Source organism: Helianthus annuus, chromosome 9 (assembly GCF_002127325.2).
Source record: "Helianthus annuus cultivar XRQ/B chromosome 9, HanXRQr2.0-SUNRISE, whole genome shotgun sequence".
Classification (NCBI taxonomy): domain Eukaryota; kingdom Viridiplantae; phylum Streptophyta; class Magnoliopsida; order Asterales; family Asteraceae; genus Helianthus; species Helianthus annuus.
Window position 1 is genome coordinate 84973084 of NC_035441.2, and position 72089 is coordinate 85045172.

Here is a 72089-nt window from a genome sequence, read left to right on the forward strand (position 1 = left end):
TGTTGAGTTGTGTGCTTCTTCTTCTTCTTCTTCTTCTGTGTGGAAGGAAATACACGTATTTTGGCTTATGAAATTGCAAGCATGGGATCTCTACATTATTACATGGTACGGGAACGCCTTTTATTTTATCCTGGTCTCATGGGTTTTATAATCTATATCTTTACCTTTACGTAAACATATATATAGGCAGGAAGGGTGTGTAAGGAGCACAACTAGGGCCTGATGCAGTAATGAGGATTATTGTCATGAAAACGTCCAATCTTTAATAGTAATTCATAAAGATATCAGGTCTAGCAATGTGTATTATTTGATGATTTAAGAGACAATATTGTCGTTTTTGGATTTTCAAATCAAGCTCCTCATATGGCTGCAGTATGCATTCTACTTGTGTTTTGGGAACTTATGGATATCATGCACCAAAGTAATGATTCTAAACCCTTGGCTAACTATTATTATAATTAATCAGTCAAAAGGAATAGAGTTGGAAAGATTTGTGACTGGGGGGTCGGGTCGAACTAATGGGATGGATGGGTCGAGCTGCCTGCAGTACCCCTTTTTTAATGTGTTTTGTAATTTTGTAAAAGTCATGTCTGAATATGTTCTTACTTTTTATAAAGATATTTTCCTTTTACATATAAATACACTTGGGACGACTTTCTTTTTTAGCTAAACCTCTCTGATTTCTCAAACGTGTACGTACAATATTTTTTATGTAACAGAGTTGGCAAATTGGGTCAGGTCAGCCTGGGTTGGACCAATCCCCAAGCCCAAATAGCTTTTTGCATCTATTTTTGTAATTTCATAGAAACAATGTGTAACTATGTTTAATGAAATGATTTGAGTATTAATACGGGGGTTTAGGAATGTGGGGCTAGCCGACTTGGTAGAGGTACTCGCATTTTAGAGGAGAGAACTCAGGTCCAAACCTAGGTAGGGGTTATTTTGTATTATCTGGTGTAAAGTAGAGTAGAGTAACGTTTGCCATTCAAAAAAGGGGGGGGTGTTAGGAAACTTTTATACATGTGATATGGGAATTCACTTTGGATGACTTTCAATCAATTTGACATATTCCCTCTTTGGCTAAATTCCTTAGGTAAACCTATTTTACAAGATTTTCTATTTATTTTTGTAAATGTGATGATTCTCATATGGAGACACCTTTTAAATCATTTAGATAAAAACCTTATTTAGCATAGGATATATAATTTTATTGAGCTATCTTATTTGCATATGAACGGTTTAAATAGATGTGGCTAAATGGTAGGGTGAGCAGCTTGGGTGACAGGTAAGATATGATATACTAACGAACTTGATGAGAGCTTTCTTTTAGAAAAACTATAGAGTTAATTGTCATTTTAGTCCCTGAGGTTTGTCTAAATTTGCCATTTTAGTCCAAATAGTTTTTTTTCTGGCCTCTGGGTCCCTGACTTTTCCATTTTGTTGCCATTTTGATCACATACTGTAACTCTGTCCAAAAACCCCATTTTTAACCAGGGGTATTTTGGGGATTATCAATTTAAATCTTTGCATTTGCCATTTTGATCTATTCTTTTATTACAGTATATAAACACATTTTACCCCTTTTTAAAACCCATTTCACCAGAATCATCCATCATCTATCATCTTAATCCCCAAATACATCAAGTAATCCAGCATAATCACACAGTTCCTCGACGATTGAAGCAACAATAATGTGGAATGCTCGGCCTCCTGGTTCAACCTTTAACCCCGACGTCGATTACGGTATGCGCTAAATTAGTGTAATGATCCCTTGTTTTGTTCGATTAATGTTTTTAATGGTGTCTTTTGATGTTGATTTTAGCTGATGAGCCAGAGCTGTTCACATTTTAGATACGTCATGGAGGGGAATTGACTGACTTTCCAGAATTTGGGTATGAGGGTAAAGTATCATACATTGACAAGGTTAACCCTGACTACTTTTCTTTGATCATATTCAATGATATGATGTGTGAGCTAGGTTACACATAAGATGAACTAGGGGGATTAAGATACAATTTTAGGATTCCAGGAGAATGTTTTGAATTTGGGATAAGATCATTAATGGGTGGTAGTGATGTTATTAGGATGATTCAGTATACTCAAACTAATAAGGTCATTGACAAATTTGCATATCAAATGTGTCTAAACTGTTGTGCAAACGGTGTCAACACTTTGACCAATTTTCAAAACAAACAAGATACTGCATTTCAACAATCATCTAGACAAAATGTGCATTTCATTACATTAACAAAACAGAGCATTACATTACTTGAAGACACTGCATTACACACATGCTTCATACTTGATACAATATTACATCCATCAGTTAGTTACAAAAGAAGTATTGCAAACAACAAAGTCAACCCTAGAATCATCTTCAAAGTTGTGTTTTCTATTTTGAATCGTTGAGCAACTTCTTGCATGTTCATGACTTCAGCAGCCAAATCACTTTGATTTTCCTTGGACTTTATGGTTAGTGCTGGAGCGTACAAAAGGGGCTCAGCCCAACAGACGAACCCACAACTTTTTCCTGGATGGTTGCAACAGTGAAACGGTGACCTGGATTTTGGGAGGTTCTCGAGGTACGAATCTTAGTTTCAAACCCACAAATGCAGTAGACCATGATGAATTCCAAATCAAGATCGAAGGTTGATTAAAACCCTCTAAAATTTGGGTTCAATTTGAACCCTAATGATGGATGATGAACGATCGTCTGTGAGAATTGGGATTTTAGGGTTTAGGGTGAAAGTGATAGTGTTTATATACTTTAATAAAAGAATGGATCAAAATGACCATGAAAAGATTTAAATTGATAATCCTCGAAATACCCCTGGTTAAAAATGGGGTTTCTGGACGGAGTTAGGGCATGTGATCAAAATGGCAACAAAATAGAAAAGTCAGGAACCCAGAGGCCAGAAAAAAATATTTGGACTAAAATGAAAAATTTGGACAAACCTCAGGGACTAAAATGACAATTAACTCAAAACTATATAAAAAAACCAATTGATGAGGTATGCGATGAGTGCATATTATTTTTGTCACAACATTTAATTTTAGTTTTCATAAGTTTGTTTTTTTTTTTTTTCAAATAGGGTGGCTCCTATTTTGAAGAAACAACTTAGTTGTTATCCATCGGTACTTTGGAAGGTACATATTTGAAGGAAATTATTCAGTTGTTCATAAGTTGCTTTACTACTATTGTAACGTTTCATTTTGCATTATTGTATGTAATAATACGTAATTCCAATCATGGAAAGTTTGTTAGAATTTTATGAATTTTATCGTCCAATCCATATAATACATGAGTTTCTAACGTATACTAATATTAGACAGAGATGGAAAATTACAAATAACATAAGTGTAAACGACTTATAATTTTTTTATTTAGTTTTGAATAAATTGTAATTTAATTCTTTTAGAATTAATACAATATTTCTTTCACTTCAAAACATTATTTACAAAATTATAAATTATATAGTTAACATTGTGCAACAATACCTTAAGTGCTCTCTTATAAATTAGTGCTAGATACTATAACAATACCTTTCTTTCTAGTAAATTCATTAAAATTTGGTGTTCTCTGATTAAAATGCAGAGAATGATCTTTAATTGAGTGGTCGTTGTGCAGGAAAAAAAAAGAATTATTTGTAAAGAGGGTAAAAAAATCACAATTGTCGATCTGGGTTAAGAAAAAAAATTCGCAAATGAACAATTTTTATATTTTCTATTTTTTTTTTGTATTTTATTTTGATTCTAAACAGATTGCCAAAATAGCAATTAGCAAATGGGCTGGACCCTATAATAAAACTCGGAAAACCTATAAACAAGTGCTTCTATATTTATAAAAAGATTTTCTATAATTATAGGTATTTGTGGTTTTTAATGATTAAAAACTTTCATCTTATGTTATGGTCGGTTGGTAAATAGGGTGAGAATGAAGCCCATTTATGCTTTGTGGTCTCAAAACTATGGTCATTAGGTTGTCCTTTATTGCATCAGCAAGCTAATGGCTTACTACCTTATTATGTTCAGTTTCATCTCAAGCAAAATAAAAAAAATTAGTTAACAGAGAACCGAGTCAAACGGGTTAAAAGTCATCCAAAGATTATTTTAATACATGGATTCTCTTAAATCTAAAACCTAAAAGTGGTTACAAGCCAAGCCCACTTGACCTGTTTTGACAAGTGCTAAAATGACCCGTTTTGGCTTATTAAATCTTAGTAAGTTATATTTACCTTAGTAATGGAACGTTTTTTAAAGTTTATGTCAATACTAATAAATAATATAATTTAATGTGAGACCACTCGTGTAACACGGGTTTTTAAACTAGAATTCAATATTTTTCAATCCTTTTTCTATAGCCATCACTTAGCTAACAAAAAACGTAAAATTTACATAAATTACTTGCAGAAATTTGAATTCAAACACAGGTCAATTTTTGTAACTGTCCTGCAATATCGAATATTGTTACCCGTTAGCTGTGATCGAACTCGATTTTGATTCTGGTATGTAATTTTGATTTGAACTGGGTAGATTGGGTAGTAGGGCCTGCAATTTTGGGCTTGTAAAATTTTGGGTGCACTGGGCCTGTATAAAAGATGAAGGGTGCCTAACTGTACAAAATATGAAAGGAGTATGTTTATTTTTGGGTAAATTACTTTTTAAGTCCCTGTATTTTATGAGTTTTAACAACTTAAGTCCAAAAGCAAAAAGTTTAACGCCCTGAATCCCCATAAGCATTTTCTTTAACCATTTGAGTCCAAATTCTAACACCATCCACTAAGTCTGTTAACTATGAGGGTAATTTGGTCATTTACACACAAAGTATAAGTCTTATATGCACATGAGTACAAGGAACAAGTCTTTAATGCATAAACTTTTAATATAATATATATATATATATATAATAAAACACACATATCAGCAAACACTCCTACACACACTTTCTCTCTCTTACACACTCTTCTCTCTCTCTCCCTCTCTCTCTCTCTCTCTCTGTAAACACCACCGCCTCACTGCCACCACCAACCCACAACCTCCACCACCACTACCTCCACCACCACTACCTCTAGACATCCTACCACCACCACACCACCTCCACCATCGCATCATCCCCACCACCACCATCCCACTGCCGCCAACACAACCATCCCATTGGAACCCCAACACCACCATCCAACTGCCGCCACCTCTGAACAACCACCAACACCACCATTCTCTCACTGCCGCCACCTCTTCGATCTACACGACTTTAGGATCCACCGCCTCACTGCCGCCACCTCTGAACAACCCCCAACAAACTCCGATCATTCCATTAAACATCCAGATCTGGTCGGAGAGGCAGAGGGGCAGTTAAGGTTTCAGTCGTGGCGTTAGGGTTTCAGTGGCGGCGTAGGATTTCAACCGGTGCTGTCGGAGGTGGGGTTTTGATAGTGATGATGGTGTCGAAGGTGGGGATTTGATGGTTGTCCGACGGTGCTCTGATGTGATGGTGGTGTGGTGGTGCGACAGTGATGGTGGCACCGTTAGGGTGGTGGCGGGGACTTTATGGTGGTGGTGGCGGCGTTAGGATGGTGGTGGTGATGGCGGTGTGGTGGTGGTGTGGTTGAGAGAGAAGGGGGAGAGAGATGAAGAAGAGAGATAATCAGTGCGTGTTGTGTGAGTGTGTGAGATAGTTTATGTATTATTAACAATTAATAATAATAATAATAATAATAATAATAATAATAATAATAATAATAATAATAATAATAATAATAATAATAATAATAATAATAATAATAATAATAATATACAGGGGCATTTTAGTCTTTTAATGAAAAGCTAACAGAAAATTTAAACAGAGTTAGAAATTTGGACTCAAATGGTTAAAAAAAATACTTATGGGGAAACTTTTTGCTTTTGGACTCAAGTGGTTAAAACTCGAAAAACACAGAAACTCAAAAAGTAATTTACCTTTATTTTTTAGCAAGATTTACACTACTCGCAATGGGCCAGGAATAGATCCACCCTAGAGCCCAAAAATTTTTGGTTTAGCTACACAAACATTAGCCACCTATTGATTTTGATGTCCACCGTGTCAATCTTTTCTTTTCTTTTTTTTTTTCTATTTTTTTAATGTGTCAATCTCTGGGTACGAAATCATCACAGATGAACACAAACAAGATTCACAAATTACTTCTCTTAATTTTTTTGTAAATAACAAGGACTATAAATACCGGAAATAATTTAATCCCATTAGGGCTCTTTTTCTTACTCATACTTATCTTCAAACAATTAGAAAATAATTAAATCTAATACTAAAGATATTTTACTTGTTTAGCCCTTCGACTTTAAATCTCCATCGAACCACCCCTTTGAGATCAACCAAACCTCCCTAGTTGATGTTAATTTTATCCTGGCCTCCCTTTAATTGATATGATGTAATAACTGCAAATGGGAAATCATTGGTTGGAAGGTAGAACGTGAAAGCTAAAGGGATATGTGTTCTACATTAGCCACTTGTTGAACTGACTTTTGTGTAGGTGTGGCATATGTGACACGAATGTCTCACTAAATACGCAAGTGTGGTCAAAAAAAAAAAAAAAAAAAAAAAAAAAAAAAAAAAAACTTTCAACCAACTAACGAAGAGTTAAGTAAAATTATAAGTGCTTTTATGTTTGGAAAGTTATGTCAATGATCTATAAGAATTTTAAGGATTACCTAAATCACCAACGTTAAGAAATGCACTTGCTTATCTCATTAATTACTAGACTTCATGTAGAATAAGATTAATAAGAGTTGTCAAAAAATGTATGTTTAAGGGTATTTTAAATAACAAACATACATGTTCCTCACACGGCCATAATAATTGAAATAAAATTGGATTTATAGAAACATTGTTTTCTTGGAAACGTGTATAACACGAGGACATATTGTACTAATACTAGTGAGACATCTATGAAGTTTTCTAACCTTTTGTCCAAGTATTACACTTTTGATTACAGTTGGGTGCATATATGTATTCATGTGTACATACAAGGCCAATGAGCGAGTTTAGAAGCATCGTTTACGTTAAAATTAATCACAAGTTTTCATATCGGAGCTGTACATCTGGATTGTTTACGTATGTCTTTGTACGTACTTTAAAGTTTAAACATATTATTATTTAATAAGATAAGATGCACTATCTTTTTTAGACCCACAAGTTTCACATATGCGTATCTATTCCAAATTCATGTAAAGGCTGTGAATTTGAGATCTTATATCATCCGAACAATGCAAATGTTGTTATCAGTATTGGAGTTAATCAGCAACTTTTGTGAAGCCTGCAAGAAATAGTAAAGGGATAAAAAAAAGAGTTTAAAAAAGACCATATATCATCTATATTGTTGGGAAGCATATATCGGTTTACTAGCAATCATTACACACATCATTGGCATTTGGCAGAAAGTTGTAGGAGTGTTTACGTACTTGAAAACAACCATGGATTATGGTTTGGCATATGATGAATTTCCACCTAACCAAGAATTCTATTCAAATGCAAGTTGGATTAGTAATATAGAGAGCACTTTTTCAATAGAGAGCACTTTTTCAATGGGGTTCAAATAAACAAAGTTGCATAAAAAAATGATTCAATGTAATATAAATTTATGCCAATAGTTGTAGTCAATAGTGTTGACGGAGACGTCCGGCCCAATTAGGCCTCTGCATACACTAATGGTCGTATCAAAGGAGACAAACAGGATATTCCTTAATGGAGACGTCCGGCCCAAGGCCCATCAGCCCAGCTCCTTCTCCACACTCTTCGGCTATAAATAGAGAACTTCACATCCAGGTTTAAGGATCGCTTCTCTCGCACTCTCTCTATTAGCGCACACACCTATTATCCTCAAAACGTGTTCTTATTCTCACATCGGAGGATGGTTACAAGAAGAACCCCCACCTCTCCTCCTTGTAACGAGCTTCACCGTGTTGTGTCGTTTTGCAGGTGTCGATTCTGATCAAGCAGTCATTAGGCGAGGAAAGAAAGAAGATTAATCTTTGTGAACGAGACTAATCCCCTAAGTTAAAACCCCCCGAGTTAACTTGGTGTTTCTTCATAGGGATTTTGGTTGAATTTGTTTGTACACAACAAAATCTAGCTGATCATTGAACTAATGGGTTAGCCTAAGTATATAGTAAGTACACAGGTTGATTGTCGAGATGGGATTAAAGTCGAGCTAAATTCCTTGTGATAAGATACCCAATTATTTTCTAATACAGTGCTACAAGCAGAATTTAATGTGGAAAGCTTACGTGTAGATTTTGAAACATTTGTGATACATCATTTATAGGTATTTGTTCATACCTACAAGAACGTTCTGGTTGATGTTAATTTTCTTCATTATATTTTAAAAGGCATGTCCATGTGCAGGGCTTAAAAGAACTACTTATTACATGAGCATAAAGTTTTGCCACTTGAAGAAGCTTGGATTAGCTTCGATCTATATACTAGTAAAAGGATCGTTGGATGCATGACTTATATATTGTGTCGAGTTCAAACATTTAAAAGTAATTTACGCGGTTTTTTTGAGGGTGAGGGAGGGGGGTTTAGGTTTTTTTTTGGGGGGTGGGGGGTTAGGTTTTTTTAGATTTTTGAATGTAAATCTAAAGTCTATTTCAATTCTAAATCTACCTATATAAGTATATAACTTACCTTTTAAGGTAGACTAATCTCCAAGGTTGAAGCTTAGATATCCCTACCGAATACCTAATTTACTAAAACCTTTGGCTCTGATACCAATTGTGACACCCCACCCAATAAGATGCTTTATAACACAGTTGATACTGAAAGTGCTTATCTTATTAATTATAAACGTATTGTACAAATGTTGGAAACTCATATTACATCTAATCAGACTAAGTCTAGCCTGATGTACCAACGCTTCCACCAGATCACACATATTCGGGATATACATTTCTACCAGACTATAACAAATCAGGGATACACTATTCCATCACACTTTTGCAACCCTGGGATGACGAGCAACAATCATGGGTCATCACCAGTGACACATGCTTAAAAGACGTCAGCTATTGCCGGTGCGTTCATGAATATACACGAGTTATAAATCACATTATTTAATCATGAGTTGGTACCTGCCCATATCATCATAAACCAACGTCAACACGTAACACATCATCATACAGTTAATGTCTCTACACTACAGGTGTAGTACCAGACAAATCCCCCCCCCCCAGTGGCACGTATGTGGGACCAAAAATATCGTGTATGAGTGCACAGGTTATGTACATGCGTACAACAGTCATGCCATATTATTACTGTCACACCCCGATTTCCACACGTTTCACCGGTGGGCCCGGTGGGGGATTACCGTGACGTAGTTGGCAACAATATAGTCAAACAACACAATATTTAAATGCACAGCGGAAGCATAAAGATAGATTTATTTCAACCAACAAAATGTAATATCCAAGTATCACATAGTAGCTGAAATAGATTCACAGGTGGATCAAAATAAAAAGAAGATATTGTTCAACAGATAATGGCATTCAAGCTTGCGAGACTCTAGCGATACTAAGGAGGGGCCAGCCTATTTCGTGTAGAACCTGCATTTAATCTTTTTGGGGAAAATACGTCAGTTTACACTGGTAAATATATTCAACCGACACTTTTTAAAAGTTTAATAAAATTGATTTGAATGCACGTGGCACAAACTTTTATAACTTGGGATAATTAATCACATCTAATCTTGTAAAAGAATTACATGTTCGTTATGCGTTCAGTCGCCCGGTTCGTGCCAGGTTTAAGGTTAATTGACACACCACATAGTATAAAACCGTGGCGGGAAAACCAACGGTTATACCTTAATAAATATGGACACATTGTCGGGTGTACGCCTACACCCGCGTGTCAAGGTCGTGGCCATTTCGCAAAATGATGCCAAGGATATCCGGGACATGGTCATTAAACTCCCAAAAGTGTAAAACAAACAAAACCAATTTTCAAGCGGGTCACATTGATAATACCCAACTACTAATGAGTTAGGGTCAATTGCCCGACCAAGCGGTATTTTATATACCGTACCCCAAGCCCGTATAAGGGAAAATAAGTTAAAAATATTTACTCGAGCAAGTAATAACCACAACAAGCAAATGCAAGTATCTTTTACTGGTCTCCTATTCTGGAATGAAGGTTTATAATAACCTATTAGAATCCTAACGGGTCTTTAATTTAGCCTAAGCTTAGACCGGTTAGTTTCAAAGGATAAATACGGTTTAATCGCACGAAAGGCGAAAACCGGGAATGGAATGTGGTTTGGACCCAACAAGTTCGGGGACTTGTATATTATGGGTAAACTAAACACATTCTGGATTTTGAGGTAAAAACGACAAGGTTGGACCCGTTTCGGCTAATTTATGTAAACTAGTTACATAAACCGGACCGAACGCGTAAATGGCGTAACGGGTAACCGTAGGAGTCCTACACAGGTTTCCTAAGTTAATATGCTCCAAAGAGGTTGCGGTATCAGTAGGATACCTTCCATTATGCCCATAACGAGTTTAATCCCAATATACGCCCCGCAGGGGTACTCTGGTCATTTTAAAGATTATAAAAGAGATTTCCGGTTTATACAGGAAATCTGAGTTTTCTGACCAGGTTATAAAGTTCAAAATACTTTATTTATTATATGAAATTAGTAGCAATTGGATTCGGGTCAAAATACCATGTAGAACTCATTTTATGTCCGAAAAGGGTATAGTCGGTATTCACCGAATCAACGCTGTAACCGCAGATTATGAGCAGGTTAAAAATAATTAAAAATCTTTAAAAATCCCAAAATATTATTTTACATCAGGGTGTAAAAGGTTTGGTGTCGAAATTTGGGTTTAGATAGGCTTTATGCTAATTGCGCCGTTTAATCATTAAAGTTTTCTTAATTGCGCTATTTAGCATAACTCCTATTCTAGACCTCGGATTGACATGAAATTTTAGGGACATGTTTAGAAATCAGTAACTAAGGTTATTGTCCTTTCACATATTCAAAATTCTCGTTTTAAGGTCAAAAGGGCATTATGGTCAACTTTAAGCATATAACGGAAAATGTGCAAACGACTCGAACAAACAACGAACCAGCCATAGAGGGTTATACCATCATGTAACCTGGTCCTAAGAGAGTCCTAAGGCATATCTAAAACATACCAAATCGGGTCAGAACTGAAGTCAAAGCAAAAGTTAAAGTTTTGCGACTTTCGGTTCCGAACCGGGTCAACACAGTAAATGGTCGGATCAAACAAGCTTAGACCAGTTATAATACTTATTATCCAGTTATATGAGTGATAAAACAGGTTACATGCCATCTACATTGTTAATTACGCGTTAAATCGAAAATTAGCATTCTGTTGACTTTTTCTAAGCAACTTTGACCCGACATTTGGACTAGTTAGAGTGGGAATCAGAGGGTGCCCTTTTAAGGGTTTAATGCCCACATAATAACCAACATATAACTACCTTTGATTCGACTAATCACTGGACCATTAGTGATTAATCGTTAAGTCAACCGTTAATTACGACGGTTTGACTTCTAAGCTATAACTAAGCAAAAACTTAACTAAGAAGGGTTAAGCACACTTACTGAAGTCCTATGCACGACCAGAGATGAGTAGTGAAGACACTTGAGCTCCAGAAATGATCAGAAGTGATGAAATGAGGTGTGGTTACAATGGTTGCACATAAGGCCTTTATATAGTAGTCTTAGATGCATTAGATCATGCCACACAACTCTACAAGTGTAACCAGATCATCAACAAGTGTCCCTGAGTGCTAGGGGTCATTTAGGGGGCACCCATGCTCTTGTAATAATGTCTAGAGTCGGTTAAAACACCAAACAGTGCTTCTGTCCACGTTTTCTGTATCTGGGCCATTGACGCGACCCGCATAAGAGGTCCTGCAACTCTTACGCGGCCCGTATGAATCTCCTTGTCAGAGCCCATATCTTTTACTGCTAGCGCGGCCCGCGTAAAGCCCTTGCTAACCTTTACGCGGCCCGCCTGAGACCTGCTGTAAGATTTTTCAAATCTTTTTCAATTATTGCAGTTGGCTCTTGGATTTACGGAGGTGCAACTTTGCATTTTGGGCCTTTCTTATTTACGTATAAGGGCCTCGTGACTTTTACCCAACTTATTAATCCTCGGTTAGTTTATTATTACCCGAAAAGTCATAACTTTCAATGTTTGACGCTTTTAACCCTTCTTAAACGAATTTGGTCATAACCTTCTCATAATATAACCGAACGTGATGAAATTTATATCGTGCATTCTAGTGAGCATATTTTTACCGTTACAAAGCCTCGGGTTTGTTAAAGGGTCAATCAGAGGTATAACTTAAACATGTTGACACATTTAACCCCTGTAGCTTGTAATCTCTCACTTTCTTTAACATTTCGTTCCGTATGATCCATGATTCATTCGTTTGAAGGTACGAGCATCATGTAGGGTTACTGTAAAGTATATTTATCCCCCGTTGACGTTTTGAACCCTTGAATTCACATGCTTTCTATGTTTGTCAACTTTAGTCCCTCTATAGTATTTTTTAACACGTCCAAGCTTATGACACGTGTCAATACATTATAGGACGCAAATTTTCGAGGTGTTACATCCTCACCCCCTTAAAAGAAATCTCGACCTCGAGATTTATTGAAACAAATGAGGGTATTTTTCTTTCATTGTGGACTCTACCTTCCACGTGTACTCGGGACTTCTACGGGCATCCCATTTTACCTTTACAATCGGTATATACTTCCTTCGAAGCTTTTTGACCTGTCGATCCTCGATCGACACCGGTTTTTCAACAAACTTTAAGCTCTCATCGATGTGTACATCTGTATGCGGTATAACTAGCGATTCATCAGCGAAACACTTCTTTAGATTGCAGATGTGGAACACATTGTGGATACCACTGAGCTCTTCGGTAAGTTTAACTTATAGGCAACCGATCCGACACGTTCGATTACCTCGAAGGGTCCAATGTATCTCGGGCTCAATTTGCCTTTCTTACCAAATCGCATCACCCCCTTCCAGGGTGATACTTTAAGCAATACCTTGTCACCTACTTCGAAGTTAAAAGGTTTACGCTTCAAATCTGCTTAGCTTTTCTGCCTATCTCGGGCAGCTTTCAATCGGTCACGAATCTGGACAATCTTGTCCGTCGTTTCAAAAATTATTTCAGGTCCTGTCATCTGGACATCTCCAACTTCTGCCCAACAAACGGGCGTTCTACACTTTCTACCATACAAGGCTTCAAAAGGAGTAGCTTTAATGCTCGTGTGGTAGCTGTTGTTATATGAGAACTCGACTAATGGTAGGTGGTTATCCCAACTACCACCTAAATCGATCACACATGCACGAAGCATGTCTTCCAACGTTTGGATTGTACGCTCACTCTGTCCGTCTGTCTGAGGGTGGTAAGCCGTACTGAAGTTTAAGCGCGTGCCCAAAGATTGTTGGAAACTTTTCCAAAAATGTGACGTGTATCTGGTATCTCTGTCAGAGATAATAGACACAGGCACGCCATGTAGAGATACAATCTTATCTACGTACAATTGGGCCAATATATCGGAGGTATAAGTCTCCTTAATGGGTAGGAAATGTGCTGACTTGGTCAACCTATCAACTATCACCCATATCGTATCGTTTCCCTTCCTTGTCTTTGGCAACTTGGTGATGAAATCCATCGTCACCATTTCCCACTTCCACTCGGGAAGTTCAGGCTGTTGCAGCAAGCCTGACGGCTTTTGATGTTCAGCTTTTACTTGCGCACAAGTCAAACATTTTGCTACATAGGTGGCTATAGACTTCTTCAAGCCTATCCACCAAAAGTTTGCCTTCAAATCCTGGTACATCTTGTCCGCTCCAGGATGAACGGAATATCTGGAACTGTGGGCTTCCTGAAGGATGACGTCCCGAAGACCTCCATAAACAGGAACCCATATCCTTCTATTTAATCTCAGAATTCCGTCTTTGCCATAGGATAACTGTTCTTCAGTTACTCCTAGCTTTTCGTTAGGATAGTTAGCTTCTGACACAGCTTCCTTCTATGCAGCTAACAATCTTTCATTCAGACTGTTCTTGATTTCAATGCTCTTGGCATTGATCCTTATTGGTTTCACTCTTTCTTTTCTGCTCAAGGAATTTGCGACTACATTGGCTTTGCCTGGATGGTATCTTATTTTACAGTCATAATCGTTCAGAGTTTCCATCCAACGTCGCTGCCTCATATTCAAATCTTTCTGATTGAACAGGTGCTGGAGGCTCTTGTGATCAGAATAGATCACGAATTTAATGCCATACAAATAGTGCCTCCATAGCTTTAGTGCAAATACAACGGCACCCAACTCCAAGTCATGGGTGGTGTAATTCTTTTCATGCACTTTTAACTGACGTGATGCATAGGCAACGACTTTGCCTTTCTGCATAAGCACACATCCCATCCCGGTGTGTGATGCATCACAGTATACTACAAATTCTTCCATTCCGTCTGGCAATGTCAACACAGGAGCATTGCTTAGCTTCTGCTTAAGGATATCAAAAGCTTCTTGCTGCTTAGGGCCCCAATTAAACTTGCTATTCTTGCGAGTCAGCAAAGTTAGGGGTGCTGCAATTCTTGAGAAGTTTTCGATGAAGCGCCTGTAGTATCCTGCTAGACCTAGGAAACTGCGAATCTCCGTAGGCGTCTTCGGCTCATGCCAATTCATGACGGTTTCAACCTTGGCGGGATCCACTTGGATACCACGCTCACTGACTATATGTCCAAGGAATTGGACTTCTCGTAGCCAAAATTCACATTTAGAGAATTTGGCATAAATCTTTTCTTGATGAAACAATTTAAGAATACATCGCAGATGCTTCTCGTGGTCAGCTTGACTTTTTGAGTATATGAGGATGTCATCGATGAAGACAATGACAAATTTATCCAAATAAGGCTTACAAACGCGATTCATGAGATCCATGAATGCGGCAGGTGCATTAGTGAGCCCAAAAGGCATCACTAGGAACTCGAAATGACCATAACGAGTCCTAAATGCAGTCTTGTGCACATCTTCATCCTTGACCTTCAATTAATGGTAGCCTGACCTTAGATCAATCTTGGAAAAGTAGCTTGCTCCTTGCAACTGATCGAACAGATCGTCGATCCTGGGCAAAGGATACCTATTCTTGATAGTAACCTTATTAAGCTCATGGTAATCGATGCATAGACGCATCGAACCATCTTTCTTTTTGACGAACAAGATTGGTGCTCCCCATGGAGATGAACTAGGTCTAACAAAACCTTTGGCTAGCAGATCATCTAGCTGCGTTCTCAATTCTTTCATTTCTGTTGGTGCCAATCTATAAGGCGCTCTTGCAATAGGCGCTGCTCCTGGAATGATGTCGATATTGAATTCCACTTGCCTATCTGGTGGCAAACCAGGCAGTTCTTCCGGGAAAACTTCAGGGTAGTCAAAGATGACTGGGATGTCTTCAATCTTGGGTTTCTCCTCACCAATGGTCACCTGTGCCATATAAATGACACATCCCTTCTTTAAACATCTGGATGCCTTTAGCATAGAAACTTGCGCAGGCAATCCATGCCGAGTATCTCCCTGAATGGTAAGTGGTTCTCCAGACGGAGTCTTGATCACCACTTGTTTCTTGTTGCACACAATCTGAGCTTGGTTATGCGATAACCAATCCATACCCAACACTATGTCGAAACCAGCTAGCTTAAAGGGTAACAGGGATAAAGGAAATGAGTGGTTCCTAATGGATATGACACATCCATCTAACACAGTTGAGACTGTTTCCATAGTCCCATCAGCTAACTCTACCTCTTAATTCACACTCAATGCTTTAACAGGCAATTTTAACAACTCACAAAACTTACTATCCACAAAGGATTTATTTGCTCTAGAATCAAATAATACTCTTGCGAATACATCATTAATGAGAAACGTACCGGTTATGACGTTGTCGTTCTGGATAGCCTCTTGAACATTCATCTGAAAGACCCTGGCATTGGTCTTTTTCCCTTCTTCAGCCTTCTTCACCAGCTTTGGGCAGTTGGTCTTGATATGCCCTTTTTCATTGCAATTATAACAAGTTGCATCCTTTAGTTTCTTACATTCAAGGGTCCTATGCTCAGATGACTTGCAAATCCCACACACCTTCGGCTGGGATTTCTGTTCATACCTGCACCTCCCGAAATGGTGCTTCTTGCAAACCTTGCACTTGGGCCTATCCACCGACTGCTGATCACCCTTCTTGGTCTCAGATCCCTTTTTGTGGTCACGGTTCCCCCTATACTTCTTGCTTGACCGACGTGAATTATCGTCTTCACGTTTCCTTTTCTCAGTGTCAGCATTTCTCAGTGATCTCTGTCTCACTGCATCCAGTGTGAGAGACAGAGATATATCTGCTACGGATCTAAATGTAGCGGGCCGAGAGGCCTTCACGCTAGCTTTGATTTCTGGGGCCAGACGCCCAATGAAGCGCGCGATCCTTCTGGGTTCCGGGGTCACAAGGTACGGAACCAATCTGGACAAGGTGTTGAAACTTGTAAGATATACCTGGCAATCCAAGTTCTTCATGACCAGTGATAGGAAATCAGATTTTATCTTCTCGACCTCGTGTTGAGGGCAGTAGTTTTCTTTGATGAGAGCAACAAATTGCTCCCATGACATGCCGTACAAAGCAATCTTTCCAGAGGCTTGAACCAATGACCTCCACCACGTTAGGGCTTCACCCTTAAATGACTGGGATAGAAACTTTACCACATCCCTCTCAGCACAACCACTAATGTCCACGACAGTGTCCATTTCGTCCAGCCAGGTCATGCAATCCACAGCGCCTTTTCCCCCAGTAAAATCTCGGGGCTTGTAGGAAACAAAATACTTATATGTGCAACCCTTGGCGCGAGGTGCTTCATCGAGCACTATTTTCTTAGGGCGGACACTATTCTCATTTGATGAGTGCCGATCATCATCTTTCTTAGGTTTAGACTGGGTCGAGGGTGGTTTGCTATGAGATTCAGAACGGGTTCTTGGTTTAAAGTGTGGTGCAGATCGGGTCCTACTTCGAGACCCGCTATAATCTTCATACTGCCGTTCTAAGTCCGTTTTAACAGCGTCGTCTACTAACGCTTTTAATTCAGCACCCGTTATTTTAATTTGGGCGTTATCATTCTCATTCTCCTTTGGATGACTGTTATTTTCGTCCGAGTCAGCCATTGAAATCTTGATCTGCTACAAAAGATAATAACAAAAGTCTTATTCGGGACTTTATTATGGAATTACCCTTATTGGGTAATTCATCAACCATGGTAAACATAGACCATATCAGGTTAATTTGTTACTCACATTTATTTAGGATTTTAATATAACTTATCCTAATTACAAATAATATTGTTAGTGGCACAGAAGCCTAGTCACAGGGACATTTTTATATTATAAGCCAGGATTTCAGAGAATCAAGGCATGCAGGTTTGAACATAGTTCCTTACCTTTCTGACAGGGAGTCATAGACTACAGCTGTCCTTTGTCTTATATGACAATGAGTATAGCCTGTAGGCACTACATCACTAATGGAGGTTTGATAAGTGATCATCTACTTGATGATGTAAACCCATGATTTATAAACCATTAATTTAGGTTTTGGAATCCTTAGAAGGATCCTGGTGTAAAATGACACGTGTGATTTTAACGAATCACATCTGCTAGGAGTGTTATCATGTTTACAGAGGTTAACCGGAATCTGAATCCTTTAATCAGGTCTTACCATCTTGGCCGGGTCTTATAACGACACCAGGCTAGGTTTCACCACTAAGATTCTTTATTTAATAACTGGTAGGCAGATTTAATTTAAAAGGAATGATTTTTGATTTATTTATTTCATATAATTATGCATATAATGACAGAGATGAAATCTATAAACTTAACATTCCAATACATATAAAAAGTTACACACTACCCTAAACGGTACTTTTAAAAGACGAAATACCTACGCAGAGGTTATACAGAAAACAAGTCCTCTCAGGGACCAAATACTAGGATAGATGTCCACGCAGGGACTGAAAGACAAGTCCACGCAGGGACTGAAAGGTAAGTCCACACAGGGACTAAAACAAATAAATGTCCACACAGGGACTTGATTAAAATAGGAAATACAATAGTACATATAGAGACTAATGATCTCGCTTCTTCTTCCCTTTTAACAGGTTTGCTAGGCCTTTGAAGAATCCACGATTGTTCTTGCGCTCTTGCTCAAAGTCTCGTTCCACTCTGTTCAAACGGTGGAGGATTTCTTCCTGTTCTGGTGGGGAAAACGCGGCTGCTGCGATAAGTGCTGAGCCGGTGGTCTAGCGGGTATTGGGTACCCATGAGTTGAGTATCCCATTCCCCAAGGTGTTTCATAAGGTACTTCTGGATGAAGGGCGTGGTAATTTGCCGCCGCTTCTATGTATGGGTCGCCACCCATATAGTTGTAGTGTGTGTGAGCTGGCTGCTCAAATGGGTTGTACGCTGTGGAACCGGCGTATGCAGGTATCGGGTTATCATACCCAAATGGTGGCGGAGGTGGTGCAACTGGTGCAGAATTCACCTCTGTAGGGTGACTGAAGGTCCACCCATTTGTGGGTCTTCTGGAAGTGGCAGAAAATGACTGCCACTGGAGTGTCGAGGGGTGCTGAAATGAAAATCCCCTCTTCGTGCGGATATCCGCGCGCCTGATCTCCTACGCCTTGGCGGATCCGGAGGTGCTTGTTGAACTGGTGGCGGCGGAGGCGGTGGCGTAACTGCCACGAAACGTGAATCCTCGGAAGGATCCTGTTGCTGCTGTTGTTGCTGCTCATGAGGCGATGAATGGTGAGAGGGTGTAAATTTCCACTCGCACTGGTTGAACCTTGCCTGGTAACTGTCTGGACCCTGATAGGGTATTCCATGGAAGGATGACCCATCAGAGATCTCGATAGGATGGTTGGGGGTACCTCTTGCAGGTTTGATGGGATCCGTGTCCTCGTCCATGTCTACCGCATTGTCTTCGGAGAAATGGTCCTCTGGTCCTAGAGGGTTAAAACCTACTGGTTCTTGGACATAGTCTGCCGGGTTGAACTGGCCTTGGAAGAAAGGAGTGGGGTCGCCATAGGAACGATGCGAAACAGAACGCTGGAGAGGTATGAACGAAGGTTGAGGGTTGTCGGGCTCGTTTTACGAGTTCGGCCCAAAAGAGTGACGGTATGAAGGCGTCGAACTGTGTGAGGTAGACCGTCTAGCGGGCTCAAAGAGGTTCCTCCTACACCTCTGAGGTTCTTCACTCCTTGTGCTGGAAGGAGCTCGCATGTGTGAAGGTCCGTCCTCGTGATCATTGTGGGTAGTGATTGGCCCTTTGCCTCTTCCTCCTCTTCTGATTGCTGGTGGCATATTTCCTGCTTAACAAATTTTAAATCAACAACAAACAATAAAAGATAGACTAGAACCACAATTCGAATTTGTCCTATGTTCATGTCTAGACTCGAGTATGTGCAATTGTGTCATTGAGATTAAACACATAGGGATAGTGTTTAATTCACTCAACGTTGGCTCTGATACCAACCTGTCACACCCCGATTTCCACACGTTTCACCGGTGGGCCCGGTGGGGGATTACCGTGACGTAGTTGGCAACAATATAGTCAAACAACACAATATTTAAATGTACAGCGGAAGCACAAAGATAGATTTATTTCAACCAACAAAATGTAATATCCAAGTATCACATAGTAGCTGAAATAGATTCACAGGTGGATCAAAATAAAAAGAAGATATTGTTCAACAGATAATGGCATCCAAGCTTGCGAGACTCTAGCGATGCTAAGGAGGGGCCAGCCTGTTTCGTGTAGAACCTGCATTTAATCTTTTTGGGGAAAATAAGTCAGTTTACACTGGTAAATACATTCAACCGACACTTTTTAAAAGATTAATAAAATTGATTTGAATGCACGTGGCACAAACTTTTATAACATGGGATAATTAATCAAATCTAATCTTGTAAAAGAATTACATGTTCGTTATGCGTTCAGTCGCCCGATTCGTGCCAGGTTTAAGGTTAATTGACACACCACATAGTATAAAACCGTGGCGGGAAAACCAACGGTTATACCTTTATAAATATGGACACATTGTCGGGTGTACGCCTACACCCGCGTGTCAAGGTCGTGGCCATTTCGCAAAATGATGCCAAGGATATCCGGGACATGGTCATTAAACTCCCAAAGTCGTAAAACAAACAAAACCAATTTTCAAGCGGGTCACATTGATAATACCCAACTACTAATGAGTTAGGGTCAATTGCCCGACCAAGCGGTATTTTATATACCGTACCCCAAGCCCGTATAAGGGGAAATAAGTTAAAAGTATTTACCTAAGCAAGTAATAACCACAACAAGCAAATGCAAGTATCTTTTACTGGTCTCCTATTCTGGAACGAAGGTTTATAATAACCTATTAGAATCCTAATGGGTCTTTAATTTAGCCTAAGCTTAGACCGGTTAGTTTCAAAGGATAAATACGGTTTAATCGTATGAAAGGCGAAAACCGGGAATGGAATGTGGTTTGGACCCAACAAGCTCGGGGACTTGTATATTACGGGTAAACTAAACACATTCTGGATTTTGAGGTAAAAACGACAAGGTTGGACCCGTTTCGGCTAATTTATGTAAACTAGTTACATAAAGCGGACCGAACGTGTAAATGGCATAACGGGTAACCGTAGGAGTCCTACACAGGTTTCCTAAGTTAATATGCTCCAAAGAGGTTGTGGTATCAGTAGGATACCTTCCATTATGCCCATAACGAGTTTAATCCCAATATACGCCCCCGTAGGGGTACTCTGGTCATTTTAAAGATTATAAAAGAGATTTCCGGTTTATACAGGAAATATGAGTTTTCTGACCAGGTTATAAAGTTCAAAATACTTTATTTATTGTATGAAATCAGTAGCAATTGGATTCGGGTCAAAATACCATGTAGAACTCATTTTATGTCCGAAAAGGGTATAGTCGGTATTCACCGAATCAACGCCATAACCGCAGATTATGAGCAGGTTAAAAATAATTAAAAATCTTTAAAAATCCTAAAATATTATTTTACATCAGGGTGTAAAAGGTTTTGGTGTCGAAATTTGGGTTTAGATGGGCTTTATGCTAATTGCGCTGTTTAATCATTAAAGTTTTCTTAATTGCGCTATTTAGCATAACTCCTATTCTAGACCTCAGATTGACATGAAATTTTAGGGACATGTTTAGAAATCAGTAACTAAGGTTATTGTCCTTTCACATATTCAAAATTCTCGTTTTAAGGTCAAAAGGGCATTATGGTCAACTTTAAGCATATAACGGAAAATGTGCAAACGACTCGGACAAACAACGAACCAGCCACAGAGGGTTATACCATCATGTAACCTGGTCCTAAGAGAGTCCTAAGGCATATCTAAAACATACCAAATCGGGTCAGAACTGAAGTCAAAGCAAAAGTCAAAGTTTTGCGACTTTCGGTTCCGAACCGGGTCAAAACAGTAAATGGTCGGATCAAACAAGCTTAGACCAGTTATAATACTTATTATCAAGTTATATGAGTGATAAAACAGGTTACAAGCCATCTACATTGTTAATTACGCGTTAAATCGAAAATTAGCATTCTGTTGACTTTTTCTAAGCAACTTTGACCCGACATTTGGACTAGTTAGAGTGGGAATCAGAGGGTGCCCTTTTAAGGGTTTAATGCCCACATAATTACCAACATATAACTACCTTTGATTTGACTAATCACTGGACCATTAGTGATTAATCGTTAAGTCAACCGTTAATTACGACGGTTTGACTTCTAAGCTATAACTAAGCAAAAACTTAACTAAGAAGGGTTAAGCACACTTACTGAAGTCCTATGCACGACCAGAGATGAGTAGTGAAGACACTTGAGCTCCAGAAATGATCAGAAGTGATGAAATGAGGTGTGGTTACAATGGTTGCACATAAGGCCTTTATATAGTAGTCTTAGATGCATTAGATCATGCCACACAACTCTACAAGTGTAACCAGATCATCAACAAGTGTCCCTGAGTGCTAGAGGTCGTTTAGGGGGCGCCCATGCTCTTGTAATAATGTCTAGAGTCGGTTAAAACACCAAACAGTGCTTCTGTCCACGTTTTCTGTATCTGGGCCATTGACGCGGCCCGCGTAAGAGGTCCTGCAACTCTTACGCGGCCCGTATGAATCTCCTTGTCAGAGCCCATATCTTTTACTGCTAGCGCGGCCCGCGTAAAGCCCTTGCTAACCTTTACGCGGCCCGCCTGAGACCTGCTGTAAGATTTTTCAAATCTTTTTCAATTATTGCAGTTGGCTCTTGGATTTACGGAGGGGTAACTTTGCATTTTGGGCCTTTCTTATTTACGTATAAGGGCCTCGTGACTTTTACCCAACTTATTAATCCTCGGTTAGTTTATTATTACCCGAAAAGTCATAACTTTCAATGTTTGACGCTTTTAACCCTTCTTAAACGAATTTGGTCATAACCTTCTCATATTATAACGGAACGTGATGAAATTTATATCGTGCATTCCAGTGAGCATATTTTTACCGTTACAAAGCCTCGGGTTTGTTAAAGGGTCACTCAGAGGTATAACTTAAACATTTTGACACATTTAACTCCTGTAGCTTGTAATCTCTCACTTTCTTTCACATTTCGTTCCGTATGATCCATGATTCATTTGTTTGAAGGTACGAGCATCATGTAGAGTTACTGTAAAGTATATTTATCCCCCGTTGATGTTTTGAACGAATTCACATGCTTTCTATGTTTGTCAACTTTAGTCCCTCTATAGTATTTTTTAACACGTCCAAGCTTATGACACGTGTCAATACATTATAGGACGCAAATTTTCGAGGTGTTACAATTACAGTTTAGGACAAGCATATTCACATTTGGAAAGCATTCATAAAACTCACATGTGTAATAGTTGCTAGCACAATAAAGTAACAATTGCTAGTACAATCTAATAACAATTGCCAGCATAATCAAACAATATCTCTGGGTCCCGATACAACATAAGCAATCCTAGGTCAGATTATGGTACATCTAACTAGTTATTATCATGGTTGGATATTGGTTAACGCTGCCTTGCTTAAGCATGGGTGATCAGTCCATGCCTAACTAAGGCTACGCTACCTAATACCCACCCCTAACAACAACCCTAATACCTAAAAATAATAACACTAGTATTACTAATAATAATACTGATATTAACTACTAAAAATATATAATAAATAAGTAAACATAAACTTAAACGAGAGCATACCTTAAAACTATCTACGGCAATTTGATGTAGAGTCTCCCTACTCGAGCTCCTATTCGTGCAAAACGACTAATAACAACACTCAACAGGGTATCGTATGCTTGGGATTCTGTTATACTAGAGCGTTCCCAAAAAGAAACTTATACTCTATATTCTTAACATATGATTCTATTTATAGAAAGAAAGCAAGCACCTTAAAGTTTCTATGCATCGATGAGGGACAAGAATGTCATGTGTGCTTGCTCGCTTGCTTCATGTCGCTTGTTTCATGTAAAATGTATTGTTATATTTATTATATTTTATATATTATAGTTATTTCAGCCGCTTCACTTGTTTTTCTCGTATAACTTTTAAAATATAACATTTTATAAAACGACGAATATGTCACTAGAACGAGCATATTTTTATCTACGTTTTAACCTAAGTTTCATTAAAAACGGACCAGGGTCAAATATAACATATTTTATTATTATTCTACGGTCTCTTATAACCCTAAACATTCGTCTAGACATCTCATATTTCGAATGACCATCATAATATATGAAATCTAAATTTTATATATTTTTATTTTTGTCTACAAAACGGGGCGTTACAACTCTACCCCCTTAAATTAGCTTTCGTCCTCGAAACCTGTTAAACCGTGAATAACTGAGGGATAAGTTCCTTCATCTCATCTTCACTTTCATTTATTTATCATTTGATCATATTGTTCCTTTCAAAGGCGATATCTCCGGCATCACTTTATTACCTACTTAATATTCTAAGATCTTAGGCTTTGCGTAACTCTTCTGTCGGTCATTCGAGATTTTCATGCTTTTAATATGCTTTATATTGTCAGTTATTCGTTGGTTCACACAACTAACTTTTTTCCTACTTTAGTCTAATAGATAGGAGTTCTATATTTCCTCTAACATAGCGCTTCATAGGATGATCCTTTTATGCTTATGTGATACTATTATCATATGAGAATTCGATCAATGGTAGATGAATGCCCAGATTACTACCAAAGTTGATTACGTATGTACGAAACACATCTTCTACTTTTGGATAGTTTGTTTGCTTTGCCCTTAAGTATGGAGGTGGTATCTAGTGCTCAAGTTTATTCATGTTCCTGGCTCTTTCTAGGAACCTTTCCAGAATCTCAAGGATAAACAATTATCTCTCTTTGATATGATCGAGACAGGCACATCGTGTCACATATCATCTCTTTAGTAAAGAGTTTGGCTTACTTTTCATCTTATAACCTATCGACTATCACCTAAATAGCATTGTCCCCATGACTCGATCTTGAAAGTATAGTAACAACGTCCCTTGCTATCTTATCCCATTCCATTCTGGGATTTAGTTTGTTGTTGGTAGTCGGGTGGATTTTGATGCTCTGCTTTTGCTTTAAAACAGGTGAGACATTTCTCTACATATCTGGCAATAGGTCTTTTCATTCTCGGCCACTATTAATCATTTCTTAAATCATATAATCCACCAATTCTAGATCCACAGGTTTTTATTGATTCTTTCCTACTGAATGCATACAGGACTATGTTTGCCTAAGTTCATGAGATCCATGAATGCTACAGGTGTGTTTTTCTTATGTTAATGGCATCACTAACAACCCATAATGACTGTATTCAACTCTCTTGTCACACCCCGATTTCCACGTGTATTACCGGTGGGCCCGGTGGGGGATTACCGTGACGTAGTTGGCAACAATAAAGTCAAACCACACAATTATATGAATGCACAGCGGAAGCATAAAGATAAATATAATTCAACCATTGATTGTAATATCGAATGTATCACAAATAGTCGAATTGCATCCATAGGGGAATCAAAATAATAAAAAAGTGTTGTTCAACAGTCAAGGCATCAAAGCTTGCGAGACTTCTTAAGATGCTAAGGAGCTATAGCCAGCCGATTACGTGTAGTACCTGCACTTAATCTTTTTGGAAAAATACGTCAGTTTACACTGGTAAATACGTTCAACCGACACTTTTGTAAAATGTTTATTTAAAATTGATTTGAATGCTCAAGGCACAAATTCTTTTATAACTTGGGAGAATTATTTAATATTATAATCTTGTGAACGAATTACATGTTCCTTTTGCGTTCAGTAGCCCGGATCCAGTCCGGGTTAAAGATCAATAGACACACCACATTGCGTAAAACCGAGGTGGGTAAACCAACGGTTACGTCTTTTATTAATATAGACATAATGCCGGGTGTACGCCTACACCCGGATGTCGAGGTCGTGGCCATTTCGTAAAATAATGCCAAGGATATCCGGGACATGGTCATTAACCCCCCAAAGGCTTTTAAGTAACAAGACTATTTAAACGAGCCGATCAAATTATTCAATTAACCACCAAACGATGGAAGATTTGATGCTCGATCAAGCGGTATTTTATATATACCGTAACCCAAGCCCGTAACACGGAAAATAAGTTAAAAGTATTTACCTTTGCAAGTATTGTCCTTAATTGATTAAATCATAGATATCTTTTACTGGGGCTCCTATTCTGGAACGAAGGTTTTAAAATAACCTATTAGAATCCTAACGGGTCTTAGTATTAGCCGTAGCCTAGACCGGTCAGTTTCAAGGGATAGATACGGTTTAATCGCGTGAAAGGCGAAAACCGAGAATGGAATGTGATTCTGACCCAACAAGTTCAAAGACTTGTTTTATATGGGTTTAATGTTCACACTCTGGATTTTGGGGTCAAAATAATATGGTTTGACCCGTATCGACTAATTTATGTAAACTAGTCACATAAGCCGAACCGTGCGCGCAATAGGCGCAACGGGTAACCGTAAGAGTCCTACACTTGTTTCCTAAGTCAATATGCTTTAAAGAGGTTGTGGTATCAGTAGGATACCTTCCGTGATGCCCGTAGTGAGTTTAAGTTTATTATACGCCCCGTAGGGGTTTTCCGGTCATTTTAAAGACTTTTAAAGGAGGTTTTAGAGTTCTACAGGAAATCTGAGTTTCCCGATCAGTTTACAAAGTCTAAAATACTTTATTTATTATTTAAAATCAGTAGCAACTGGAATCAGGTCAAAAGACCTCATAGAACTCAAGTTTTGGCCGAAAAGGGCATATTCGGTATTTACCGAACCGTAGCCATAACCGCAGGTTATGAGCAGGTTAAAAATGATTAAAAATCTTTAAAAATCCCGAAATATTATTTTACAACAGTGAGTAAAAGGTTTGGTGTCGAAATCTTGGTTTAGGTAGGCGTTATGCTAATCGCGCCGTTTATTACAAAAGTTTCTTTTAATTGCGCTATTTAGCATAACTCCCATTCTGGACCTCGGATTGGCGTGAAATTTTAGGGACATGCTTAGAATAAAGTAAGCAAGGTTATGGTCCCTTCACGTGTCCGAAATACTCGTTTTATTTTGAAAAGGGCGTTACGGTCAATTTTTAAGCAATTAACGGAAATGCGTAAAAGACTCGGACAAACAACGAACCGGTCACAGAGGGTGATACCATCACGTGACCTGGTCCTAAGAGAGTCCTAAGGCATATCTACATTGCACTAAAACGGGTCAGAACTGAAGTCAAAGCAAAAGTCAAACTTTTGCGATATTCGGCTCCGAACCGGGTCAATATAGCAAATGGCCGAATCAAACGAGCTTAGACAAGTTAGTATACTTATTATCATGTTTTATGAGTGTTCAAACAGGTTTCATATCATCTTTATTACAGATTATGCAAGAATCGCAAAAATGGCTTTCTGTTGACTTTTTAAGTATACGTTTGACTCGACATTTGAACTAGTTAGAGTGGTGATCAGGGGGAACCCTTTTAGGGGTTTATTACCCACATAAATACCAACACATAACTACTTTTGATTCGACAATTTACTGGACCGTTCATGATTTATCGTAAAGTCAATCGTTAGTTACGACGGATTGACTTTTAGGCTAAACTAAGCAAAAACAAAGCCATAGAAGGTTTTGCATACTTACAGAGACTTAGTGCACGACTTATGATTACAGAAGAACACTTGGGAGCTTCAGGAATGATCAGAAGATGTGTTTTGAGGTGTGGTGAACTTATGCACAATGTAGGCCTATTTATAGTGAAAGAATGGCCTTTAGATCATTACAACTCAGGCTACAAGTGAGTATGGATGTTCAGCAAGGTGGCCCTTGATGCTAGGAGGCAAGTAGGGGGCACCCATGCTTCACTTATTGCACTTTTGATCGTTCACAACTTCAAACAACAAGTCTGTCCAAAGTTTCTGCATCTGGGTGGTTCACGCGGCCCGCATGGAAGATCAGGCAACCTTGTACGCGGGTCGCCTGAGTTCTCATATCAGAACGCGTAATTGCAGAAGGCTCGCGGCCCGCATTAACTTACCCATAACTTTTACGCGGCCCGCGTTAGGTCTAAATTTCTGGATTTTTGAATCTTTTATAATCATTGCCTAAATCTTTGTAATTAATAACGAAATCTTCGGTAATTAATAACCTGACCTTTCGGGTTTGAAGGGGTAACTTTGCGATTTGGCCCTCGATTATTTACAACTAACGGCCTCGTGTTATTTACCCGCATTGTTAAGTCCCCGGTTAGTTTGTTAGTTATCCGGAAAGCCTTAACTTCCATTGTTGACGCTTTTAACCCTTCTTATACGAATTTGATCATAACTTTCTCGTTTTAAAACGGAACTTCGCGGAATTTATATGGTACATTCTAGTGAGCGTATTTTACTGTTACAAAGCCTCGGGTACGTCAAAGGGTCACTCAGAGGTATAATTAAACATGTTGACACAGTTAACCCCTGCAGCTTGTAATCTCTCACTTTCTCCCGCGTTTCGCTTCCGTACGATCCATGATTTATTCGTTTGAAGGTACGAGCATCGTTTAGGGTTACTATACAGTATACTTACCCTTGTTTGACATTTATAACCCTCGAATTTACATACTTTCAAGGTTTGTCAACTTTAGTCCTTTATTTAATATTAAATGCCACGTGTAAACTTAAGATACGTGTCAATACATCATTGGACACAAAATTTCGAGGTGTTACATCCTCACCCCCTTAAAATAAATCTCGACCCGAGATTTACTCAAACAAATAGGGATATTTCTCTTTCATCGTGGATTCAACTTCCCACGTGAATTCGGGACCTCTCCGGGCATCCCATTTAACCTTGACTATAGGCACATGCTTTCTTCGAAGCTTTTTCACCTGTCGGTCTTCAATCGACAAAGGCTTCTCCACAAACTTCAAGCTCTCATCTATATGCACATCTGTGTGTGGGATCACCAATGATTCATCAGCGAAGCACTTCTTTAGATTGCAGATGTGGAACACATTGTGAATTCCATTGAGCTCTTCTGGTAAGTTCAATTTATAGGCAATTGACCCGACACGTTCGATAACCTCAACAGGTCCTATGTATCTCGGGCTCAGTTTGCCCTTCTTACCGAAACGCATCACCCCCTTCCAGGGTGATACTTTTAGTAACACTTTTTCACCTACCTCGAAGTGAAAATCCTTACGCTTTGGGTCAGCGTAACTTTTCTGCCTATCACGGGCAGCTTTGAGACGTTCCCGAATCTGGACAATCTTGTCCGTTGTTTCGAAAACTATCTCTGGTCCTGATAATTGGACCTCTCCCACTTCCGCCCAACAAACAGGCGATCTACACTTTCTACCGTATAATGCCTCGAAAGGCGCAGCCTTTATGCTGGTATGGTAGCTATTGTTGTAGGAGAATTCGATTAGGGGTAGGTTCTTATCCCAACTACCACCTAAATCGATAGCACATGCCCGCAGCATGTCTTCCAACGTTTGAATAGTACGCTCACTCTGACCGTCTGTCTGAGGATGGTAAGCCGTACTAAAATTCAAACATGTGCCCAAAGATTGCTGGAAGCTTTTCCAGAAATGTGACGTGTACCTAGTATCTCGATCGGAGATAATAGACACAGGTATGCCATGTAAGGCTACAATCTTGTCAACGTATAACTGGGCTAAAGTGTCGGAGCTATAAGTCTCCTTGATGGGCAAGAAATGAGCTGACTTGGTCAATCTATCGACTATAACCCATATCGTGTCATTTCCTTTCCTTGTTTTGGGTAACTTGGTGATAAAATCCATAGTTACACACTCTCATTTCCATTCAGGAAGTTCAGGCTGTTGTAGCAAGCCAGATGGCTTTTGATGCTCAGCCTTGACTTGCGCACAAGTTAAGCATTTGGCTACATAAGTGGCTGCAGACTTTTTCAAGCCTATCCACCAATAATTTGCCTTTAAATCCTAATACATTTTGTCTGCTCCAGGATGGACAGAATATTTGGAACTATGGGCTTCCTGGAGGATAACATCTCATAGTCCTCCATAAATTGGAACCCATATTCGCCCATTCAATCGCAAAATTCCATCCTTGCTAAGAGTTAACTGCTCCTCAGTTACTCCTAACTTTTCCTTAGGATAATTAGCTTCCAACACAGCCTCTCGCTGTGCAGCTAATATCCTTTCAATCAAGTTATTCTTGACTTCAATGCTCTTAGCATTGATTCGGATGGGTTTCATCCTTTCTTTCTGGCTTAGGGCATCAGCGACTACATTCGCCTTGCCGGGATGGTATCTGATCTCACAATCATAATCATTTAAGGTTTCCATCCAACGGCGTTGCCTCATGTTCAACTCCTTCTGATTAAACAGATGTTGAAGGCTCTTGTGATCTGAATAGATCACAAACTTGATTCCGTACAGATAATGCCTCCACAGTTTTAGTGCGAACACAACGGCACCCAACTCCAAGTCATGGGTGGTGTAATTCTTTTCGTGCACCTTTAACTGTCTCGACGCATAGGCAATCACTTTGCCTTTCTGCATGAGCACACACCCCATGCCAGTGTGTGACGCGTCGCAGTAAACTACGAACTCTTCGGTACCTTCCGGTAGCGTCAACACAGGGGCGTTGCTTAGCTTTTGCTTTAAAATATCAAAGGATTCTTGCTGCTTAGGGCCCCAATCAAATTTTTCCTTCTTCTTGGTCAAGGAGGTTAAGGGCGCAACAATCCTTGAAAAATTTTCAAGGAATCTCCTGTAGTATCCTGCCAACCCCAGGAAACTACGAATTTCGGTAGGCGTCTTTGGCAAACCCGAAGCTTTGTAATGGTAAAATATATTCACTAGAATATGTGGTAAAAATTTCATGAAGTTTCGTTATCGTATGAGAAAGTTATGATCAAAACCGTACACGAAGGGTTAAATGCGTCAACGTTGAATTTCGTGACTTTTCGGGTGAGCGCAAAGTTAACCAAGGACTTTACCATGTCTGTTAATGTCCCAAGGTCCTTTAAAATCATGTTTGAGGGTTTAATGAGCAAGATAGATAGCCAAAACCTCGTAACAAAGGACCAAGGACCAAAACGCAAACTTTAAAAAAGGTTTTTGTGGATCAGATGAAGCCAGGCGGCCCGCCTGGCACCCTTAAGCGGGCCGCATGACCTGCCCAGCATCAGAAACAGCGAACAGGTGTCAGTTTGGTCTGTTTTCCGAGTTGTTTACAGCTGTGGTCCACTCCTGAGCCTCACCAATGATATTACATGCAACTAGGGGCACTTGGATGCATCTCACAACATTCCTAGGCTATTGTGGCAGCTCTAAATCAGATCAAAACCTGCATAAAAGGGTCTTGAAGTAGTAACCAAGAACACTTGCATTTTCAAAATTCACAAGATCGACTCCTGGAGCTTTCTGGACGACAAGGCACCTTCCTAGTGATCTCTAAGCTTATTTAGGACCATTGTAAGTATTCATAACCCTCTCTAATTCGTCCTAGCTTAGTTATTCAACCGAAAGTCAATCCGTCGTAAATTTAGTTTGACTTTACGATTAAACGAAAATGGCTCAGTCATTTCTCAAATTGAAAGTACCTACAAGTTGGTATTTATGTGGGAAACAAACCCTCAAAAGGGTATATTCTGATTCCCGCTCTAAGCATGATGATTGTCGAGTCAAAGCTTTTCTTAAAAAGTCAACAGAATGTGTTTTTGCAAAATCTAGCATAAATAGCAATGTAGGTCACATGCAACCTGTTTGATCATCAAAATAACTTTGTAATTAACGTAAGAACATGTTTCATCATGATCAACTCGACAATTTTCAGTTAAACCCGGATCGGAACCGAAAGTCTCCTAAAATGACTTTTTCTTTGACTCTCGATTAGGATCCGTGAATGCATGTTTGAGATCTGTCTTAAAGCTTATTTTGGACCATTTTTATATATGTACAACTCTCTGAGATTTTACAAACTTGGTTCAACACTTATCCGATTCATATGCATGTTTCCGGTTTATGCTTAAATATGACTATTTTGCCCTTTTTGCTATAAAACGCGATTTTTGAAAAAGTGAAAGAGTAGAAACGTTTGTTACTGATTTATAAACTTGCACCAAAAATTTGATATCAGTTTGAGGTCCAGATTAAGAGTTATGCACAATATCGTAATTTGAAAGCTTTATGTTAAGTAAACGGCGTAATTAACGGATAGCCTATTTAAACCTACTTTTTGATATAAAACTTTTTACCCACTGGTGTTATATAATATTTTGGGATTTTTGATGATTTTTATTTAATTTTTGGCTGATCGTATCATAGGTCTCTAAGTTTAATTCGGTAAATAACGAATTTACCCTTTTAAGCCATAAAATGAGTTTTATAAATCTTTTTGACCCCAAACCTTTTTCCACTTATTTCATTTGTTAAATAAATTATTTTGAGCATTCTGGAAATATAAAAATATCAGCTTTCTTTTGAAAATCCGGAAACGGCTCTAAATCGCTTATTTAAGCGTTTTTAACGCCTAGTATGCACTATAATCATATTAAACATATAAGGTTGATACCTACTGATATTCTTAGCATATTTTTATGAAATAACAGTAAGTATAAGTTTTTGAACTCAGGTTTCCAGTTTTGACACTTTTAGCCCTTGTGAAATTACCAAAATACCCCTAAGGTGCATAGTTTGATTTTAAATGATAAGTTTCATATATGGGTCATACCCTACTGTTATAATATGTTAAATTAAGTATTTTTACTGTATGAATCAGACCTACAACTCAGATTTACAAATTTAACTCTTTTATAATCTTTTAAATGACTAAAATGCCCTTATAAGGCATAAGTTGAGTTTAAATTCATTCGGGGCATAATAGAACATAACTTACTGATATTATGACATACTTAGAGCATATTATCTCAGGGAACTTGCATATGACTCTTATGGTTACCCGTAACGCTCTTTTAGCGTTCGGTTCAGTTATGTAACTAGTTTGCATAAATTGACCGAAACGGGTCAAACATTATCATTTTTGTCTCAAAATCCAGAATGTATTTAGCATACCCATATTATACAAGTATCCAAACCTGTCGGGTCTAAATCACGTTCTATCCGGTCTTCGCTTAATCGTGCGTTTGAACCTTATCGTCCTTAAAACTAACCGGACTAAGCTTAGGCTTAAATAATGATCCGTTAGGAATCTAATAGGTTATTATAAACCTTTGTTCCAGAATAGAAGAACCAGTAAAAGCTACCTTCACTCGCTAGTTGTGATTTATACTTACCAAGGTAAATACTTTTAACTTATTTTCCCTATACGGGCTTGGGATACGGTATATAAAATACCGCTTGATCCGACATCGAATTCTTTAATCGAATAGAGGTTAAATTTATTGAGATGCCTTGTTTTGAATGTGTTTTATTGCTTAAAGCCTTTGGGGGGTTAATGACCATGTCCCGGATATCCTTGGCATCATCTTACGAGATGGCCACGACCTGAGCACGGGGTGTAGGCGTACACCCGTCAGTGTATAACTCTATATTGTGGTGTGTCTATTAATCTTTAACCCGGTCTACGGATCGGGCTACTGAACGCATAAGTAACATGTAAATCCCTTACAAGATTATATTGCATAATTATTCCAAGTTATTAAAAATATTTTTATGCCATGTGCATTTAAATCAATTTTCAACCTTTTTCAAAATGAGTCAGTTAAATTGTATTTACCAGTGTAAATTGACGTATTTTCCCAAAAGGTTAAGTGCAGGTACTACACGTAATAGGCTGGCTGTCTTCTAGAGCGTCCACAATAAGTCTCGCAAGCTTGGATGACAATAAATCTGTTGAACAATATCTTATTTTTATTTTGATCCGCCTGTGGATCCGTTTCAACTATTAGTGATATTTGCTAACACACTTTATTAAAGTTGAAATGAATCTATCTTTGCTTCCGCTGTGCATTTATATATTGTGTTGCTTGTCTATGATGATGCCAACTACGTCACTATACTCCCCACCGGGCCCACCGGTGACACATGGAAAATAGGGGTGTGACAGGTTGGTATCAGAGCCAACTCTGAGTGAATTAAACACTAGCCTTTTGTGTTTAATCTCAGTTACACAATTGCACATTCCTCGATTCTCGAGTCTAGACAAAGAACTTAGGAAATATCCAAAATTTGTTTTATTTTCTAACTTTGTCTTATATATATTTTGTTGTATCACTTGTTTGATTTTGACAGGTTCACAAAATGCCGCCACGTATGAGAGGAAGAGGAAGGGGACAAGGAGCATATGTAGCCCCAAACGACCATGAAGCCGGACCTTCGCACAGGCGAACACCTTCAGGCTCCCATAACACAGATGCTCAAAATCTGTGGAGATCCTTTACTGAACCCGCAAGGCACTCGGTTTCACAGAGTACCTCACCTTCTATCCCACACTCCTTTGGGCCTCAATCAGAAAATGAGCCCCACAACTCTCACCAGTCCTATATTCCTCTCCAAGGACATCAATCACCCTCTGACCACCCATCACCTGTTTTCCAAGGCCTGTTCAACCCTGCTGACTACCTTGATGTACCTATGGGTTTTAACCCACTTGGACCAGAAGACCATTTCCCTGGCGACAATGCGATGGATGTCGATGAAGATACCGATCCCTCAATGCCACCATCTGGAACTCCGAACCAACCTATCGAGATTTCTGATGGGTCACCATTTGTGGGATCACCATACAATGGTCCCGACAGCTTTGAGGTGAGATTCAGGCAGCATGACTGGGTATTTACCCCTAGTTACCATAACTCTCCCCTGCACCAGCCGCAACACAGCTCTCCCTTGCACCCCCAGCAGCAGCAGCAGCAGCCACAGCAGCAGCAAAATCCTTCTGAGGATTTCCGGCGTGATGTAGTCACTCCACCGCCGCCACCACCTCCGGTTTTGCCTCCTCCGCCTCCGAGGCGAAGAGGAAGGAACGCACGGATGTCCACACGAGGGGGAATACGCATCGGCACCCCTCCACATTCAGGTAGCAGCCGGTACTCGCCACTTCACGAAGAACCTGAGATGGGAGAATCTTCACATCCCGTCTCAGAAGTAACTTCTGCACCAATCGCGCCACCACCACCACAGGACTTCGGGAACCCAATCCCTGCTTATACTAGCGCGGCAGCATATAATCCCTTCGAGCAGACGTTTCCCCCAGGTTATAACTTTACAGAGGATCCCTACTGGGTAGCTGCAAACTACAACTCTCTCAATCCGGAAGGTACTTTTGGAGGTCCCTGGACTACGGGACAACCGACCTATGGATACCCATCATATGGTTATCAGCAGCCGCAGCCTCCTCAACCACCGCATTATTCGCTACCACCGCCGGCACCGATGATGTCGCCGCCACAAGTTCAAGAAATCCTTCAAGGGATAAACGATGTGCGACGTGAAATGCGGCATGAGTTACGGGAAGAGCGTCGGCATAATCGTGGGATGTTTAAGAAGATGGTGGATTTAATCAAGGGAAAAAGCAAGAAGGACTACTAAATCCTTTGTTTGCTAGTTATTTAATCATGTCCCTGCGAGGACATTTATTTCTGTACTCTGCCCCTGCGTGGGCATATTTTTCCTTTCTGTTCTACCCCTGCGTGGGTTTGTTTGTTTGTTTGTTTGTTTGTTTCTGTTTGACCCCTGCGTGGGTATGTTATTTGTGTAAAAGTCCCGTTTAGGGCAAACTCTTGTTAGTTAATTTTATTTGAAATGGTTAATTTAAGTTTTTCATTTTTAAATTATATGCATAAATATAATATACGAATAAATGAAAAATAGCAATTATTATTTTAATTTACCATTTTAATAATAAGAATCTTAAAAAGGTAAAACCTAGCTTGAATGTCATATTAAAGACCTGGCCAATATGGTAGAACCTGTTAAAAAGATTCGATCTCTGTTAACATCTGTAAACATGTTAGCATTCCTGGCTAGTGTGATCCGTAAAATCACACATGTCACCCTTTTAATAAATTATCCAAAAATTTATCTTCTATATATATATTTGATTGTGACATAATGCCTACGGGTTATAACTAATGTCATATAAAACAAAAAGGCAGCCGTGGTTTATAGACCCCCTACCAAGAAAAGGATTGATTGTTTTAATTGTTCAAATTTTAATCCTATAGAATCTAAATTTAAATTTAGAAATTGTCCAAGTGACTAGGCCTATTGTGCCAACATATATTTTATTCTAGGGTAAAGTAGCTAATAAAAAGTCCTGAATGAAACTAATTAACTAATATGGCTCTTATTTACCATGGTTAATAAATCGTCAAGAACGATAATACTGTTTAGGCTTCTAAATAAGACCTTGTCCTTACTTTTATGTAGCACCTAAAGCCACATGGCTAAGTCTGAAGAAGTAAACAGTCACTCAGAGGAAGGCCCAGATAACACTAGAATACATATAACTGGTGCGGAGCTACAAGCATTAGTAGAAAATGCTGTTGCCAAAGCCATTGAAAGGCAATATAGTGAACCAAGTAGGACCCGACGTAGGGCCCGGTCCGCGCCACATTCCAAGACCAAGGGTCATTCGGAGGCTCATACCAAACCACTCTCTAAGAAGGATGCATCTAAGAAAGATGAGCTCAAGAAGGATGATGAGCGACATTCATCCAACCAAAACAGTATCCCGTCAAAGAAGGTCGAGCATAAGTCAGAACCACGTGATAAGTCATGCACATACAAATACTTTGTCTCATGTAAACCCCGAGACTTTACTGGGGAGAAGGGAGCAGTAGACTGCATGACCTGGTTGGACGAAATGGATACGGTAGTAGATATCAGCTGGTGTGCTGATCGGGATGTAGTGAAGTACGTATCCCAATCGTTCAAAGGGGACGCACTAGCGTGGTGGAAATCCCTCTTACAAGCTGCTGGAAAGGCCACACTTTACAGTATGTCATGGGATCAGTTCGTAACCCTTATTAAAGAGAATTTTTGCCCACAACATGAAGTTGAAAGGATTGAGTCAGACTTCGTATCTTTGGTGATGAAGAATCTAGACTGCCAGGCATACCTCACCACTTTCAATACTCTATCTCGATTGGTTCCATACTTGGTAACCCCAGAGCCGAGAAGGATTGCCCGTTTCATTGGGGGTTTGGCTCCTGAGATTAAGGCAAGTGTTAAGGCATCGAGGCCTACAACGTTCAGATCAGTAGCTGATCTATCTCTCTCTCTCACCCAGGACGTAGTTAGGTTGAGAGCACTTAGGAACTCGGAAGAGAATAAGAGGAAGCGTGAGGACGGTACCTCACGGAGATCGGAGAAGAGACACCGAGGGAATAACGACCACAGGAAAGGGTCGGGATTTAAGAGAGATGGGCAACAATCAGGGGATAAGCCCAAATGCAAAACCTGCAAGAAGAATCATTTTGGGAAATGTCTCTTAGAGTCGAAATCGCAGTCCCACACGAGACCCTGTGAAATCTGCAAATCTACTAAGCATACGACTTTGAAGTGTAAGGATCTGAAGGATGCAACATGTTACGGTTGCAACGAAAAAGGGCACATAAAGTCTAATTGCCCAAAGAACGCTAAGAAAGCCGATGATGGAAAGAAGACCAATGCAAGAGTCTTCAAGATGGACGCTAAGGAAGCTGTTCAAGATGACAACGTGATTACAGGTACCTTTCTTGTAAACGATATTTTTGCTAGAGTATTGTTTGATTCTGGAGCAGATAAGTCTTTTGTAGATAATAAGTTCTGTGAGTTGTTAAAATTACCTGTAAAAGCCTTAAGTGTAAAGTATGAGGTGGAATTAGCTGATGGGACCATAGAAACCGCCTCAACTGTTTTAGATGGATGTGTTATATCCATTAGGAACCACTCTTTTCCATTATCCTTACTTCCCTTTAAGCTAGCCGGTTTTGACGTAGTGATAGGTATGGATTGGTTGTCACATAACCAAGCCCAGATTGTGTGCAACAGAAAGCAAGTGGTAGTTAAAACTCCGTCTGGTGAGTCACTCACTATTCAAGGAGATACCCAGCATGGGTTGCCTGAGCAAGTGTCCATGCTCAAGGCATCCAGATGTCTGCAGAAGGGTTGTGTCATTTACATGGCACAAGTTACTGTTGATGAGCCAAAGCCAAAGATTGAAGATATCCCTGTCATTTCGGAATACCCTGAAGTGTTTCCGGAAGAACTACCTGGCTTACCGCCAGATAGGCAAGTGGAGTTTCAAATTGACATCATTCCGGGTGCGGCGCCAGTAGCGAGAGCACCATATAGGTTGGCACCAACGGAGATGAAGGAGTTAAGGATGCAGTTAGATGATCTGTTAGCTAAGGGATTTATTAGACCTAGCTCGTCTCCCTGGGGAGCGCCGATTTTGTTTGTCAAAAAGAAGGATGGATCGATGCGTCTGTGCATCGATTACCGCGAGCTTAATAAAGTCACCATCAAGAATAGGTATCCTTTGCCTAGGATCGATGACCTGTTCGATCAATTACAAGGGGCAAGCTACTTTTCAAAGATCGACTTGAGGTCAGGCTATCACCAGTTGAAGGTCAAGGATGAAGATGTACACAAGACAGCGTTTAGGACTCGTTATGGACATTACGAGTTCCTAGTGATGCCTTTTGGGCTCACTAACGCACCAGCCGCATTCATGGATCTCATGAATCGCGTCTGCAAGCCTTATATGGATAAATTCGTCATCGTCTTTTTTGACGACATTCTTATCTACTCAAAGAACCAAGCTGACCACGAGAAACACCTTCGTTGTATTCTCAAACTTCTACATCATGAGAAACTATACGCCAAGTTTTCAAAGTGCGAATTTTGGCTTCGAGAAGTCCAATTCCTTGGACATGTGGTAAGTGAGCGTGGTATCCAAGTAGATCCCGCTAAGGTGGAAGCAGTTATGAATTGGCAAGAGCCAAAGACACCTACCGAGATTCACAGTTTTCTAGGATTAGCAGGATACTATAGGCGATTCATCGAAAATTTTTCAAGGATTGCTGCGCCCCTAACTTCGTTGACACGTAAGAAGATCAAGTTTGATTGGGGCCCTAAGCAGCAGGAATCCTTTGACATTCTGAAGAAGAAGTTGAGCAATGCACCAGTGTTAACATTGCCCGATGGTATAGAAGAATTCGTGGTGTATTGCGATGCGTCACACACTGGCATGGGCTGTGTACTCATGCAGAGAGGCAAGGTCATTGCCTACGCTTCACGACAACTAAAGGTGCACGAGAAAAACTACACCACCCACGACTTAGAACTGGGTGTCGTTGTATTTGCACTGAAACTTTGGAGACACTACTTGTATGGAACCAAGTGTGCGATATATTCGGATCACAAGAGCCTTCAACATTTGTTCAATCAGAAGGAATTGAACATGCGACAAAGGCGATGGATGGAAACTTTAAATGATTACGACTATGAGATAAGATCCAGGCAAGGCAAATGTAGTTGCTGACGCCTTAAGCAGAAAAGAAAGAGTGAAGCCGATAAGAATAAATGCCAAGCGCATAGAAATAAGGAATAATTTGAACGAAAGGGTGTTAGCTGCACAGAAGGAAGCTGTGTTGGAAGCTAACTATCCTGAAGAAAAACTAGGAGTAACTGAGGAGCAGTTATCCTATGATAAGGATGGAATGCTAAGACTGAATGGGCGAATATGGGTTCCTGTTTATGGAGGACTTCGAGATGTTATCCTCCAGGAAGCCCACAACTCCAAATATTCCGTTCATCCTGGTGCTGATAAGATGTACCAGGATCTAAAGGCAAACTACTGGTGGATTGGTTTAAAGAAGTCTGTAGCTGCGTATGTAGCTAAATGTCTGACTTGTGCGCAAGTCAAAGCTGAGCATCAGAAGCCGTCAGGTTTGCTTCAACAACCTGAAATTCCCACGTGGAAGTGGGAAATGGTGACAATGGATTTTATCACCAAATTACCCAAGACAAGGAAGGGAAACGATACTGTATGGGTTATAGTAGATAGGCTAACCAAGTCAGCACACTTTCTTCCCATTAAGGAAACTTACAGCTCTGACATGTTAGCTCAATTGTATGTGGATAAGATCGTAGCTCTACACGGTGTACCAGTGTCGATTATCTCTGACCGAGATACGAGATACACCTCTCATTTTTGGAAGAGTTTCCAACAGTCTTTGGGTACGCGCTTAAACTTTAGTACGGCTTACCATCCGCAGACAGACGGACAGAGTGAGCGTACCATCCAAACATTGGAAGACATGCTTCGAGCATGTGTGATTGATTTAGGTGGCAGTTGGGATAACCACCTACCATTGATAGAGTTCTCCTACAACAATAGCTACCATACTAGTATTAAGGCTGCGCCTTTCGAGGCATTATATGGTAGAAAATGCAGAACACCCATCTGTTGGGCAGAAGTAGGAGAAGTTCAGTTATCAGGACCAGATTTGGTTTTTGAAACAACGGACAAGATTGTCCAGATTCGCGATCGTTTGAAAGCTGCCAGGGATAGGCAGAAAAGTTATGCGGATCCAAAGCGTAAGCCTCTTCACTTCGAAGTAGGTGACAAAGTATTGCTTAAGGTATCACCCTGGAAGGGAGTGATGCGATTTGGTAAGAAAGGTAAGCTGAGCCCGAGATACATAGGACCTTTTGAGGTTATCGAACGCGTTGGATCAGTTGCCTATAAGCTAAACTTACCTGAAGAACTCAGTAGTATACATAATGTGTTCCACATCTGTAATCTGAAGAAGTGCTTCGCTGACGAATCACTGGTCATACCGCACACAGATATACACATAGATGAAAGCTTGAAGTTTGTGGAAAAACCATTGTCGATTGAGGATCGACAGGTGAAGAAGCTTCGAAAGAAGTATATACCTATAGTTAAGGTCAAGTGGGATGCTCGTAGAGGTCCCGAATACACATGGGAGATAGAATCCACGATGAAAGAAAAATACCCTCATTTGTTCCAGTAAATCTCGAGGTCGAGATTTCTTTTAAGGGGGTGAGGATGTAACACCTCGGAAATTTACGTCCAATAATGCAATGACACGTGGCATAGGCTTTGGATATGTGAAAACATACTTTAGAGGGACTAAAGTTGACAAACAGTGAAACTATGGAATTATAAGGGTCCAAAGTGTCAAGAATGGAAAGATAGGCTCTAAAATAACCCTACATAATGTTTATAGTCTCAAACGGTTAGATCATGGATCATACAAAGCGGAAAATGTAAGAAAGTGAGGAATTACAAACTACAGGGGCTAAACGTGTCAACATGTTGAATTTATACCTCTGAGTGATCTCTTGGCAAACCCGAAGCTTTGTAATGGTGAAATATATTCACTAGAATATGTGGTAAAAATTTCATGAAGTTTCGTTATCGTATGAGAAAGTTATGATCAAAACCGTACGCGAAGGGTTAAATGCGTCAACGTTGAATTTCGTGACTTTTCGGGTGAGCGCAAAGTTAACCAAGGACTTTACCATGTCTGTAAATGTCCCAAGGTCCTTAAAAATCATGTTTGAGGGTTTAATGAGCAAGATAGATAGCCAAAACCTCGTAACAAAGGACCAAGGACCAAAACGCAAACTTTAAAAAGGTTTTTGTGGATCAGATGAAGCCAGGCGGCCCGCCTGGCACCCTTAAGCGGGCCGCATGACCTGCCCAGCATCAGAAACAGCGAACAGGTGTCAGTTTGGTCTGTTTTCCGAGTTGTTTACAGCAATGGTCCACTCCTGAGCCTCACCAATGATATTACATGCAACTAGGGGCACTTGGATGCATCTCACAACATTCCTAGGCTATTGTGGCAGCTCTAAATCAGATCAAAACCTGCATAAAAGGGTCTTGAAGTAGTAACCAAGAACACTTGCATTTTCAAAATTCACAAGATCAACTCCTGGAGCTTTCTGGACGACAAGGCACCTTCCTAGTGATCTCTAAGCTTATTTAGGACCATTGTAAGTATTCATAACCCTCTCTAATTCGTCCTAGCTTAGTTATTCAACCGAAAGTCAATCCGTCGTAAATTTAGTTTGACTTTACGATTAAACGAAAATGGCTCAGTCATTTCTCAAATTGAAAGTACCTACAAGTTGGTATTTATGTGGGAAACAAACCCTCAAAAGGGTATTTTCTGATTCCCACTCTAAGCATGATGATTGTCGAGTCAAAGCTTTTCTTAAAAAGTCAACAGAATGTGTTTTTGCAAAATCTAGCATAAATAGCAATGTAGGTCACATGCAACCTGTTTGATCATCAAAATAACTTTGTATTTAACGTAAGAACATGTTTCATCATGATCAACTCGACAATTTTCAGTTAAACCCGGATCGGAACCGAAAGTCTCCTAAAATGACTATTTCTTTGACTCTCGATTAGGATCCGTGCATGCATATTTGAGATCTGTCTTAAAGCTTATTTTGGACCATCTTTATATATGTACAACTCTCTAAGATTTTACAAACTTGGTTCAACACTTATCCGATTCATATGCATGTTTCCGGTTTATGCTTAAATATGACTATTTTGCCCTTTTTGCTATAAAACGTGATTTTTGAAAAAGTGAAAGAGTAGAAACGTTTGTTACTGATTTATAAACTTGCACCAAAAATTTGATATCAGTTTGAGGTCCAGATTAAGAGTTATGCACAATATCGTAATTTGAAAGCTTTATGTTAAGTAAACGGCGTAATTAACGGATAGCCTATTTAAACCTACTTTTTGATATAAAACTTTTTACCCACTGGTGTTATATAATATTTTGGGATTTTTGATGATTTTTATTTAATTTTTGGCTGATCGTATCATAGGTCTCTAAGTTTAATTCGGTAAATAACGAATTTACCCTTTTAAGCCATAAAATGAGTTTTATAAATCTTTTTGACCCCAAACCTTTTTCCACTGATTTCATTTGTTAAATAAATTATTTTGAGCATTCTGGAAATATAAAAATATCAGCTTTCTTTTGAAAATCCGGAAACGGCTCTAAATCGCTTATTTAAGCGTTTTTAACGCCTAGTATGCACTATAATCATATTAAACATATAAGGTTGATACCTACTAATATTCTTAGCATATTTTTATGAAATAACAGTAAGTATAAGTTTTTGAACTCAGGTTTCCAGTTTTGACACTTTTAGCCCTTGTGAAATTACCAAAATACCCCTAAGGTGCATAGTTTGATTTTAAATGATAAGTTTCATATATGGGTCATACCCTACTGTTATAATATGTTAAATTAAGTATTTTTACTGTATGAATCAGACCTACAACTCAGATTTACAAATTTAACTCTTTTATAATCTTTTAAATGACTAAAATGCCCTTATAAGGCATAAGTTGAGTTTAAATTCATTCGGGGCATAATAGAACATAACTTACTGATATTATGACATACTTAGAGCATATTATCTCAGGGAACTTGCATATGACTCTTATGGTTACCCGTAACGCTCTTTTAGCGTTCGGTTCGGTTATGTAACTAGTTTGCATAAATTGACCGAAACGGGTCAAACATTATCATTTTTGTCTCAAAATCCAGAATGTATTTAGCATACCCATATTATACAAGTATCCAAACTTGTCGGGTCTAAATCACGTTCTATCCGGTCTTCGCTTAATCGTGCGTTTGAACCTTATCGTCCTTAAAACTAACCGGTCTAAGCTTAGGCTTAAATAAAGATCCGTTAGGTATCTAATAGGTTATTATAAACCTTTGTTCCAGAATAGAAGAACCAGTAAAAGCTACCTTCACTCGCTAGTTGTGATTTATACTTACCAAGGTAAATACTTTTAACTTATTTTCCCTATACGGGCTTGGGATACGGTATATAAAATACCGCTTGGTCCGGCATCGAATTCTTTAATCGAATAGAGGTTAAATTTATTGAGATGCCTTGTTTTGAATGTGTTTTATTGCTGAAAGCCTTTGGGGGGTTAATGACCATGTCCCGGATATCCTTGGCATCATCTTACGAGATGGCCACGACCTGAGCACGGGGTGTAGGCGTACACCCGTCAGTGTATAACTCTATATTGTGGTGTGTCTATTAATCTTTAACCCGGTCTACGGATCGGGCTACTGAACGCATAAGTAACATGTAAATCCCTTACAAGATTATATTGCATAATTATTCCAAGTTATTAAAAATATTTTTATGCCATGTGCATTTAAATCAATTTTCAACCTTTTTCAAAATGAGTCAGTTAAATTGTATTTACCAGTGTAAACTGACGTATTTTCCCAAAAGGTTAAGTGCAGGTACTACACGTAATAGGCTGGCTGTCTTCTAGAGCGTCCACAATAAGTCTCGCAAGCTTGGATGACAATAAATCTGTTGAACAATATCTTATTTTTATTTTGATCCGCCTGTGGATCCGTTTCAACTATTAGTGATATTTGATAACACACTTTATTAAAGTTGAAATGAATCTATCTTTGCTTCCGCTGTGCATTTATATATTGTGTTGCTTGTCTATGATGATGCCAACTACGTCACTATACTCCCCACCGGGCCCACCGGTGACACGTGGAAAATAGGGGTGTGACAGATGAGAGAAACAGATTCCTCCCACGTCATGTTGTATAGCACAGTCTTTCCCGAAGCTTGAACCAACGCCCTCCACCAAGCCAGGGCCTCGCCCTTAAACGATTGCGACACAAACTTCACTACGTCCCTTTCCGCACAACCACTGATGTCCACCACAGTGTCCATCTCATCCAGCCACGTCAAACATTCGACGGCACCTTTCTCCCCCGTGAAGTCTCGGGGTTTACAAGACACAAAGTACTTGTAGGTGCAGCCCTTGGCCCGGGATGCATCAGTATACTCCCTTTCACGACGAACACTGTTTTCATTTGACGAGTGATTGTCGTCGTCCTTTTTGGGTTTGAAGAGTGGTTTGGATAATGGTTTGGTGTGGGATTTTGAGTGTGTCTTCGGCTTTGATGGTGGTTTGGAAACGGTTCTGCTTCGAGATTTGGTATATTGTCGATCTAGAGCTGCTTGAACAGCGTTGTCGACAAGAGCCTTTAGTTGAGCGCCTGTTAAATGTACTTGGGCATTATCATATTCATCTTCACTCGTATGACTATTTTCTCCATTAGGATTTGCCATAGTAGCTTGTATCTGCTGCAGAAGATAATGAAAATTCTATTTAGGAGTTTATTATTGAATTGTCCTTTATGGCAATTCATTAACCATGGTAACGAAGACCATATCCGGTTAATTTGTTACTCACTTTTTATTTAGGATTTGAACATACTTATCCTAATTACAAATAATATTGCTAGTGGCATAAAAGCCTAGTCACGAGGACGTTATTATAATATTAGCCGAGATTACAAAGAATCAAGGTGTGAAGGTTTGAACCGTAGTTCTTTTACCCCCTTCTGACAGGGAGTCATAGACCACCACTGTCTTTTGCCTTATTATGACAACAATTATGGCCCATAGGCACTACATCTCTAATGGATGTTTTAATAAAGTTGGCTCGTAGGCATTACATCGCTAATGGATGTTTTAACAGGTGATCATCTTTATTGATGATTTAACCCATGATTTACAAATCATTAATCTGGGCTTTGGAATCCTTTAAAGGATTCTTGTATAATAATGACGTGTGCGACTTTTAGCGAATCACATCTGCCATGATTGTTAACATGCTTACAGAGGTTAACAGGGAATCTGAATCTTTTAATTAGGTCTTACCATCTTGGCCGGATCTTAAAAGACACCTGGCTAGGTTTCACTCTTAAGATTCTTTATTTAGGCAGATCAAATTAAAAGGAATGATTTTGATTTATTTCATATATAGTAATAACAAAAATGAAATTCATAACATAATATTCCATAATTTCAAATACGATTACACGCTGCCCTAAACGGGACTTTTAAACAAGTACGTACCTACATAGAGGTTTAAAATAAGAGACAAGTCCACGCAGGGACTAATACAAGATAGATGTCCGCGCAGGGACTAAAAGATAAGTCCACATAGGGACTGAAATACGATAAATGTCCACGCAGGGACTTTATTTAAAATAGACATTACATTAGAACACATATAAGGACTAATGGTCGCGTTTCTTCTTCTTGCCTTTCAACAGGTTCGCTAGGACCTTAAGGAATCCCCTGTTGTTCTTTCGTTCTTCCTCGAAATCCCGTTCCACACGAGTTAAGCGATGGAGGATTTCTTCTTGTTCGGGCGGAGAAAAACGTGGTTGTGGCGCCGGTTGCGGAACTGGAGGTCTAGGAGGTGCTGGATACCCATGAGCTGAGTAGTCCGATATTCCCATGTTTCCAAAAGCTCTGTCAGGATAGCGGGCATTATACCTAGCCGCTACCACATATGGGTCGCGCTCATAGTTGTAATTGTAATGTGCGTGCGATGATGGTTCAAACGGGTTGTATGCCGTTGGACCTGTGTACGCAGGTATTGGGTGGTCATACCCAAATGGTGGCGAAGATGGTGCAACTGGTGCGGAGTTCGCCTCCTGTACTGGACTTGAAGGTCCTTCTTCTTGTAGTGGCGGGTAGTGGCTACTACTAGAGTGTCGAGGGGTGCTGAAGTGGAATTCCCCTCCTCGGGTGGACGTACGAGCACCCGATCTTCTACGCCTCGGCGGATCAGGCATTACTGGTTGAACCCGTGGCGGAGGTGGTGGCGTAACTGCCACGAAACGTGGATCCTCGGAGGGATCTTGTTGTTGTTGCTGCTCGTGTTGCGATGTCTGATGGGAGGGTGTGAAGTACCACTCATGCTGGTTGAACAGCGCTTGAAAGCTATCTGGCCCTTGGTAAGGTGTGCCATGAAAAGAAGATCCATCTGAGATCTCGATAGGATGTGTGGGCGTACCACGAGCAGGTTCGATTGGATCAGTGTCCTCATCCATATGGTCTTCTGAGAAGTGATCCTGTGGTCCTAACGGGACAAAGCCTGCAGGTTCCTGAATGTAATCTGCCGGGTTAAACTGGCCTCTGAAGTAAGGAGTGGGATCGTCAAAAGCACGGTGCGATACCGAACGCTGTAGAGGTATGTAGGAGGGTTGAGGGTTATTGGGGTCATTCTCGGAATCTGGCCCGAACGAGTGACGATACGATGGCGTTGAGTTGTGCGAGGTGGAATGCCTCGCTGGTTCGAAAAGGTTTCTCCGTCTTTGTGGTTCTTCACTCCTTGTGGTCGAAGGAGCTCGCGTATTTGAAGGTCCAGCTTCGTGATCGTGGTGAGTAACGATCTCTCCTCTGCCTCTTCTTCCCCTTCCTCTTCCTCAGAAAATTACAGATGCCATATTTCCTGCTTTTAAAACTTTAAATAACAATAATAAAAGAAAAAGACAAACTTGGAATAACAATTCGAATTTGTCCTATGTTACTCAAGTATGTGCAATTGTGTCACTGAGATTAAACACATTAGGATAGTGTTTAATTCACTCAATGTTGGCTCTGATACCAACCTGTCACACCCCGATTTCCACGTGTATTACCGGTGGGCCCGGTGGGGGATTACCGTGACGTAGTTGGCAACAATAAAGTCAAACCACACAATTATATGAATGCACAGCGGAAGCATAAAGATAAATATAATTCAACCATTGATTGTAATATCGAATGTATCACAAATAGTCGAATTGCATCCATAGGGGAATCAAAATAATAAAAAAGTGTTGTTCAACAGTCAAGGCATCAAAGCTTGCGAGACTTCTTAAGATGCTAAGGAGCTATAGCCAGCCGATTACGTGTAGTACCTGCACTTAATCTTTTTGGGAAAATACGTCAGTTTACACTGGTAAATACGTTCAACCGACACTTTTGTAAAATGTTTATTTAAAATTGATTTGAATGCTCAAGGCACAAATTCTTTTATAACTTGGGAGAATTATTTAATATTATAATCTTGTGAACGAATTACATGTTCCTTTTGCGTTCAGTAGCCCGGATCCAGTCCGGGTTAAAGATCAATAGACACACCACATTGCGTAAAACCGAGGTGGGTAAACCAATGGTTACGTCTTTTATTAATATAGACATAATGCTGGGTGTACGCCTACACCCGGATGTCGAGGTCGTGGCCATTTCGTAAAATAATGCCAAGGATATCCGGGACATGGTCATTAACCCCCCAAAGGCTTTTAAGTAACAAGACTGTTTAAACGAGCCGATCAAATTATTCAATTAACCACCAAACGATGGAAGATTTGATGCTCGATCAAGCGGTATTTTATATATACCGTAACCCAAGCCCGTAATACGGAAAATAAGTTAAAAGTATTTACCTTTGCAAGTATTGTCCTTAATTGATTAAATCACAGATATCTTTTACTAGGGCTCCTATTCTGGAACGAAGGTTTTAAAATAACCTATTAGAATCCTAACGGGTCTTAATATTAGCCGTAGCCTAGACCGGTCAGTTTCAAGGGATAGATACGGTTTAATCGCGTGAAAGGCGAAAACCGAGAATGGAATGTGATTCTGACCCAACAAGTTCAAAGACTTGTTTTATATGGGTTTAATGTTCACACTCTGGATTTTGGGGTCAAAATAATATGGTTTGACCCGTATCGGCTAATTTATGTAAACTAGTCACATAAGCCGAACCGTGCGCGCAATAGGCGCAACAGGTAACCGTAAGAGTCCTACACTGGTTTCCTAAGTCAATATGCTTTAAAGAGGTTGTGGTATCAGTAGTATACCTTCCGTGATGCCCGTAATGAGTTTAAGTTTATTATACGCCCCGTAGGGGTTTTCCGGTCATTTTAAAGACTTTTAAAGGAGGTTTTAGAGTTCTACAGGAAATCTGAATTTCCCGATCAGTTTACAAAGTCTAAAATACTTTATTTATTATTTAAAATCAGTAGCAACTGGAATCGGGTCAAAAGACCTCATAGAACTCAAGTTTTGGCCGAAAAGGGCATATTCGGTATTTACCGAACCGTAGCCATAACCGCAGGTTATGAGCAGGTTAAAAATGATTAAAAATCTTTAAAAATCCCGAAATATTATTTTACAACAGTGAGTAAAAGGTTTGGTGTCGAAATCTTGGTTTAGGTAGGCGTTATGCTAATCGCGCCGTTTATTACAAAAGTTTCTTTTAATTGCGCTATTTTTCATAACTCCCATTCTGGACCTCGGATTGGCGTGAAATTTTAGGGACATGCTTAGAATTTAGTAAGCAAGGTTATGGTCCCTTCACGTGTCCGAAATACTCGTTTTATTTTGAAAATGGCGTTACGGTCAATTTTTAAGCAATTAACGGAAATGCGTAAAAGACTCGGACAAACAACGAACCGGTCACAGAGGGTGATACCATCACGTGACCTGGTCCTAAGAGAGTCCTAAGGCATATCTACATTGCACTAAAACGGGTCAGAACTGAAGTCAAAGCAAAAGTCAAACTTTTGCGACATTCGGCTCCGAACCGGGTCAATATAGCAAATGGCCGAATCAAACGAGCTTAGACAAGTTAGTATACTTATTATCATGTTTTATGAGTGTTCAAACAGGTTTCATATCATCTATATTACAGATTATGCAAGAATCGCAAAAATGGCTTTCTGTTGACTTTTTAAGTATACGTTTGACTCGACATTTGAACTAGTTAGAGTGGTGATCAGGGGGAACCCTTTTAGGGGTTTATTACCCACATAAATACCAACACATAACTACTTTTGATTCGACAATTTACTGGACCGTTCATGATTTATCGTAAAGTCAATCGTTAGTTACGACGGATTGACTTTTAGGCTAAACTAAGCAAAAACAAAGCCATAGAAGGTTTGGCATACTTACAGAGACTTAGTGCACGACTTATGATTATAGAAGAACACTTGGGAGCTTCAGGAATGATCAGAAGATGTGTTTTGAGGTGTGGTGAACTTATGCACAATGTAGGCCTATTTATAGTGAAAGAATGGCCTTTAGATCATTACAACTCAGGCTACAAGTGAGTATGGATGTTCAGCAGGTGGCCCTTGATGCTAGGAGGCAAGTAGGGGGCACCCATGCTTCACTTATTGCACTTTTGATCGTTCACAACTTCAAACAACAAGTCTGTCCAAAGTTTCTGCATCTGGGTGGTTCACGCGGCCCGCATGGAAGATCAGGCAACCTTGTACGCGGGTCGCCTGAGTTCTCATATCAGAACGCGTAATTGCAGAAGGCTCGTGGCCCACATTAACTTACCCATGACTTTTACGCGGCCCGCGTTAGGTCTAAATTTCTGGATTTTTGAATCTTTTTATAATCATTGCCTAAATCTTTGTAATTAATAACGAAATCTTCGGTAATTAATAACCTGACCTTTCGGGTTTGAAGGGGTAACTTTGCGATTTGGCCCTCGATTATTTACAACTAACGGCCTCGTGTTATTTACCCGCATTGTTAAGTCCCCGGTTAGTTTGTTAGTTATCCGGAAAGCCTTAACTTTCATTGTTGACGCTTTTAACCCTTCTCATACGAATTTGATCATAACTTTCTCGTTTTAAAACGGAACTTCGCGGAATTTATATGGTACATTCTAGTGAGCGTATTTTACTGTTACAAAGCCTCGGGTACGTCAAAGGGTCACTCAGAGGTATAATTAAACATGTTGACACAGTTAAACCCTGCAGCTTGTAATCTCTCACTTTCTCCCGCGTTTCGCTTCCGTACGATCCATGATTTATTCGTTTGAAGGTACGAGCATCATTTAGGGTTACTATACAGTATACTTACCCTTGTTTGACATTTATAACCCTCGAATTTACATACTTTCAAGGTTTGTCAACTTTAGTCCTTTATTTAATATTAAATGCCACGTGTAAACTTAAGATACGTGTCAATACATCATTGGACACAAAATTTCGAGGTGTTACATCTCTATAATCATTTCACACATATATCTCTTATATTTCATCTTAACAAAGAATTTGAGCTTGCGGGTTTAGGTTACAATGATATTCTTTATCTGTTCCATTCATTTCTAGATATGACTGGTTTCTTGTTGCGAAGCAATATAAGTGGTGGTATCTTTCTGGTGCACCCAATTTCTGCTTAATAGAGATCTAAGCAATCCATTTTTGTGACTACATTAAATTCTCCCAATTTCATAGGCATCAAGTCTATGGGTACCAGGTTGTTGTTTAAGCTTATCGTGCGATTCTGAGTGATTTCAACTATCTCCTTTTGACACTCATCGATCATTTAACTATAAGGTATAGCTAAATTCTAGGATTCTTAATTTAAATAGGGTTTACATATGGTTGACATTAAGCCTCTATTCACACCAACTTCCACGAATCAGAGAAATTTTGAGGGGATCTAGCTTAAGTGAACGTTCAAATTTCTAATAATAAATCCCACATGACTTGATTCATTATGTGTTTCCCTGTTACCATCGCACGAGGGACTAACCTAGTTGTTTCATAAACTTCATGACAAATTCTCTATTTATCTAATTTCCTCAATTCTAATTTGAAGAATTTTATTTCTAGCTGTTCTATCTCACTTAGGGGACATAATTTCTTAGGACATTCTTGGGTGAATTCTTCCCAACTCATTTGCATGGCAATGTCTTTTTCTTTGGTACCTAGTATACTATTCTAATAATGAAGTGCTTTTGATTGCAATCAATGCACTATGGATTTAACTCTATTACTTTTCGCGCAATCGCGTATGTCTGTGACATATTCTATTGGACTTAACAACTCGTGTGTCTATATAGCTCCTATATTGACATCAATGGTTGGAGGGTTACAAAACATGCTTAACTCGTAAGTACATCTTTTCTTTTTCCCCGCCTCTTTATCTATAACTTAATCATAAATAAGGAAAAAATTCCTCTAGTTTATTCTCTGGTTCTCCGGGTTAGTCCTTGGTTGAGTGGCATCCATAATATTGGCTACTTCGAGGGTTATTCTCTGAATTGCTTCCTAGTTTAACTGTACTTATGCGCTTTCCTGTGTCCGGACATTTTGGAATGAAGTTTTGGTTATAGAAGCACCCTTGTTTCTTTTATTAAGGGAGTGTTTGGTTTTCACACATAGTGTTTTTCTCATATCTTATATATTACTGAATGACCTCGTTATACATAATAACATATGTTCTCAATTTAGTTATTATGGTTTAGGATACCGTCACGTCACGTCACGTACCGCAACATGTGCTTTTGCTTTGGCCATCGTGGGTTAGCCACGTCCTACCCATAGCCACCATGTTTCAAATACATGACCACGTCATACTCAACAATATGCTTTTAGTTTAGCCACAATATTAATGCACGGGCTCGTCATATACCACAATACATGTTCTTAGTTTAATCGTTATTTTGTACATACTTGTACTTGTGTTTTAGATCTTAGGACATAACACACGTTTATATTAGTCTCATGTCAGAGATTTAACTACCATTCTTCTTAGTGGAGCACAACCTAGTTACCACGCCTTACAACAATATTCTTTGTACCTTTTCTATTAAGTCCCACTATTACTAAATAGTTGTAATCCTATTCGTTAAGCCTAAGAATTCCATTATTCAAACTTAAGTATTCTTAGGACAACTGAAGTAGTCAAATCCTAATGTAAAAGTCTTGGTCATTGTAGTACTTAGAGTGTTTTGTCGATCATTTTCTATAATTTCAAGAAAATACAACTTCAACATTTTATTCATTAACAAGCAGTTACCATAACAAGTTCACATAATACATATAGTACAACACGTTGTCAAATATAATCCATAGAAATATAAATTTACTGCCCTCCCCAAGCTCGAGCCAAATCTAATTCCTGCTGAACTATCATGTTCTGAGCTTCTACATTTGTTAACCTCTAGTTCACACCCTCTAACTCGGCTACTCTAACTCGCATGGCGCTTATTTTTCAGGTTTCTCCTTGTAAACCTACCGTTTTATAAGGACTACGCATAGTTATAGGGCTACATGGGCTTATAGGCACTTCGCGGAAGGGTTTAGGTTCCAACGGCGATGAGAATCTCTCTACAAGATGGTATGAATTGGAGGCTCATGTGGTTCATTGGAATCTTCTTCTTCTTTAAATGTGGGATATGCATTAAGATATGCCTTGCTAAATTTTGTGATGAGTAAGGGAACGAAAGGTATAGGTAATTATTGCTGGAGGCGGTGGGTACATAGGGATAGCTAAATGAGGGTACGTAAGTTGTAATTATCACTATAAGTATATCCTGATGTCTCTGCATCCTAAGTAGGTTCATACTCAGGTTCGTTATTACTTGTGTATCGAAGTCAACTGAAGCAAGCTTACCCACAAAATCAGGTCTTATGCCTCCCCTAGCATCCTTACCTAAAAACTACCAATATAAGTATATAACTTAACTTTTAAGGCAGATTAATCTCCAAGGTTGAAGCTTAGATATCCCTACCGAATACCTAATTCGCTAAAACCTTTGGCTCTGACACCAACTGTGACACCCCACCCGATAAGGATGCTTTATAACACAACTGATACTGAAAGTGCTTATCTTATTGATTATAAACGTATTGTATAAATGTTGGAAAATCATATTACATCTTATCAGACTAAGTCTAACCGGATGTAACCATGCTTCCACCAGATCACACATATCCGGGATATACATTTCTACCAGACTATCACAAATTTGGGATACACTATTCCGCCACACTTTTGTAACCCTGGGATGACGAGCAACGATCATGTGTCATCACCTATGACACATGCTTAAAAGACGTCAGCTATTGCTGGTGCGTTCATGAATATGCAAGAGTTATAAATCATATTATTTAATCATGACTTTGTACCTGCCCAAATCATCATAACCCAACATCAACACGTGACACATCATCATACAATTAATGTCTCTAGGTGTAGTACCAGACAAATCCCACCCAGTGGCACGTATAAGGGACCTTAAATATCGTGTGTATGAGTGCACAGGTTATGTATATGCGTACAACAGTCATGCCATATTATTACAGTTTAGGACAAGCATGCTCACATTTGGAAAGCATTCATAAAACTCACCTGTGTAACAGTTGCTAGCATAATAAAGTAACAATTGCTAGTACAATCTAATAACAATTGCCAGCATAATCAAACAATATCTCTGGGTCCCGATACAACATAAGCAATCCTAGGTCAGATTATGGTACATCTAACTAGTTATTATCATGGTTGGATATTGGTTAACGCTGCCTTGCTTAAGCATGGGTGATCAGTCCATGCCTAACTAAGGCTACGCTACCTAATACCCACCCCTAACAACAACCCTAATACCTAAAAATAATAACACTAGTATTACTAATAATAATACTGATATTAACTACTAAAAATATATAATAAATAAGTAAACATAAACTTAAACGAGAGCATACCTTAAAATTATCTACGGCAATTTGATGTAGAGTCTCCCTACTCGAGCTCCTATTCGTGCAAAACGACTAATAACAACACTCAACAGGGTATCGTATGCTTGGGATTCTGTTATACTAGAGCCTTCCCAAAAAGAAACTTATACTCTATATTCTTAACATATGATTCTATTTATAAAAAGAAAGCAAGCACCTTAAAGTTTCTATGCATCGATGAGGGACAAGAATGTCATGTGTGCTTGCTCGCTTGCTTCATGTCGCTTGTTTCATGTAAAATGTATTGTTATATTTATTATATTTTATATATTATAGTTATTTCAGCCGCTTCACTTGTTTTTCTCGTATAACTTTTAAAATATAACATTTTATAAAACGACGAATATGTCACTAGAACGAGCATATTTTTATCTACGTTTTAACCTAAGTTTCATTAAAAACGGACCGGGGTCAAATATAACATATTTTATTATTATTCTACGGTCTCTTATAACCCTAAACATTCGTCTAGACATCTCATATTTCGAATGACCATCATAATATATGAAATCTAAATTTTATATATTTTTATTTTTGTCTACAAAACGGGGCGTTACAACTCTACCCCCTTAAATTAGCTTTCGTCCTCGAAACCTGTTAAACTGTGAATAACTGAGGGATAAGTTCCTTCATCTCGTCTTCACTTTCATTTATTTATCATTTGATCATATTGTTCCTTTCAAAGGCGATATCTCCGGCATCACTTTATTACCTACTTAATATTCTAAGATCTTAGGCTTTGCGTAACTCTTCTGTCGGTCATTCGAGATTTTCATGCTTTTAATATGCTTTATATTGTCAGTTGTTCGTTGGTTCACACAACTAACTTTTTTCCTACTTTAGTCTAATAGATAGGAGTTCTATATTTCCTCTAACATAGCGCTTCATAGGATTATCCTTTTATGCTTATGTGATACTATTATCATATGAGAATTCGATCAATGGTAGATGAATGCCCAGATTACTACCAAAGTTGATTACGTGTACGAAACACATCTTCTACTTTTGGATAGTTTGTTTGCTTTGCCCTTAAGTATGGAGGTGGTATCTAGTGCTCAAATTTATTCATGTTCCTGGCTCTTTCTAGAAACCTTTCCAGAATGTCGAGGATAAACAATTATCTCTCTTTGATATGATCGAGATAGGCACACCGTGTCACATATCATCTCTTTAGTAAAGAGTTTGGCTTACTTTTCATCTTATAACCTATCGACTATCACCTAAATAGCATTGTCCCCATGACTCGATCTTGAAAGTATAGTAACAACGTCCCTTGTTATCTTCTCCCATTCCATTCTGGGATTTAGTTTGTTGTAGGTAGTCGGGTGGATTTTGATGCTCTGCTTTTGCTTTAAAACAGGTGAGACATTTCTCTACATATCTGGCAATAGGTCTTTTCATTCTCGGCCACTATTAATCATTTCTTAAATCATATAATCCACCAATTCTAGATCCACAGGTTTTTATTGATTCTTTCCTACTGAATGCATACAGGACTATGTTTGCCTAAGTTCATGAGATCCATGAATGCTACAGGTGTGTTTTTCTTATGTTAATGGCATCACTAACAACCCATAATGACTGTATTCAACTCTCTATAATCATTTCACACATATATCTCTTATATTTCATCTTAACAAAGAATCTGAGCTTACGGGTTTAGGTTACAATGATATTCTTTATCTGTTCGATTCATTTCTAGATATGACTAGTTTCTTGTTGCGAAGCAATATAAGTGGTGGTATCTTTCTGGTGCACCCAATTTCTGCTTAATAGAGGTCTAAGCAATCCGTTTTTGTGACTACATTAAATTCTCCCAATTTCATAGGCATCAAGTCTATGGGTACCAGGTTGTTGTTTAAGCTTATCGTACGATTCTGAGTGATTTCAACTATCTCCTTTTGACACTCATCGATCATTTAACTATAAGGTATAGCTAAATTCTAGGATTCTTAATTTAAATAGGGTTTACATATGGTTGACATTAAGCTTCTATTCACACCAACTTCCACGAATCAGAGAAATTTTGAGGGGATCTAGCTTAAGTGAACGTTCAAATTTCTAATAATAAATCCCACATGACTTGATTCATTATGTGTTTCCTTGTTACCATCGCACGAGGGACTAACCTAGTTGTTTCATAAACTTCATGACAAATTCTCTATTTATTTGATTTCCTCAATTCTAATTTGAAGAATTTAATTTCTAGCTGTTCTATCTCACTTAGGGGACATAATTTCTTAGGACATTCTTGGGTGAATTCTTCCCAACTCATTTGCATGGCAATGTCTTTTTCTTTGGTACCTAGTATACTATTCTAATAATGAAGTGCTTTTGATTGCAATCAATGCACTATGGATTTAACTCTATTACTTTTCGCGCAATCGCGTATGTCTGTGACATATTCTATTGGACTTAACAACTCGTGTGTCTATATAGCTCCTATATTGACATCAATGGTTGGAGGGTTACAAAACATGCTTAACTCGTAAGTACATCTTTTCTTTTTCCCCGCCTCTTTATCTATAACTTAATCATAAATAAGGAAAAAATTCCTCTAGTTTATTCTCTGGTTCTCCGGGTTAGTCCTTGGTTGAGTGGCATCCATAATATTGGCTACTTTGTTGGTGCACTACATCTGCTGATTACGTCTTGTATCGAGTCAATGTCTTAGAACGTTAGATCTGGGCTCGAAATACGAGAAATAGTGAGATTGTATAGGTGATAGATGGTTGGATCGCTTTTAGAGTCAAATTAGATGGTTGGATCGCCTTTTAGGTCATTTAGAGCTTGGGCCGCTCGAACGGACATGCTGGTCCGCTCGAACGACAAACTAGTTGGATCGCTCTTGTGACACCTTAGGGACCGCTTTTGTGTCAATATTCGGGGCCGCTCCAATGGCATGGGCCGCTTATTGGGCCTGTCCAATAAGCGATCCCAGACCTCTATAAATACCCTATAGGCGATCTGAGTTGAAACGTGGAGTAGAAATCGTGCCGAAGCTCTGCCGGTGCAAGATTTGATCTGTAAACGTTTGAAATCAATAAACAAGTAGTTAAAAGTGATTTGCCTGCTGTTTCTACCTTAGTTTATTGTCATTCCGCACCTGAAACCAAGGAGAAAGCCTCTGAACGACTCGTTCGGGTCAGCATACGACACTACAATTGGTATCAGAGCACAGGAGGAGGTTCTCTGCAGAAATTAGCTGGATTTTGTCACTTTTTCTTACTTCTACACCTTCTTTTTCTGATTCGGAAAGATTTCACGGTCGGATTTCATTCAAAATCTCAGAGATAGTGCGCAATAGTTCCGTGACAAACCCTAGAAAGTTTCAGATCAAAACTCAAAGTCTAAGTGGATCAAAATTGGATTTGAATGAGGACCGCTCGTTCGAACATAGCCTGAACCGCTCGACCGAACAGTTCTGGACCGCTTATTTGGACGGGTGGGAACCGCTCATCCGGACGGTTGAGGATCGCTCATTCGAAAGATCAGTTCGAAAGATCAGAACCGCTTATCCGAACGATCAGGAACCGCTTATCCGGACCATTGTGAATCGCTCATTCGGTCGGATTGTACTTGGATCGCTTATTCGGATTGATTTGGACCGCTTTTTCAGACAAGTTCTTTGAATCGCTTATTCGAACATCGGTTGGATCGCTTATTCGAACATCGGTTGGATCGCGTATTCGGACATTTGGTTGGATCGCTTATTTGGCAGATTATTGGATCGCATATTTGGTTCATACTAGTTCGATTATTTGTTGCCGTGTTTTGAAAAACCGAGTTAAGAAATCATGGGTTTCAATGTGTTTAATATGACTCAGGAAACAATGGATAAAATAAGGGAATTAGAGACAGAATTTGATTCATTTTCAAGTTTTCCAGGAGAAAATACAAAGAGTATCATTAAGAGATATATCCATCTTGTTAGTTCAATGTCTGATTTAGATATTACCAAAGCATCAGAGGAATGGGTCGAAAAATTTATCAGTGCGTTACCTCAAGAGGAATGGGAAAATTATATTTTAAATTTAAAACGTTCTGAAGGATTTTCTAGTCTGACAATTAGTCAACTCATTGGAAAAATTGAAGAACAGATGGTGATCAAGGATGAGAAAAGGAAAGAAAAAGCTGTAAAAGTCAAAGAATCTGTGAAGAATGAATCGTCAAGGTCTGCATCAGTATGCTCAAATTGTCACAACTTCAAGATAGTCAATGACAAACTTGTGAAGGATGCAGAAAGTTTAGCATTGGAGATCAAGAAGTTGAACAATAAGAAGAAAGCTGATGAAAAACAGATTCTAGACTTACAGGGTATTTGTGAGAAGTTGAAAATCGAAAATGCCAAACTGTTGGGTAGTGTGAACAGTTTGACATTAGAGAACAAAGGTTTGAAAGAAAATGAAAAGGTTTTTGAAAGCAAACAGAAATCATCAGAAAATGAAGATTTCTGGATAAAATTGGAGAACAAAAATCTGAAAGCTAATGAAGTGAAACTTCAAGAACAGATAAATGTTTTGGAAAATGAAAAATCTGTTCTTGAAAACTTGAATAATGAAAATGAAAATTCAATCAAGTCTCATCTTGAAAGAATATCTAAGCTTGAAGACGAAGCTAAGAGTTCAAGGATCAAGATTGATGAACTTGAAAAGAAATTGATCAGTTTTGCGACTAAATCTGACAAGTTGAATATTCCTTGTCCAAAACCGATCAATTCTGTTCCAATAAGTGACTGTGTCACAAACTTTGACTCTGTCAAAGTTGAAGATTGTGATGATGCATCCGATGATGAAAATGTTAAAAAAGAAAAACAAAAATTGTTTTTAAATTTGAAAGAAAAATTTCAGAAAACTGTTTTGCAATCGACCGAAAAAGGTGAATGTTCTAAGCAAAAGCCTTTGAAGAAGAAAGCAGAACAGAAACAAAAAGATAATAAAAGTTCATCGGATCGATCATCCAATCAAAAACAAAATTTACAAAAAATAAAAAATGAAAATTCAAAAAATGTTGGTAATAAGTGGTGCAGGTCAGACCACAGTGCTAAAGCGTCAAATCCAACAAAGTTGAGGAAGGAATATCACCAGGCCAAACAGTGTTACGACTTGAGTGTTTGGTACAACGGTGATAACTGGTACGATAACAGAATGTGTTACAGCTGCGGCTATCATGGACACATTGCTGTTAATTGTCAGTACTGGAGATATGAGACCAGGAGGTGCTTTAATTGCAACATCAAAGGTCATATTGCCCGAGATTGCCCGAGGAGATCAATGGGAAGATCAAGGGTTATGTCTCAGAAAGTGGCAAGAATTCCAGTCAAGGTCAAGCCCGAAGAACTAAAAGTTCGAGAACCAAAAGTTCAACAACTGAAAGTTCTAGAGACGAAAGTTAAACTTTCTCAGGGGCAGAAAGACCGACTGAGGAAGAAGAGAAAGAAAGCGAGAGAATATCTCGAGAAGATTTTGTCCTCAGGTTCACAGGATAAACAGAATAAAAGTTCTGATGAATCGACTCCTTCAGTTGCAAAAACACGCAAGACGAATTCATCAGATACAAATCTGAGGACAGAACAGAGAGAGAAGAAGAAAGAAAAGGTCGGCGATGAATCTGACAGATCAAAGTCGGACAAGCCACCTGCAGGCAATGATTCTGGTATGGTAAAACCAGAGGAGCCATTGGTAGAGGTAAAAGTTGAAGATTCTAGTTTAACAATGGATGAGAAAAACTTTCCACCATTGTTGAGCAAGAATTCAAAATCACCCAAGGGCAGTCAGGCTTGGGTGAAATTGTTTAAATAGTAAAACCTGACTTGCCGGAGATCCCAAGATGGTATCGTGGATCATGAATCGGCACATTTCTTGAGAAATTTCACTTTGGTGATTTTTCGATTTACATGTGGTAAATCAGGGACATTAATTTGTACTTGATTTTCTACTGATGGTTTATGATCAAACTGGAAATGGTATATCTTTAAAATGTTTAAAGAAAACAAGATGAAGAGATAACCCCGAATCTACAAATGGTTGGAACACAAACTAATTTTTCCGGAAAAACCATTTTGATTAAAATAAACTTAAGTGTTTTGAAATCATTATGGGAAAATAGTTTGTTGTGAGGGGGAGTTCTGATTGTTTTTGCACGAGAATGGTGAATTGAGGTAATTCACATTATGTTGTCAAGTTTCTTGTATAGTTTGTTTTCAATTTTTTTTTTCTTAGAAAATCAAAATTGAAACATATTTTGATTTTAGGGGGAGTAATAAAATTTTGAAAAATTTAAAAAAATTGAAAAATGAAAATGAGTTTTGCTGCAAAAAGAGGAGATAATAGTACATCGGTGGACTATCACAGCATGCTAGAGATTTGTAAAGACAACATTGTTTTTAAACAAGTCTTACTAATGATGTGTCAGTATGCTTCACACAGTTAGTAAATTGTATTCGAGATATAAACATAAAATCAAAACTTACTTATTTTGTGGGGAACACTACTTGGATATATAGGTAACCCCTGAAATCTCGTCTGAAAGGTTTCTTATTCTGGAATACTAGGTTCTTGTACTCAAATGATGTCTGGGGTATTATTCCGGGACTTCTGCTGAACGGTGGTTCTGACCTAGTCCCTGGCTAATACTTTCTTCATATGCTTGAAACATAGCATAAAGCCCTCAGCTGATTAGACAATAAAATTGATGATCAGTTGTTGTAGCTGAAAAGATCCTCTAAAGGGGACCCACTGCTAAGTCGAAGCTGATATATCTCTGCTGAACGGAAGTTCTGACCTGAGATCCCTCAGTTCTTGCATTTTTCCCCTAATTTATATACAGATATCATTTGTAGTTATACTTACCTGTAGATCAGAATATTGGGATCTGGATACGGGAGTATATTCAAGAGGTGGGACACTCAAATAAGTCTAAGTTCTAATACATTAAATACGTATCTTGAATCGATTGAAAACTTGTGTAGAGGTTTAAGTGGACAACAATACTGACAATCAGAAGTAAATTTGTTTTAACATTTGCTGATTAATCAAGATCAACGGTGTTAGTGATATGTCTAAAAAAACCGATATGATCCTCTTGCACAATCTCTCAAAAATCGTGTTCATTTCTGTTTTTCTATAAATTCAAAAATCCAAAAATATTGTATTTTTGTTTGATATTTGAAAATTACAAAAAGATTTTCGACAACAGAGTGTGAAGAACTGATATTTGACGTTTCAAGTGCTAAACATGTTGAACTTGTGGTTTGGGAGAGAGTGTTAAATTGTGAAGATTTGAAATGTAAATTTGGTTCATTAACTTGATGAATAAGTTGAATGGTAACCTACAGTTTGATCTTCATAATTTTTCTTATATGATTTGCTGTTTCATTAAATTGAATTGCAAATTGTATTAGTTTGTAATAGTATGGTTGAGTTTTGCAGGTTTCTGATCCTGTTGCTACGAATAGCCAGGAGACACATCAGAACCAGAGGAGAGATTAAACAGAGAAAGCCAGGAGTTGATTTCAATGGTGATAACGATTTCCAGACAGAGATCTCAGCATTATGTTAGGGGGAGTCTGATGAAAGTTAGAGCCAGAGAATGATCCAGGCATATGATTCCAGGAAAGAATTTCCTGAAGAAGATATTATTCCAGGCTGAGTTCCTGAAGAAGGCCGAACAAGATTGAAGAGTTGTGAATGTTTGAAGACTCTCACTGAAGATTCCGTCAACATTCAAGGGGGAGTCTGTTGGTGCAGTTGTCTGTTGACTACATCTTCGTTCGTGTCTTAGAATGATAGAATGACAAAGAGAGAGAAGCCCGAAGACTGATCAAGACTGAAGAACTGAAGACAGCATTGTTGTGACTCGATAGTCGACTCCATCAACATCTGAGGGGGAGTCTGTTGGTGCACTACATCTGCTGATTACGTCTTGTATCGAGTCAATGTCTTAGAACGTTAGATCTGGGCTCGAAATACGAGAAATAGTGAGATTGTATAGGTGATAGATGGTTGGATCGCTTTTAGAGTCAAATTAGATGGTTGGATCGCCTTTTAGGTCATTTAGAGCTTGGGCCGCTCGAACGGACATGCTGGTCCGCTCGAACGACAAACTAGTTGGATCGCTCTTGTGACACCTTAGGGACCGCTTTTGTGTCAATATTCTGGGCCGCTCCAATGGCATGGGCCGCTTATTGGGCCTGTCCAATAAGCGATCCCAGACCTCTATAAATACCCTATAGGCGATCTGAGTTGAAACGTTGAGTAGAAATCGTGCCGAAGCTCTGCCGGTGCAAGATTTAATCTGTAAACGTTTGAAATCAATAAACAAGTAGTTAAAAGTGATTTGCCTGCTGTTTCTACCTTAGTTTCTTGTTATTCCGCACCTGAAACCAAGGAGAAAGCCTCTGAACGACTCGTTCGGGTCAGCATACGACACTACATACTTCGAGGGTTATTCTTTGAATTGCTTCCTAGTTTAACTGTACTTATGCGCTTTCCTGTGTCCGGACATTTTGGAATGAAGTTTTGGTTATAGAAGCACCCTTGTTTCTTTTATTAAGGGAGTGTTTGGTTTTCACACATAGTGTTTTTCTCATATCTTATATATTACTGAATGACCTCGTTATACATAATAACATATGTTCTCAATTTAGTTATTATGGTTTAAGGATACCGTCACGTCACGTACCGCAACATGTGCTTTTGCTTTGGCCATCGTGGGTTAGCCACGTCCTACCCATAGCCACCATGTTTCAAATACATGACCACGTTATACTCAACAATATTCTTTTAGTTTAGCCACAATATTAATGCACGGGCTCGTCATATACCACAATACATGTTCTTAGTTTAATCGTTATTTTGTACATACTTGTACTTGTGTTTTAGATCTTAGGACATAACACACGTTTATATTAGTCTCATATCAGAGATTTAACTACCATTCTTCTTAGTGGAGCACAACCTAGTTACCACGCCTTACAACAATATTCTTTGTACCTTTTCTATTAAGTCCCACTATTACTAAATAGTTGTAATCCTATTCGTCAAGCCTAAGAATTCCATTATTGAAACTTAAGTATTCTTAGGACAACTGAAGTAGTCAAATCCTAATGTAAAAGTCTTGGTCATTGTAGTACTTAGAGTGTTTTGTCGATCATTTTCTATAATTTCAAGAAAATACAACTTCAACATTTTATTCATTAACAAGCAGTTACCATAACAAGTTCACATAATACATATAGTACAACACGTTGTCAAATATAATCCATAGAAATATAAATTTACTGCCCTCCCCAAGCTCGAGCCAAATCTAATTCCTGCTGAACTATCATGTTCTGAGCTTCTACATTTGTTAACCTCTAGTTCACACCCTCTAACTCGGCTACTCTAACTCGCATGGCTCTTATTTTTCAGGTTTCTCCTTGTAAACCTACCGTTTTATAAGGACTACGCATAGTTATAGGGCTACATGGGTTTATAGGCACTTCGCGGAAGGGTTTAGGTTCCAACGGCGATGAGAATCTCTCTACAAGATGGTATGAATTGGAGGCTCATGTGGTTCATTGGAATCTTCTTCTTCTTTAAATGTGGGATATGCATTAAGATATGCCTTGCTAAATTTTGTGATGAGTAAGGGAACGAAAGGTATAGGTAATTATTGCTGGAGGCGGTGGGTACATAGGGATAGCTAAATGAGGGTACGTAAGTTGTAATTATCACTATAAGTATATCTTGATGTCTCTGCATCCTAAGTAGGTTCATACTCAGGTTCGTTATTACTTGTGTATCGAAGTCAACTGAAGCAAGCTTACCCACAAAATCAGGTCTTATGCCTCCCCTAGCATCCTTACCTAAAAACTACCAATATAAGTATATAACTTAACTTTTAAGGCAGATTAATCTCCAAGGTTGAAGCTTAGATATCCCTACCGAATACCTAATTCGCTAAAACCTTTGGCTCTGACACCAACTGTGACACCCCACCCGATAAGGATGCTTTATAACACAGCTAATACTGAAAGTGCTTATCTTATTGATTATAAACGTATTGTATAAATGTTGGAAACTCATATTACATCTTATCATGTAACGCCCTGCGTTTTCAAACTTCCTACATTTAGAAACCTTACGTGAAATTCTATCTTTGGAAGGCTTGTGTTCTTATAACCATTCTTTCATCGTAATCATTGTAAAATACGGAACTTGCTTCGTAAATAAAACTTGTACATTACACTTTTTACCTAGTTAAATCATGTTTTATTTCATATTTCACCTTGTTACAAGTTAGGGGAAACATTGTTGCATATTATTACACAACTTAATTAACAAAATCACTCATTATAATGTTCTAAAAATAAAAAAAAAATAAAGAAATATGGCAGCCCCAATTCAACAAAATTCAGCCCCATATAGTTGGGTTTTGTGGGCTAGTTTCAAGGTGTAACCCCTTCTAAACACTTCCAAAGCCCAACCCATTGAAACCCTAATCCTTCCCCCTATAAATACCACTTATAACCAGCCTCCCTACCACTTTTGCAACCCTAAAAACTCACAAAACATCCACCAAACCGTAGCTGAAAGCAAGGGTTCGAGTAGATTGACACCCCTTCACGAAAATGAGCATAACTCACTCAATTCTTATCCGATTCACTCGATTCTTTTTCCTACTTGCTTGTATAATCATGGGGTTCGATTCCTAGACTTCTCCTTGGAGAAATCAGACCTGGAAATGCCCCGAAATAGTCCATAAACTTTCTGTTTGTTTTTATGTTCATCAAAAACTTGTTTAAACCTATGCAACTTGTGTCTAACACATCTCATACCTATGTCCTAATGCTTACAACTTATCCCATGGTTGGTTAAGCTTAAAAACAAGGTTGAGACATTTAAAATCAGAGGATTAAACCTCATAAACTTGGTGATTTGTTTAGGGTTTTTAACCCACAAGTCATGTCAAACTTTGTCTTTGATACATGAGTGATTATGGAACAACTTGGGTTGTCCAAACATACAATCCTCACATGATTTGATGATTTCTCTTAGTTAATGTGTATATTTCTTATTCTTTATTGTATGTTCATGACCCTCCTTGGTTGTTTTTTTTACATCAAGTGTAGTGGTGAACACACAGAGGTGCCTAAATGGAAGACTTGATCTTCCTACCTCCTACATGACTTCTATGACATTTAGAGGTACCAAAATGAAGATTTTAATCTTCTACCTCATGCTTGAACTATTGGACATATATTATATAACCTAAATATATTATTCGAATAATCGAATCTTTGATGATGAACTAGTGTTCATATGTCGGGGTACTAGATTACCTCATCCTAGACTATGATAACTTGTCACGATTCTAATGGAACCTTGTTCCATGAAAACATCTAAACTCCTTCGAGTTTCCTAGTGTCAAGAACAAGCATCATATGTACTAAATGATTATTTTCCATGTTATTCTCATATCTTATTTTTATGTTGTTTTAAACACCGAATCTCGACTCTAAACATACTTGAACCTTAACCCTTATACATTCGGACTCTAAATCTCTACTCGTCAACAATTGGATAATCGGAAAACATATGCAAACTTTGTGAGTATACTCGTATTTCCCCCTTTTACTTTTACCACTTTTGGGGTGTAACATGTTTACCTATTGAAACTTACACATGAACTTTTGTCTAAACACACGAACATTCCTATAACAATGCTTGTATATGTGATGGCTTGATACTTTAAATTTGGGTGATTCTTATGTGTTGAACTTATCATTAACTTCGTACGAGCCAAACCTTGACATATGTAGCGCTATAGGATTAACGACCCGCCTCTACTGAAACTTTGGTTATGTCATGAGCAAGTTGCGTTTTCTTGGTTTGATATGTTATACACATGCCATATTTAATGTTTATCTTGAATCGCATGCTTGCTATGAGGAATTGTTCACACTTTTATCTTATGCTATGTATGTACCAAACTTGTATACTCGCCTTTGCTTTTGCATTGAATTATTTTAAACATGTTACAGGTTGATGAGGACGATGCTAAGAAAAGAAATAGCGTTGATGCCTAGATACACATATAGACGTTAGGGTTTAATATGTTGTATCAAATTTTGTTATGTTATCATGTTGTTTCGTTAAACTTGTTGTATTTGAATTTCTTGTAATGTTGACTATTTGAAGTTATGAAATGAAATGAAATTTGGATTTTCTAAATATTGTCAAAAATAGCGTTATGATGTCTCTAGCAATCTTCACACTTCGTCTCATCCCTATGTTTCCGCCATTGGTTGGGGTGTGACAGATTGGTATCAGAGCCATAACTATAGGGAATTAGGAAAAGTAGGAATGCTTTCACCTAGTCTATAGTTTTAGAGCCTTATTCGTATGCTTTGCTTGGACTACTACATGATACCTTATTTGTTACTTATTTATGCTCTTTTAAACATGTATGTTACTCATGTGTAATATTTGACATGTTATTCGTACGCATTAAAGCTTGTTCTATTATGTATTAACACTTGTTTTATCATTTCATTATTTAAGTACCATTCTTGATATGCTTTCTTATGTGTTTATACTTGCTTGTGTATTTCCTTCAACACACACTTCCCTCATGCATTTTACTTGATTATTCTAAATCCGACAACACTCATATTGTACAAATGAGACGAATTCACCAAAATAGGCGTGAAACCCACAATTTAGTGAACGACTCTCAATCTACCTATTCTTTTTTTTACACGAGATATCGCGATTAAGCTAGGAGTGAAATCCACATCTTAATGGTAAATCTCAAATTTCAAGTTCTAGTGGACCCTCGTCAACACGTCGAAATTAAATTTTGACCCGACGAGTACCAACCACACTTAGGATACGAAATCGTCAAGTTAGGGGTGAAACCCGCACCTTGTCGACTAGTTCCACTCCTTGGCATTTTTTATAAATCCCGCCAAGTCTCGAAATTTCGATTGATTTGGGACATGTAGTAACCGGAAGGGTAAATACCGTTAACCGACTTGTCGGCGAGAGTATTTTACCTATTAGGCCAAAACATGCTCCTCAAATTCAAAAGACTTTTCGACCACTTTGGTTAGTCAAAGTTCCGTTTTGGAACACTCCAAACTTTGGTCAAACATGTGTTTCTATTGTTCATTTTATACGATGCAATCTTTCAACCTCGAGTTTACCTTTGATTTCTCTTTTCACACGCACAACATATCGAACCTTTTCGATGCACTTATATACGCATGATTTTCATTTAATTTAAATTCATATTCCTTGTAACAACTAGTGGAGATGTATCATCGAGATTGGAGTGACTTCCTTACCTTGACGATTGACTCCACCCCTCTTCCCTTAAAACGACTTCACCAACGAGTTAGGGGTGATTCCCTTACTTAGGTGACCGTTACCCAAAACTTATCTTTCAAAATATTTTATTATGCAAACCCGATCATGTTTTATACCTAAATCATTTATCATTATTCAAAATACCTACTTATACCGATTTCAAAATACATTGTTTATCAAACGTACTTCTTATTCTACCATCCATTTTCACTCAAATCATATACACGAGATTCTTAATCATGTCTTTACCGTTTTACTACACGAATTTCCAAACCTTACGAAATGCTACCTATCAATTTAATCGGTCTAATGAATCTCTTGCCCATGAACTTCACATCTGATTTATTAACTGAAACACGTTCACATTATATCATCATACTAGAGACTTCCACTCTTAATCGAAATCAAACTAACCTTTCTCAATTACTTATAAGACCTCATAGATGTTATATGACCGTTTACCAAATACTCTTTCCAACATCAATAAATCCTTTGTTAAAATTATTTTTAAACAATCACTAAGTTCTTTTACTAAATTTCTTTTCTAAGGGTCGACGTTTTCACAAGAACTTTCAAAGTCCAAAATTTTCATGTTTTGATGCAAATGAAACAAACCCGTTATAAAAAAAAAAAAAAAAAAAAAAAAAAAAAAAAAAAAACCTTCTCTACAACGCTTAACTCGTCATCCAAATTTCAAAACACGTGGGCTAGAAGACTTCATGGGGACCGACAATTTTCAACATGCGTGAACTTCTTTTTTTTTTAAACAAAAGTAGCATTTCAATCATTACAAAATACGTTAAGCATGACCAATGAGTACTTTCTGTTCCTTTACATATACAAACTATATTCTACCTTTCAAACCAAGCTCAATCTAATTTTGATTCGACAAACTCAACGTTTTGTTTAAACAACTATACATGCACATCATCATACACATTTTAGACGATATCTCGCGATAACATCATTTATATCGTTCGTATCTACATACTTAACTTTTTTTTTCTCCGCAATGTCTCAACGTACACCATATACGCAATATTTATTTTTCATACCTACACCTATGTTCATACGTTTTATGCTTGTACTCATACACATACTACTTATACGTTTTACGCTTCTACTTGTACACATACAACTTACACGTTTTATGTTTATGCTCATACATACATGCGTATTCATACTTGAACTTATGCTCATACTTTCATCCTTACTCATGATTCGTACATTCGTACCTATACGCGAGCGTAATCCGAGGGATTCGCTTACGTGGGTCCCATACATGCTTAAACATAAACATGCTTACATACGACATTCTTCTACGTACACATTCTTATTTTCAAATTCATGTATACCTTGATTCATACATAACTAGTACAAGCTATGTGGATCATGCGACGATCAGTATAATCGCGGGTGCACACGGGATTATAGTGATAGGCGTATGAGAACCATAGAGTGTACTACTGTGTATGGTAAGACACGGAACGTAACATGACCCCGAGTAACGAAACGGACGTAATGTGGTTAAAACATGGTGGATACGCCGCTGGTACTTCCTATATATAAGTGTTTTCACCATGTTACCAAACTTTCGTAAAACGTGCCATGAGAAATTCAGTGTGTTGCAGACCTTTTGGACCTAATACAACTTCACGCAACTCACAAACGCATTATATCCGATTATTCATGACGAGACTTCATCCTTAACACACTATGTTCATCTATCCAACACTTATGCTATTCACATACTTGTACTCTTTAAGAGTCATTCGTTCATTCTATACTCGTATTATTTTATACAAAACTCGTTCGCAATCCAGCTTGTTTAAACATTTGAGTCCTAACTTACCTCGTTACCTATAAAATAGCCTCCCTATTCTTGATTCTTGTGAAACTATACTTAGTATACCTCTATTGCTTTATTTAAAGTAACAAACCTTTTCGTTCCTCTCAATAAACAGGTTTTACGAAAGTATGATTTTTTTACACTATCCTTAAAAACTTCCCCTTGCAAATCTACCTTGACGTTCTCCAAAATTTGGTACTTTTCAAAACTTTCAAACTTCCCAAGTTTCAATTCTTAATGATCACCTTTATGCCAAAAACTCTTTCAAGCCTTCCTCTTGAATAAATTTCGGGACGAAATTTCCTAAAGGATGGGAGACTGTAACGCCCTGCGTTTTCAAACTTCCTACATTTAGAAACCTTACGTGAAATTCTATCTTTGGAAAGCTTGTGTTCTTATAACCATTCTTTCATCGTAATCATTGTAAAATACGGAACTTGCTTCGTAAATAAAACTTGTACATTACACTTTTTACCTAGTTAAATCATGTTTTATTTCATATTTCACCTTGTTACAAGTTAGGGGAAACATTGTTGCATATTATTACACAACTTAATTAACAAAATCACTCATTATAATGTTCTAAAAATAAAAAAAAATAAAGAAATATGGCAGCCCCAATTCAACAAAATTCAGCCCCATATAGTTGGGTTTTGTGGGCTAGTTTCAAGGTGTAACCCCTTCTAAACACTTCCAAAGCCCAACCCATTGAAACCCTAATCCTTCCCCCTATAAATACCACTTATAACCAGCCTCCCTACCACTTTTGCAACCCTAAAAACTCACAAAACATCCACCAAACCGTAGCTGAAAGCAAGGGTTCGAGTAGATTGACACCCCTTCACGAAAATGAGCATAACTCACTCAATTCTTATCCGATTCACTCGATTCTTTTTCCTACTTGCTTGTATAATCATGGGGTTCGATTCCTAGACTTCTCCTTGGAGAAATCAGACCTGGAAATGCCCCGAAATAGTCCATAAACTTTCTGTTTGTTTTTATGTTCATCAAAAACTTGTTTAAACCTATGCAACTTGTGTCTAACACATCTCATACCTATGTCCTAATGCTTACAACTTATCCCATGGTTGGTTAAGCTTAAAAACAAGGTTGAGACATTTAAAATTAGAGGATTAAACCTCATAAACTTGGTGTTTTGTTTAGGGTTTTTAACCCACAAGTCATGTCAAACTTTGTCTTTGATACATGAGTGATTATGGAACAACTTGGGTTGTCCAAACATACAATCCTCACATGATTTGATGATTTCTCTTAGTTAATGTGTATATTTCTTATTCTTTATTGTATGTTCATGACCCTCCTTGGTTGTTTTTTCTACATCAAGTGTAGTGGTGAACACACAGAGGTGCCTAAATGGAAGACTTGATCTTCCTACCTCCTACATGACTTCTATGACATTTAGAGGTACCAAAATGAAGATTTTAATCTTCTACCTCATGCTTGAACTATTGGACATATATTATATAATCTAAATATATTATTCGAATAATCGAATCTTTGATGATGAACTAGTGTTCATATGTCGGGGTACTAGATTACCTCATCCTAGACTATGATAACTTGTCACGATTCTAATGGAACCTTGTTCCATGAAAACATCTAAACTCCTTCGAGTTTCCTAGTGTCAAGAACAAGCATCATATGTACTAAATGATTATTTTCCATGTTATTCTCATATCTTATTTTTATGTTGTTTTAAACACTGAATCTCGACTCTAAACATACTTGAACCTTAACCCTTATACATTCGGACTCTAAATCTCTACTCGTCAACAATTGGATAATCGGAAAACATATGCAAACTTTGTGAGTATACTCGTATTTCCCCCTTTTACTTTTACCACTTTTGGGGTGTAACATGTTTACCTATTGAAACTTACACATGAACTTTTGTCTAAACACACGAACATTCCTATAACAATGCTTGTATTTGTGATGGCTTGATACTTTAAATTTGGGTGATTCTTATGTGTTGAACTTATCATTAACTTCGTACGAGCCAAACCTTGACATATGTAGCGCTATAGGATTAACGACCCGCCTCTACTGAAACTTTGGTTATGTCATGAGCAAGTTGCGTTTTCTTGGTTTGATATGTTATACACATGCCATATTTAATGTTTATCTTGAATCGCATGCTTGCTATGAGGAATTGTTCACACTTTTATCTTATGCTATGTATGTACCAAACTTGTATACTCGCCTTTGCTTTTGCATTGAATTATTTTAAACATGTTACAGGTTGATGAGGACGATGCTAAGAAAAGAAATAGCGTTGATGCCTAGATACACATATAGACGTTAGGGTTTAATATGTTGTATCAAATTTTGTTATGTTATCATGTTGTTTCGTTAAACTTGTTGTATTTGAATTTCTTGTAATGTTGACTATTTGAAGTTATGAAATGAAATGAAATTTGGATTTTCTAAATATTGTCACAAATAGCGTTATGATGTCTCTAGCAATCTTCACACTTCGTCTCATCCCTATGTTTCCGCCATTGGTTGGGGTGTGACAAACCTTTGGCTCTGACACCAACTGTGACACCCCACCCGATAAGGATGCTTTATAACACAGCTGATACTGAAAGTGCTTATCTTATTGATTATAAACGTATTGTATAAATGTTGGAAACTCATATTACATCTTATCAGACTAAGTCTAACCGGATGTAACCATGCTTCCACCAGATCACACATATCCGGGATATACATTTCTACCAGACTATTACAAATTTGGGATACACTATTCCGCCACACTTTTGTAACCCTAGGATGACGAGCAACGATCATGTGTCATCACCTGTGACACATGCTTAAAAGACATCAGCTATTGCTGG

At 38.5% G+C, this 72089-nt stretch overlaps 1 protein-coding gene across 1 annotated transcript; it reads left to right on the forward strand.

Annotated features, from left to right (window-relative positions):
* The first annotated feature begins 3006 nt into the window (after positions 1-3006).
* LOC110900916 (extensin-like) lies at positions 3007-35085 on the forward strand. The gene is made up of 5 exons (XM_035976966.1): positions 3007-3011; positions 3093-3147; positions 33884-34602; positions 34675-34910; positions 34976-35085. The coding sequence occupies exons 1-5, from the start codon at positions 3007-3009 to the stop codon at positions 35083-35085; spliced, it is 1125 nt and encodes a 374-aa protein (XP_035832859.1).
* Positions 35086-72089: the final 37004 nt, after the last annotated feature.

Excerpts from the sequence above, each read along its gene's own strand:
- LOC110900916 (XM_035976966.1), top strand. Across the intron at positions 3,148-33,883 it reads ATCCATCGGTACTTTGGAAG|GTTCACAAAATGCCGCCACG; the intron begins GTACATATTTGA and ends TGATTTTGACAG. Across the intron at positions 34,911-34,975 it reads CAACTCTCTCAATCCGGAAG|CAGCCGCAGCCTCCTCAACC; the intron begins GTACTTTTGGAG and ends TATGGTTATCAG.